This window comes from Theropithecus gelada, chromosome 1 (genome assembly GCF_003255815.1).
Source record: "Theropithecus gelada isolate Dixy chromosome 1, Tgel_1.0, whole genome shotgun sequence".
Lineage (NCBI taxonomy): Eukaryota > Metazoa > Chordata > Mammalia > Primates > Cercopithecidae > Theropithecus > Theropithecus gelada.
In genome coordinates, this window is record NC_037668.1 from 183,612,608 (window position 1) to 183,683,741 (window position 71,134).

Here is a 71,134-nt window from a genome sequence, read left to right on the forward strand (position 1 = left end):
AAAGTGCTGGGATTACAGGTATGAGCCACCTCACCTGGCCACCCTCTATGTTTCTTATAAGGGTTATGGTTTCAGGTCTTACATTTCAGTTTTTAATGCATTTTGAGTTGATTTTTGTATATGGTATAAGATGAGGGTCCAATTTCATTTTTTTTACATGTGAATATCCAGTTTTCCCTAAGACATTTATTGAAAAGACTATCCTTTCCCCACTGAGTATTCTCGGTTCTCTTGTTGAAGATCAGTTGAACATATATGCGTAGGTTTAATTTCTGGGCTCTCCATTCTATTCCATTGATCTATGTGTTTGTTTTTATGTCAGACATAAAATGTTTTGATTACTATAGCGTTGGAATATAATTTGAAATCAGAAGTGTGATGCCTCCAACCATGTTCTCAAGATTGATTTGTCTATTTGGGATATTTTGTGTTTCCATTTGAATTTTAGAATTGCTTATACTACTTCTGTGAAAAATGCCATTGGAATTTTGATAGAGATTGTATAGAATCTGTAGATTGGTTTTAGCAGTATGGACATATTAAACATTTTAATTCTTCCAATCCATGAGTATGGGATATTTTTCCATTTATTTGTGTCTTCTTCTTTTTCTTTCTTCAATGCTTTATAGTTTTCAGCATACAGATCTTTTGCCTTTTTGATTAAATGTAGTCCCAACTTGAAAACAACAAAACAAATAACCAGTTTAAAAATGAGTAAAGAACCTGCATTTCTAGACATTTTTCCAAAGAAGACATAAATGGCCCGTGGGTATGTTAAAAGGTGCTCAACATCACCAATCACAGAAAAATGCAAACAAAAATCGCAAGGAGATATCACTTCACATCTTAGAAGAGCTATAACAAAAAAGACACAAGATAACGAGCATTTCTGAAGATGTGGAGAAAAGGTAACCCTTGTACAATATGGTGGAAATGTAAATTGGTTCAGCCGTTATGAAAAACAGAATGGAAGTTTCTGAAAAAATTTAAAAAGGACTATCATACGATCCAGCAATCCCACTCCTTGGTATATATCCAAATTAAATGAAATCAGTATCTCAAAGAGATATCTGCACTCTTATGTTACAATAATCAAGATACAGAAACAACCTAAGTTGGGGCCAGGTATGGTGGCTCATGCCTGTAATCACAGCACTTTGGGAGGCTGAGGCGGGTGGATCACTTGAACCCAGATGGATCCACCAACAGATGGGTAAGTAAAGAAACATATATATAATGATATATTATTCAACCTTAAGAAAGAAGGAGGTCCTGCTGTTTGTAACAATATGGATGAACTTCAGCTGGGCGCAGTGGCTCATGGCTGTAATCCTAGCACTTTGGGAGGCCACAGCGGGTGGATCGCCTGAGGTCAGGAGTTGGAGACTGGCCTGACCAATATGGTGAAACCCCATCTCTACTAAAAATACAAAAAAATTAGGCAGTATGGTGGCATGCACCTGTAGTCCCAACTATTTGAGAGGCTGAGACAGGAGAATTGCTTGAACCCACCAGGCGGAGGTGGTAGTGGGCTGAGATGGTGCCACTGCACTCCAGCCTGGGCAACAGAGAGAGACTTAGTCTCAAAACAAAAAACAAAAAAGAAAAAAAAAAATATGTAGCACACTTCAAATACAGTGGTCCCCCTTTACCTGCAGTTTCATGTTCTTAGGTTTCAATTACTCGCAGTTAACTGAAGTCTGAAAATATAGTATTTTGAGAGAGAGGGAGAAATTATATTCACACAACTTTTATTTCAGCATCATTTTATAATTGTTCCATTTTTAGTTATTATTGCTAATCTTCTGCTGTGCCTAATTTGTAAACTAAACTTTATTATAGGTATGTATATATGTATAGGGGAAACCAGTATATGTAGGGTTCAGTACTAACCTATCCCAGGTTTCAGGCATCTACTGGGAGTCTTAGAAAGTATCACCCATGGATAAGGAGGGGCTATACAGACATTAATTTTTATAAAAAAATAAATGGGGGCTGCTTTGCCTGTGGAGTAGCAATTCTTTCATTCCTTTGTTTTCTTAATAAACATGATTTCATTTTTAAAAATAAAAAATAATGAATAAATAAATAAATAGGGCCAGGTTTGGTGGCTCACACCTATAATCCCAGCACTTTGGGAGGTTGAGGTGGGTGGATCACTTGAGCCCAGGAGTTTGAGACCAGCCTGGACAACATAGTGAGGCCTCATTTCTACAAAAAATACAAAAAATAGCTGGATGTGGGGGCTCATGTCTGTTGTCCCAGCTACTCAGCAGCTGAGGCAGGAGGATTGATTGAGCTCAGGAGGTTGAGGCTGCAGTGAGCTGTCATCAAGTCACTGAGCTCCAGCCTGGGCAACAGAGCGAGACACTGTCTCAAAATAAAAATAAAAATAAAAATAAATAAATGAAGACTCTTGCCTTGGATGCAATCCATCATATGCAACTGGTTGCTACCTAGTGCCTAGAACTCTTTCTGCCTATATGTGTTAACACATAGTAAATGATAATTAAAGAGAGAATAAAGTCGAGGACCTAATTCACATTAAAATATAAGCAACTCATTGGATCTACTTATCTCAACATATCTGCATTTTAATAAAAAATTACACCTTAACATTCCAAAATTGATCTCAAAAGGTGACATTTTACGTTCATCTACTGTTCAGTGGAAAGACAATTTGGGGCAATTGAGTGGTTTTCTTTGTGGTCCCCAAAAACTATTACAGAAGAATAAAGAGAACAAGAGCTCAAATATATGAACACACACCCAAATGTTTTCAAACTTTTATGTCTGGGAAGAATATATTTGCTCTTAGTATATGACCCAACATATGAGTAAGGAGTCTTTTTTTTTTTTTTTTTTTTTGAGACAGTCTTGCTCTGTCACCCAGGCTGGAGCATAGTGACATGATCTTGGCTCACTACAACCTCCGCTTCCTGGGTTCAAGTAATTCTCCTGTCTCAGCCTTCCAAATAGCTGGGATTACAGGCACTCATTAACATGCCCAGCTAGTTTTTGTATTTTGAGTGGAGACGGGCTTTCACCATGTTGGCCGGTCTGGTCTTGAACTCCTGGCCTCGAGATCTGCCTTGGCCTCCCAAAGTGCTGGGATTACAGGCTTGAGCCACCAAGCCTGTCTGAGGAAGGAGTCTTAAAGGATGCATGAAGGTTTGTGAGTAACCCAGGTCTTCTCTGGATAATCTCCGTGCTCAGGCACCTCTCTTTTCCTACTCTGAACATTGAACAGGGGCAGAAGGAAGCAAGCCATGAGAGAGAGGGACAAGTGTGACCAGAAGGTCCTCAAGGGCCCAAAAGCAGAGCTCCTGAGAGCACAAATTCCCACAGGTGCATACTAAAAAATATTTATGTTTCTACTTTGGCAGAACTCAATGAGTTCCCAATGTACTGGAATGAAATGGAATAATGAGACCTACCTCACTAAAAATCTAGGCTCCTGTCCAGAACTTTCCATTCTGTGAGACAGCAGTGGGCAGAAGGAGATGATAAAAGTAGGTAGAACTTAGCTCTGTATATATAGACCCAAAACTCCAGGGGCTTGTGAGGGAGAGGAGGGTAGAGAGGTCCTGAGTATCGTTCTTCATGCTTCAGTCAGACAGGCCTCTATTCCATGGGAAAGTTCATTGGCCATTTTTACCCGGGGCTATTTCTTTTCTCTTATGGACTATATCAGGCCACAGTGGTCTCCAAGGGCATGATACTCAAAGGTTGTGTCCTGTATCCTTTGTGCTCTCCCAGGAATAAGCAAAGATGTTCCAGGCTGTGGAAAATAGCCTATGGAGGATTACTGAAGATAGTGACTGGCTCCCTCTTAACATTTTATGTGGTCCTCTGTCTTGATGGCGGGATGGTGCTAATGAGCAAGCAGGTGCCATCAAGGTTCATGTACCCCAAAGAGTGGCAGCACCTCACCATGTTCATCCTCCTCACTCTCAATGGCTGCGTGGACTTCATGAGCAAGAACGTGCTGCCTCAGAGGTGTGTGGGCCTAGAAAAAGGTACCCTGGTCCTGATCATCTACCAGCTCCTGCTGCTGATGGTGTCACATGCTAAAGACTCAGAAGGGGTGGAGCTGCACGTTCACTCTCTGCTCATTTTGGTGGTGTTCCTGCTGTTGCTGGTGTTGACTGCACAACTGTGGGCTCCCAACATGTGTCATCTCCAGCTGATGGAGACCTTTCTGATGCTGATGATGGGCTCCTGGCTGATGCAGGCAGGCTTTATTCTATACAGACCTGTCTCTGGCTACCCATGGCAAGACGATGACATCAGTGACATCATGTTTGTCACCACCTTCTTCTGCTGGCATGTGATGATCGATGCCTCATTCCTGTTGGGAATCTATGGCTTCTCTTCCTTTTGGTATCATTGTTACAGTCCCAGCTTGAAGCTGACTGGACCCAAAGAAGCTCCGTATTATGCAAGCACTCCAGGACCCCTCTACAAGTTGCTACAGGAAGTGGAGCAGTCAGAGAAAGAGGACCAGGCTCTCCTTTTTTCAAAGAGCTCCCCCTGAGACAGGGCCTACAGTGGCTGGCACGTCGTCCACCTCATCTTCCTCCTGTGGGCTTCTTAGCCATGAACATGGCACCCTCTTCGGTCCCCAGTGAAGGGAATGGCCCTGAAGGACAGTAACTGGCCCCGACTGTTGTCCCTGTAGCTGGGCCTCAGACTGCTGAGGAGATAGGGAGAGAGAAACCTGAAGAGGGGGTACAGATGGGGTTATGTGGATGGGGCAAAGTGGAAGAGGAGGAAGAGGCCCAAAGGGGTAGGAATGTGGCCAAGAAATATCCATAGCGGGAAGAGAACAATCAAAGGGAGGCCTCTGAAAGGAGGAGGGTGGAGCCCAGCAGTGATGCCCTCACCAGCTGTCTGGCCTGGTTTTTACCTAAGGAATAAAGACTTCTCACAAATCAAGATTGCAGTGATGGGTATTTCTGTTGGCCAGCTAAGGCGGAACAGCATAAACAGATGGAGTACCATTCACTTAACCCACCTGATTGAAATAAGAATCCCATATATATTTTTAACTTGGGTGGATTAGCATAGTTTCAAATTCTGCACATAAAGTGAGAATTAAAACTGTTTACATCATAGTTTTTCAAGTCTCCATAAACCAAACTTTCACTAAATGCCACCACATCTCTAACTCCTGACCTCCAATCCAGCCAAAGCAAAGTGTTTTTCTACTTGTTTAACCACCACTAGCCCCAGCAGCAGTTTACTAGATCCTGATTTACTGGAGCCTACACTTGAGCCTTTCCAAATAACGCTCTCTACAAAACCCATCGGCAGTCACATTTTTACTACACAGTGTCATTCTACACTCAGCAATAAATTTCATGCACCACTTCCACCAAAAAGACCTCCTCCAGAAAATTCTCATAGACTCCTTGGGTCTGGAGATCTTCAGAAACTCTGTAAATCTGTGTTGCTATTTGCCCGTGCTGCTGATATACTCTCCTTTGCTCTGTATCTCATATTGCCCCTCTCCAGGAGGTTTTGCTCCACCAACTACAAGGCAGGCTCCCGAACAGCAGGGAATTTATCCTATCCTTGTTACCCATTTCCGCTGCATGTTCCAGAAGAATATAACATTGTCCTCTGCACAGTTCATGCGTAATAAAGTCTCATTTGCTTCAGGCACCTCCCTTTCCTGTCTCTTCTAAATGTAGTGTCTGCTCTGTGAACTCTCAGAGAGGCAGTCATGGGCTAAGACTGCATCACATAGCAGCAGGTCTGTGTATAAAATAAACTCCACTGACCTGTTTAGGAGATCGGTTTACTCTGTGTATCATCTTTTACTGGACCTCTATGAGGTATGCCCCATTGGCTTCCCAGATGTCTCCATTTTACATATAAAAAACTGAAGACTTCCACAGGTGTCTGTGCCCAAAGACTCACGGCTGGTCAGAGACAGGACAGAAACATATGCTCTGAAAGTCAAGCCCCTGCTTCTGTTGTCTGGGCTCGAATGACTTCTCTGCAGAGAAAGGTGGAGGAGTGTGACTGATGTGGAAAACAAGATGGGCAGAAAGCAGGTGGCAAGAAGCCCCGGTGTGCATGAGTAGAGCACTGCAATGACCCCTAGGCCTCCTAAAGAGTATGTGCACATCATACCTTCTGTCTGTATCTTAGGCTGCCCTGGGTGTGCAGAGGATGCTGGGCTTCCATACCCCTGGCAGGGCTAATGTTTTGGGTACAGGTCAGACTGGAGCCTGAGACAAGATGCTTTGAATCCTTCTTGTTTATTGGATTATGTCTAATTACTGGGCTCTTTTTCATTATTTATCATCTGGGCTCTCATTTTTTATTGCCTTTTTTATTTTTTTTGTTTTGTTTTGTTTTTGAGATGGAGTCTTGCTCTGTCACCTAGGCTGGAGTACAGTGGCATGATCTCAGCTCACTGCAACCTCCGCCTCCCAGGTTCAAGTGATTCTCCTGCCTCAGCCTCCCAAGTAGCTGGGACTACAGGCATGTGCCACCATGCCCAGTTAATGTTTGTATTTTTAGTAGAGACAGGGTTTCACCATGTTGGCCAGGCTGGTCTTGAACTCCTGACCTCAGGAGAGCTGCCCACCTTGGCCTCCCAAAGTGCTGGGATTACAGGCATGAGCCACCGCACCTGGCCTTATTGCCATTCTTGAATATAGTTATGGTAAATAATAAAGAAACCACTTCCTTATTGATCTCATCAAGTCATTCATATCCTAATTCTAAATTGCTAAGCAAATCTCTGATAATTAGTGAATTTCTCCCAACATAATATCTCATAAAATATGTCTTCAGCTAATATATCTGCATTTGTAGAAACATTTAAATTGAGTGTACTCCTCTCCAAAAACATTCCCAATATAAGTTTAACAAAATTCAGCAAACCCATTGTAAAATATACCTGACAAAGGAACACTGAGACAGCTCAAGAATTTTTTCCCCAGAAGAAAAACATGAGGGAGAAAATTGCTTTGCCAGCTTTCATAATCCATTATGAAATTAACTCAAGAATTAAAACAGTGTGGTGTAGGAGGAAGCAAGTAACATAGGTCCATAAATCAACATGGTATAGCTTAATAGAGGCTCCAGAAACAGAAATATGGAATGTGAAAATTAAATACATATTATGAATGGTTTATTCAATTAATGTGAGGAATAACTGGCTTTTTGTTTGTAGAAACAACAGCTTTGTTTCAAGGTGTAGGCAAGGTTTGTTCCTCATAGATGCTCTGATGTAAAATATGCTGCGTATCTCCCTCCTAGCTTCCAAAGACTGCTGGTAGTCTGGCATTCCTTGGCTTATACCGGCATCACTCCCAAATATGCCTCCATCTTCACATTGTCTTCTCCTGTGTGTTTCTCTGTGCCTTTAATCTCCTTCTGCTTTTCTCTTACAAGGACACCAGGCATTGGCTTTAGGGCCCACCCCAAATCCAAGGTGAGCTCATCTCGAGATCCTTAACTTAATTATATCTGCAAATACTCTTGTCCAAATAAGATCACATTCACAGGTTCTAGGGGTTAGGACTTGGACCTATCTTTCTGGGTACCACCATTCAATTCACTATCCTTTCATATATAAAGAAGTCTCATGTCCCATGTCCTACCTCCGTTTGGGGCCTAGAGGCAGTTAACAGCTCCAACTATTACTCAAGTATCCCTTATGGTCTCCTTATACTCTGTCCACATCTGTAAAAGAAGTACCTTTATTTATGTATTTTATTTATTTATTTTTGAGACAGAGTCTCGCTCTGTCACCCAGGCTGGAGTGCAATGGTGCAATCTCTGCTTATTGCAACTTCTACCTCCCAGGTTCAAGCAATTCTCCTGCCTCAGTCTCCTGAGTAGCTGGGATTGCAGGTGCCCGTCACCAGACCCAGCTAATTTTTTTTTTTTTTTTTTTTGCATTTTTAATAGAGATGGGGTTTCACCATGTTGGCCAGGCTGGTCTTGAACTCCTGACCTCAGGTGATTCACCTGCCTTAGCCTCCGAAAGTGCTGAGATTACAGGTGTGAGCCACCGCACCTGGCCCAGAAGTACCTGTATTAAACCCTCTGTGAACTATCCCAATTTGGGTTTCCATCTATTTCTAATTGAAACTGTACCTGAAACAGCAGTGGAGGAATTATACTGCAGGCCAAAACCTTAGAAAGAGTTTACCCTCAGATGTTGGCAAGAGTGAAAAAAGAAAACTTTCACTACTGAATTTCACAAAAGTGAAGATCCAGTGAAGGACACTTATTTGTAAACATGTGGTTAATAAATAGAGATTTTTCACCTCCAATCAAAATGACCAAGGGATTAATTAATATATTTAGGAATCCTAAAGAGCTACTCTTTTCAAGGAACTATGCAAGGATTGGCAATAAAATAATGAGAAAAATACAAATAACAATATACATAATTATATTGTAACTATGGTAATGGATGAAAAGGATAATTAGATGGTTTGGTAAGCAGAATTCTAAGATGGTCCCCAAGATTCCTGCTTTTGGTGTACATATTCAGGTTAATCCCCTTCCCTTGAGTGTTGCTGGGACCAGTTCATATAAGGAAATATAAAATCTAAGCTTAGTTACTAATCAGTTGACTTTGAATTAATCAAGAGGAAGATTGTCCTGGATGGGTCTGACCTAGTCAGATGAGCCCATAAGAAGAAGGTGAATCATCAAGGATTCACTCCTGCTGGCCTGGAAGAAAACTCACAGCCATGTCATGATTTGTCTATGAAAGCCATGTGCCAAGAACTGAGAGCAACCTCTAGAGCAGAAGATTCAGCCGGCTCCTGTTGGATTCCTGACCCATACGAACTGTGAAATGGTCAGTTTTCATTGTGTGTGCTCCTAAATTTGTGTTAATATATTGTTACAAAGAAATAGGAAACTAGTAAAGGTGGTGTTAAATTTTAGTAAAGGTTTATCCAGCACTGTGAGCAGTAGAAAACACTGTATCATACTGAGACTTGTGGCCCTGTAACAGAAAGATTTTATCCAAAATGAAGTAGGTGTACAAAGAGGAGCTAGTACCATTCTTACTGAAACTCTTCCAAAAAATCTAAGAGGAGGGATCTCTTCCTAACTCATTCTACAAATCCAGTATTACCCTAATACCACAGTCAGGCAAAAATACAACAGAGCAAGACTCCATCAAAGAAAAAAAAAGAAGAAGAAGAAGCAGGAGAAGGAGAAGGAGAAGAATCCAATGTCATTTTCTATAGCCACACAAAAAAATTAAAACTAGAAATACATTTGACCAAAGAGGTGAAAGATCTCTACAAAGAAAACTACAAAATACTGACAAAATAAACTGTAGAAGACACAAATAAATGGAGAAACATCCCGACACCCCATACTCATATACTGGAAGAATCAATACGGTTAAAATGACCATACTACCCAAAGCAATCTACAGATTCAATGCAATTCTTATCAAATTGCCAACATTATTTTTCACAGAATTAGAAAAGCAATCCTAAAGTTCATATGGCTCTATAGAAAAGCCTAAATAGCCAAAACACTCCTAAGCAAAAAGAATAAAGCCAGAGGCATTACATTGCCTGACTTCAAATTATACTACAAACCTAAAGTAACTAAAACAGCAAGGTATTGGTACAAAGATAGACTCATAGATCACGGTACAGAAATAAAGCCACGTACCAACAACCAATTGATCTTTGATAAAGTGGAGAAAAATAAAGAATGGGGGAAAGAGATGCTAAATGGTGCTGGGTAAACTGGCTAGCTATATGCAGAAGAATAAAACTGGACCCCTATCTCTCACTATATACAAAAATTAAAAGGAAATTGATTAAAGACCTAAATGTAAGGCCTGAAACTATAAAAAAAAACCTAGAAGGACACCTAAAAAAAAAAAAAAACAAAAAAAACAAAAAAACTCTTCTGAACATCAGCCTAGGCAAAGAATTTATGGTAAAGACTCCAAAAGCATTTGTGCAACAAAAACAAAAATAGACAAATGGGACTTAAACTGAGATGTTTTTGCACAGCAAAAGAAATCATCAACAAGATAAACACACAACCTACATAATGGGAGAAAATATTTACAAATTTTGCCTCCAACAAAGGATTAATATCCACAATCTGCAAGAAACTCAATTCAAGAAGAAATAAATGAACAATTCCATTAAAAACTAGGCCAAGGACATGAACAGACATTTCTCAAAAGAAGAAATACAAGTGACCAACAAACATCTGAAAAAATGATCAACATCAAAAATCATCAGAGAAATGCAAATTAAAACCTAACTGAGATACCAACTCTCAGCAGTCAGAATGGCTTTCATTAAAACGTCAAAAAAATAAATAAATAAAACCCAGATGTTTCCTTTTATTTTATTTGTTTTTATTATTATTATTTTTGAGACAGTGTCTCATCCTGTCACCCAGGCTGGAGTGCAGTGATATGAATACAGCTCACTGTAGCCTAGAACTCCGGGACTTAAGTAATCTTTCTTGCCTCAGTCTTCCTAGTAGCTGAGACCACAGGTGGGCATCAACACACAAGGGTATTTTTTTATTTTTATATTTTGTAGAGGCGATATCTTGCCTTGTTGCCCACAGCCAGTCTTGAATCCTACTCTTAAGCTATCCTTCTACCTTGGCCTTCCAAAATGCTGGGATTACAAGTGTGAGTTACCTCACCTGTCCAAAAAACAACAGATATTGGTGAGGATGCAGAGAAAAGGGAACATTTGTATACTGCTGGTGGGAATGTAAATTAGTTCCACTTCTATGGAAAACACTATGTACATATTTCAAAGAACTAAAAATAGAACTACCATTCAACCCAGCAATCCCACTATGGGCTATCTACCCAAGGAAAAGAAATCATTATATAAAAAGACACCTGCACTCATGTGTTTGTTGCAGCACTATTTATAAAAAGCAAAGTCATGGATCCAACCTAAATGTCCACCAAGAGTTGATTGGAAAATGTGGTATATATACACCATGGGATACTATGCAGCCATAAACAAGAACAAAATCATGTCCTTTATAGCAACATAGATGGAGTTGGAGGCCATTATCCTAAGTGAACTGACGCAGAAGCAGAAAATAAAATATTGCATGTTCTCAATTACAGGTGGGAGCTTTCTTCATCTTTATGTCCATGAGTGCCATTGTTATTAAACAAATGATACTCATGGACATAAAGATAGAGAAAACAGACTCTGGGGACTCCAAAAGATGGCGGGTAGGGACATAGGGTTTAAAATTACCTACTGGGTACGATGTCCAATATTAGGTGATGGGTACACTAGAAGCTCTACCCCCATCATGATGCATGTAATACCAATGTCCAATGTAACAAACAAGTACCCCCGAATCTAAAAATTAAAAAAAATAATAAAATGAAGCAGATACTGTTGAGAAGCAGCAGCTTCACAGCCATTTACTTCTTGTGCTCCTTACTTCATAAGGAAGCTTTTGTGAACTTAGGTTCCTGAGCCCCAGAAAGCAGGTGACTGAGACAGGGCACATAAGTATTGTAGACCTGAGATATTGAAGGCAGGGGAGAGGATTGGGTGAGAATAATTAGCTTAACCCTTCAGGTAGTTGGTCATAACTGATGGCCAGGAGTTGCATTTACATGATCTTCCTGTAGTCCTCTTAGAGAAATGGTAGACAGCATGTATTAACTAACTGATTTAAAGAGATAAACCCTTCAATCTTACTGGCTTAACACAATAGAAAGTTATTAATCCCTACACATAAAGTTGAATGCCAGCATTCCTAGTTGGCAGGGAGCCTTCCACATAGTCTTTCAGAAGCCAGGGTCCACCCATCCTGTGTCTTTGCCCTTCCGCAGAGCCCCCCAGTTCTCTATGTTCAGCCAACAGATATGAAAAAAGAAATGAGCAAGAGGGAGGCTTCCATGGGCCATGCCTTGAAGTGGAATACAGCACTTCTACACACATTCCATTGGCTCGAGCTCAGTCTCCAAGAGGCTGGGAAATGTAGTGCCTGCCTGGGCAGCCCCCTTCCACCGCTCTACCTGTGGGAGGGAATGAGACTTTTTGGTGGTCACATAGCTGTATTGTCCACATGAAACTTGAAGTTTAGAGGGACTCCCAAACTGCAGAATGAAGAATCCTGAACAAAAGGAAGCAAAGGTTAACTCCTAACTAGGGGATGCATATTCTGGTTTGGAATAGAAATGATCTTGAAAAACAGATTCACGGAGCTTGAGTTCTGTCCTCAGCCACAGGTTATGAGTCCATAGCACGGTCATATAAGAGAAGATACAGGAATAACAGAGGTAGGGGCCAGGTGCAGTGGCACTTTGGGAGGCCAATGGGGTGCAGATCACTTGAGATCAGGAGTTCAAGACCAGCCTGGCCAACATGGTGAAACCCTGTCTCTACTAAAAACACAAAATTTAACTGACGTCGTAACATATACCCGTAGTCCCAGCTACTTGGGAAGCTGATGCAGGAGAATTGCTTGAATCCGGGAGGCTTTGGTAGCAGTAAGCTGAGATTGCACCACTGCACTCCATCCAGCCTGGGCAACAGAGTGAGACTCCGTCTCAAACCAAAAAAAAAAAAAAAAAAAAAAGGAATAACAGAGGTAGGGTGAGTACATGCTTCCACCTTGACAAAAGTTTCCATAAGAAAAAGAAGTTTGCAGCTATTGAAATGTGATCATTGAAAAGCACCTGAAACCAATTATACAAATGGTGAAAATGAAGTCACGGTTATACAATGGAGGTACAAAGCTCACATTATACACAATTTTGAAGAGAAAAATTATGAGCTAGTGTGCCAGGTGAAATCAAGGATATATGACTCTTTTTTTTTTTTTTTTTTTTTTTTAACAGAGTCTCACTCCGTTGCCCAGGCTGGAGTGCAATGGCACGATCTCAGCTCACTGCAACCTCCACCTCCCAGATTCAAGCAATTCTCCCGCCTCAGCCTCCCAAGTAGCTGGGATTACAGTCACCCACCACCACACCCAGCTAATGTTTTGTATTTTTAGTAGAGATGGGGTTTCGCCATGTTGGCCAGGCCAGTCTCGAACTCCTGACCTCAGGTGATCCACCCGCCTAGGGCTCCCAAAGTGCTAGGATTATAGGCGTGAGCCACTGTGCCCAGCCAAAGGATAGATGACTCTTGAACTAAAAAATTAGAATGTTGCTTTCCATTTCTTTTATTTTTTTCTCTTTGTCTTTCCTTTTTCTTTTCTGATCTAACTTTTTTGCTGTGCCTTACCTGAATGCCTGGGCCAGTGGTGCAGGTGCAGGCAGCAGGAAGTTTTCCAGCTCTTATAAGCCTTGTTTTCATAAGTCAGTGACAAATCCCAAAGCTTAGTAAACCTTACTTCAAATAAAATGAAAGTTTGGCCGGGCGCGGTGGCTCACGCCTGTAATCCCAGCACTTTGGGAGGCCGAGGCAGGCGAATCACAAGGTCAGGAGATCAAGACCACGGTGAAACCCTGTCTCTACTAAAAATACAAAAAATGAGCCGGGCGAGGTGGCGGGCGCCTGTAGTCCCAGCTACTCGGGAGGCTGGGGCAGGAGAATGGCATGAACCCGGGAGGTGGAGCTTGCAGTGAGCCAGGATCGCGCCACTACACTCCAGCTTGGGCGACAGAGCAAGACTCCGTCTCAAAAAAAAAAAAAAAAAAAAAAAAAGATGAAAGTTTGAAACATGAGCAGATGAGCTCTCTCTGACCTTGTTCTGATTTCCCTGGACTCACTCTCTGTATGGCTTTCTCAAGCCTCCAGCCTTCTGACCTTCTCTTCCTAAGGTGTACTTGGCTTTGCCAACGATGCCCCTCCTAAACAAAGTTAAATTAAAATATGCCTTTGAAAAATATCACAGTCTGTGGAAAAATCCCACAGTCATTAAGAAGTTTATAGTGTAGTGCTCTAGATGCCATTTCTGATCAAACTTCTACCTCTTCAATGAACTGCTTCTTTCACTAAAATTTTAAAATGGGTATTTCCCTCAACAGGTCATTCAATTCCATCCAATATCTGTGCAATCCAACATGGTAGCCATTAATCACATGTGGCTATTGAGAACTTGGAATATGGTTTGTCTAAATTGAGATGGGCTGCAAGTGTAAAATATACACTGCAGTTTGAAGATTCTGTATGAAATAAGAAAGATAAAATACTTCATTCAGGCTGGGCATGGTGGCTTATGCCTGTAATCCCAGCACTTTGGGAGGCCAAGGTAGGCAGATCACCGGAGGCCAGGAGTTAGAGACCAGCCTGGGCAACATAAGGAGACCCTATCTCTGCACAAAATTTTAAAAATTGGCTGGTGTGGTGGTGTATACCTGCACTCCTAGTTACACAAGAGGTTGAGGCTAGAGAATAACTTCAGCACAGGAGTTTGAGGCTTCAGTGAGCTATGTTTGCACCCCTGCACTCTAGCTTGGGTGACAGAGTGAGACCCTGTCTCTTAAAAACAAAACAAAATAAAACAACTTGTGGCTCATGCCTGTAATCCCAGTGCTTTGGGAGGCCAAGGCAGGTGGATCACTGGAGACCAGGAGTTTGAGACCAGCCTGGCCACCATGGTGAAACCCCATCTCTACTAAAAATACAAAAATTAGCTGGGAGTGGTAGTACACACCTAATCCCAGGAGTTGGGAGGCTGAGGCATAAGAATTGCTTGAACCTGGGAGACGGAGGTTGCAGTGAGCTGAGATTGCACCATTGCACTCCAGCCTGGGTGGCAGAACAAGACTCTGTCTCAAAAAAAAAAAAAAAAAAAAAAAGTAATTCATAACTTTTATAACTTTTATATTAATTACATTTTGAAATAGTATTTCTAATATATTGGGTCAAATCTCACTAAAATCAATTTCACCTTTTTTATACTTAATGAATGTAGGGGTTGGAAAATTTAAATTTACATGTGACATTTGATTTCTATGAAACAGAAGTAGTCTAAAAAGTAGTGTAAATAGTTCCCTAATGTGTGTGTGTATGTGTGCATGTGTGTGTAGAGGTGTTGTGCCTTCAACTAAACAGTGAGCTCTTAGAGGGAAAGAATATTTCTTTATACTCCTTTATAAGCCCTGCAGACTCAGAAGGGTCCACGGCAGTTAGGAAATCCAGTGTTTACTGTGTTCCTGAGGACGTTCTTGAGTACTCTGGCATTTCACGATGCCAGACAAAAGGTGGTGGTTTTACCTGGGCTCCCTCGGGAATGGGGGGCGGCAGGTGGGGAGGCAGGTCTTGGCGGAGTCTCACCATGGAGCAGCTGGGCCAGGAGGGACCTCCTGGACGCCAGTAGTCAAGCGATTTTTGGAAACTCAGTTTCCCATTGTTTAGGAAAAACTTTTAAATTGTGTTTTTCCTCTGCTTTCACACCACAGCATTCAACACAGAAGACTTCTGTAAGCAAATGTGGGGGTTTTCCTTCACACGCACCAAGTGGCAGACACCAGCAGGGCGTTGGTAATTAAATTCCAAGACTATCTACCTGGAGATAGCGTCACATCCCACAGGGTGAGGGCTCAATCACCAAAACTGCCCCTCCAACAGCAGCTGCAAGCACGGACTTTCAGAACTTCTGACGACCAACTTTAAGTTGGGGTTCCCATAACCCTGCTCTTTGGATTTGATTAATTTGCAAGAGCAACTCACAGAACTCAAAGAAACACATTTGCCAAGTTACTATAAAGGATATTGCAAAGAATACAGATGAAGAAATGTGTAGCGTGAGGTACGGGGGAAGGGGCACAGGGCTTCCATGCCCTCCATAAGTGTGCCACCCTCTAGGAACCTCCACCTGTTCAGCCACCTGGAAGCTCTCTCAACACTTCTTTGGCCTTTGGGCTTTTTTTTTTTTTTTTTTGAGATGGAGTCTCACTCTGTGGCCCAGGCCAGAGTGCAGTGGCGTGATCTCGGCTCATTGGAACCTATACTTCCCAGGTTCAAGCAATTCTCCTGCCTTAGCCTCCCGAGTAGCTGGGATTACAGGCATGCACCACCTTGCCCAGCTAACTTTTGTATTTTTAGTGGAGACGGGGTTTCACCATATTGGCCAGGCTGGACTTGAACTCCTGACCTCAAGTGATCCACCCACCTCAGCCTCCCAAAGTGTTGGGATTACAGGCGTGAACGACCTCACTCAGCCCTTTGGGCCTTTTAAGGAGACTTCATTGATCATCCATGAATGATGCATGGATAACTATGTCAAAATGTGATTGGACAAAAAGGGCATTATGGAAACCCAGGAAGGCCTGTCTGTTCAGATTCTTCTTGGTCTCTCCATGCAACATTCCTTCCTGCAGAGTATGGGGCAGGACCCTCTCTGGAATGAAGGTCTTATGACCTGAAATCAGATTAGGGTCCTGCCTTGGGCAATTGAAAGGAGGGGAGGAGAAGGTCAGAGAGAGATTCTGTTTCCTGAGGTCTGCTTCTGAAGCCTAAAGTGCTCCCAACATTATGACAAAAGACTGTCTCAGGGTTAACGGAGATATGAGCTAGGAGCCATGGACAAAAGCCAACATGTATATAATCATAATATCACACCCATGAAACAGCTTTCCAGGTGCTTCGTGTCCACAGACTCTAGAGCTGTCTGGCAGTTCTGCTAATCATTCACCACCTTTGGCTCCTTGCTCAGCTGCTTGTGGGCAGTGTCTGATTTGGGATGGGTGATTCCTATCTTCAAAGTCCTGGGATCAGGATGTTCATGTTTTAATGAACTATGTGCAGCCTTGATGTCTGGCCAAGGCAGAGGACTGAACATCCCAGACAGGACCGTAAGTGGGGCTACATGTCCTGCATTCATGCCACATTCAATCTCCCGTTGCTGTTGAGTCAGTGCTGCTGTTCTCCCTCCTCTTCTGACCACTGGTGCCCAGCTCTCAGCTGCCAGGAGCATCTATGGCAATGAGTGTGTGAGCTGGAATAAGCTCTGCTACTCCTGCCTTGTGTGGACCACAGACCTGAGGTTCAAGAAGCAATATTAAGAGTAACCATTGTGATAGATGCCATATACTGCCCCCTCCACCAAAAAAGAGTGACCAAATGCAATTATTCTTGAGGCCTGAAGACCACAGCTCCTGGAGGAGCAACAGACTGCCTACTTCTCCCAGGACAAATTCAAGAACCAAGGAGAGTTCCTGGGGTTCTCTTCTCTGTGATTCACTTCGGAAGTATTGCTCTCAGATTTTCCCTTTGAATCTCCTTCCTCTGAGCATTCAGGTCTACAGTGCTTCCATGTATTTTGATAGTTCACCAAAAGGGAGAAGGAGACAGGAGACAAACATGCTCACCTCTGTGTCGCAATATCTATGCCTTTTTATTTTCACTGTAGGAAAAATTAAGTCCAGTGCTCACTTTTTGTAGATAAGGGTATGACATTCAGGAAATCAAGAGAAAACTAGAACTAGAACCCAGATTCTGACTTCACATCAGTGTATTTTCCACTTCCTCATGGTGCCTTCTGAAGACTGTCTCTACACCTCACTGGTGACAATGGTCAAAACCAAGTTGTGGGATTACCGATGATTTTTTTTTTTTTTTTTTTGAGATGGAGTTTCACTTTTGTTGCCCAGCCTGGAGTACAATGGCGCTATCTCAGCTCGCTGCAACCTCCACCTCCCAGGTTCAAGCAATTCTCCTGCCTCAGCCTCCCAAGTAGCTGGGATTACAGGCATGCACCATCATGCCCGGCTAATTTTGTATTTTTAGTAGACATAAGGTTTCATCATGTTGGTCAGGCTGGTCTTGAACTCCTGACCTCAAGTGATCTACCCACCTCGGCCTCCCAAAGTGTTGGGATTACAAGTGTGAGCCACAATATCTGACCTTACAGATGATTCGTAATGTTCTTTTCGTGTATATAATTTATGTTGTACTGAAGGGGTGTGGAAAGAAATGAAACAGAAACAGAAAGAAAGAAAGAGAGACAGAGAGAGAGAGAAAGAAAGAAAGAAAGAAAGAAAGAAAGAAAGAAAGAAAGAAAGAAAGAAAGAAAGAGAAAGAAAGAAAGAAAGAGAGAGAGAGAAAGAAAAGAAAAAAAGAAAAGAAGGAAGGAAAAGAAAGGCAGGAAGGCAGGCAGGCAGGCAGGAAGGCAGGAAGGGAGGGAGGGAGGGAAAAAAGGCTGGCACAGTGGCTAACGCCTGCAATCCCAGCAGTTTGGACGGTAAGGCAGGAGGATCACTTGAGCCCAGGAGTTCAAGACCAACCTGGGCAACAAAGTAAGAATCTATCTTTGAAAAGAAAAAAGAAAAAAAAATACCTGATTCTTCTACAATGACTGTATATTAATTCTATAAGAACACCTAAAAATTAATATTAAATAAGCAAAGTAAATTCCTTCAGAAAGCAGAATTAAGTTTTGTTTTTATAGCCTACCTTCACATGCGACTCCCCAGCCACACCAGATCTCACAACTGCAAGAAGAAGTATGAATTATTGTCATGCTCAACTGCAGAGAGCGATATCTAATTTTTCTGGCATAAAGTGGGCTTGAGAAAGTGTAAGTTAGGCATTTGGATGGGAAAGAGGGCTCAGAGGCAGCACTGTGCCCTGTGTGTAAACTCTCCTCCTCCCCACTGGGGGCGCCATCAGCACACAGGTGTTGCCTCTGCTTTACAGCATTGCTTGTAGTGTGAGCAGGGATGATTACACAGAGGACTGAGTCAGCAAGGTTCACCATCTGAGATGAACTTCCACTTGCCTCAGCACACCTATTGCCCTCAGAGAAACTCCTGCTGCAGGGACCCTCTGCAATAAACCCAGAATCACTTGTGTGCCCAGGGATGCTTCACATTCCCTGTATCTTGTTCTCCACCATCCCCCTTTCTCAGGCTCGGAGGGCTGTTACCCAATACCTAGAACTCTGTCCTCCTAGATGCATTAGACACTCATCAAGTAATCACTGAGAAAGGAAGCTGGTGGCTATTTCATATGAAAATATCAGTGGCCAATACCAGCTCACTGGGGTGATTCCTCTCAGTGGTATCCCCATTTTCAGGACTCATCTTACTTTCTTATATCAGTTAGGGATGGCTGATGGAAGCAGAGTGATGAGATACGGATGCCTGATAGAAACTAGACCTTACACATGGGAGCTGGGGACAACATCTATGGAAAGCTGTTTTCTCTCTGCTGTGTTGGGGACCTGAAGTCATTTCAGGTTGAGGTGGCAGCAGTCAGCAAGAACCATATTATATGAACGAGGGAAGGCCAAAGACAAACCAAAACCAAAACTTCCCAGGACAAACTGGAGCCCATGTCCTCTCCCTATCTCATACTTCAATGGCAGGCAACCTGCAGAAGGAATTGGCGCCCTTCACGCAAAGAGTAACTCAGGGCAGCTCTAAGCCTGGCCGCTGCTCATCTGGGAGGTGAGCCTGCAGAACAGTGACACAATGCATGAACTACAGCAGTACCCAGCACCCTACGCCTTCGGAGTATTCTTAGGTTGCTGCTTCACTTCCGCCTTCAGATTCTCATGTAAATTCCACCTGTAGCCAAACCTAATTTGGAACCACACTGGGAAGGAAATTCTGGGTTCAAGCTCAGTTATGCTGACACTACTACAAAATCACCACAGCCCCTAAAATCAAATACCCAGGGGCAGCTTTTCAGATTCATCTCCTGGCCGGTAGAAATTTTGAAGTGGTGGTGGTTGGGGGAATGTGAGCGGGTAACAGGGGGATGTTCAAGGGGGCTTTCTTGGAGGTCTTCAAGATGAGTCTATCATAGATAAGTAGAAAAGCCAGATAGGTGCTAAATATACTATATATCCAAATGTTCAAAAGTATCCATAAAGAAAATGTTTGACTTTACAATTGGACCAAAATGATGTCTGAGAAGGACTAAAGTATACTCAAGAGTTTATGAGTGTCCATAATTTGTTGGATACCGTCATGGCAACCCACTCCATTTTCCTCTCCTTTTCTCCTCCGAGCTCTGGGAAGGACAAGAAGAAGGAAGCCATGGGACGTAGGGATAAGTGTAACCAGAAGCACCTCAAGGGCTGTAAGAGGGTCCTCTGAAAGCCCATTCACCAACTTCTTTTTTTTTTTTTTTTTTGAGACGGAGTTTTTTGCTCTGTAGCCCGGGCTGGAGTGCAGTGACCGGATCTCAGCTCACTGCAAGCTCCGCCTCCCGGGTTCCCGCCATTCTCCTGCCTCAGCCTCCGGAGTAGCTGGGACTACAGGCGCCCGCCACCTCGCCCGGCTAGTTTTTTGTATTTTTAGTAGAGACGGGGTTTCACCGTGTTAGCCAGGATGGTCTCGATCTCCTGACCTCGTGATCCACCCGTCTCGGCCTCCCAAAGTGCTGGGATTACAGGCTTGAGCCACCGCGCCCGGCCTCACCAACTTCTTTGGCAGAAGCCAGTGCATTCCCAATGTACCAGAATGGAATGGAATGATAGACCATATTCCACCAAATGTGTAGGCTTGTCTTGAGAAACATTTCCTCTTTGTGGGGGAGCAGTGGGTGCGGTGAGATGATAAAAGTAGGTGGAAGTCAGTTCTTTCCAAAGCCCAGAACTTGAAGTGGCTGCATAAAGTGAGGCTGTGCCTGAGTATTGCTTTTCTCTCCCTCAGTGGACAGATTGATGGTTCCATGGGAACCTTTATTGGTCATGTGTATCCAGGGCTGTTTCTGTTCTTATATGGACTATATCAGGCAGTAGTAATTTCCAAAGCTATAATATTCAGTGACTCTCTCCTATATCCTTCATCCCCTCCCAGGAATAAGGGAAGATGTGCCAGGCTGTGGAAAATATCCTATGGAGGTTTGTTGAAGATGGCGACTGGCTCCCTGTTGACAGTTTATGAGGTCAGTTGCATTAAAGGAGGGTTGATATTGATGAACAGGGAGCTGCCACCAAGGTTCATGTACCCCAAAGAGTGGCAGCACCTCACCATGTTCATCCTCCTCACTCTCAATGGCTGCGTGGACTTCATGAGCAAGAACGTGCTGCCTCAGAGGTGTGTGGGCCTAGAAAAAGGTACCCTGGTCCTGATCATCTACCAGCTCCTGCTGCTGATGGTGTCACATGCTAAAGACTCAGAAGGGGTGGAGCTGCACGTTCACTCTCTGCTCATTTTGGTGGTGTTCCTGCTGTTGCTGGTGTTGACTGCACAGCTGTGGGCTCCCAACATGTGTCATCTCCAGCTGATGGAGACCTTTCTGATGCTGATGATGGGCTCCTGGCTGATGCAGGCAGGCTTTATTCTATACAGACCTGTCTCTGGCTACCCATGGCAAGATGATGACATCAGTGACATCATGTTTGTCACCACCTTCTTCTGCTGGCATGTGATGATCGATGCCTCATTCTTGTTGGGAATCTATGGCTTCTCTTCCTTTTGGTATCATTGTTACAGTCCCAGCTTGAAGCTGACTGGACCCAAAGAAGCTCCGTATTACGCAAGCACTCCAGGACCCCTCTACAAGCTGCTACAGGAAGTGGAGCAGTCAGAGAAAGAGGACCAGGCTCTCCTCCTTGCAAAGTGCTCCACCTGAGACAGGGCCTACAGTGGCTGTCACATCGTCCACCTCATCTTCCTCCTGTGGGCTCCTCAGCCATGAGCATGGTACCCTTCTTGGTGAAGGTAATGGCCTTGAAGGCTAGGAGTTGGTCCTGTCTGCTGGTTCATTTTTTCTTTTCTTTTTTTTTTTTTTTTTTTGAGGCGGAGTCTCATTCTATTGCTCAGGTTGGAGTGCAATGGCACAATCTCAGCTCACTGTAACCTCCGCCTCCCGAGTTCAAGCGAATCTCCTGCCTCAGCCTCCCGAGTAGCTGCAATTACAGGAGGCTGCCACCATGCCCGTGCTGGTGCATTTTCTGTCTCTGAGCCTCTAATTACTGAGAAGATAAGGGGAGAGGGATTGAGAAAGAGATGCTGATGCGATTTGAGGGAGGGAAGGAAAAGGAACAGGAGAACAAATTAGTGTGCAAGAAAAGCCACTGGGGGAAGAGAATGTAACAGAAGGAAGAGCTGTGAAGGGAGGAGAACAGAGTCTAGCAGTTATGCTGTTACTAGCTTCTTCGTCATGCACAAGGGATTGCCTTTTACCTGAGGGAGTAAAGACTTCTCACAACTGACAACTGGACCCATTCAAGTCCCACCTTGATAAAGAAAAGTGGGCACTTTATGTGCTCACCAAAGTGGTGTCACCATGTGGAAGCAGCATGATAGAATTTATAATTAATTCATACAGGCTGAAATTATGCTCGTTTTGCCTCCTTCTCTCCCCCAGCTCTCAAGAATTGGCTTCATTTCAAATGTTACATATAAAGTGCGACTTTTAAAAGTCTTAATAACATTTCAAATTTCCATAATTTAAATTTGTATAGAATTCAAATGCTATAGCATTTTTATAGAATTCAAATGCTCGGTACTTTCCTGACTTCTCATTTTATTACTCTTACTCTAGCCCAAACTTTCCTATTTCACCATGACCACCCTTGCACAAGCAATTTAGCAGATACCATTCTTGGGTCTTTGCAAATTTCTTTTCCTTGCATATCACAGTCAGTCATACTACAGTCACATATTTACCATGTTATTCGATTCCCAGAATAAACCTACATCCACCCCCACCACACCAAGTACCCCCAAGGTGGCCTTCTCCAGAACTCTTATTGATTCCCTTGTTTTGCAACTCTTGGGCACTTACATTAAATCTGCCTTGTTATTTTGCTCATACAGGTGACACACTTTCTTTTATACTGCTGCTGAAATCATTTTCTTTTAGGAGGTTTTACCTCACCCACTACAGTAGAGGCTCCTAAAGGGAAAAGGCTTTGCCTTATCCAAGTTACCAAATTTCCTATGTATACTCCAGCTATGGATCATGGTTATGTTTAATAAAGGCTTCTTTGCTTCCAGAATCTTCCCTAATCCTGTTTCTTCTAAATGCGTTGCTGGACAGGTTGGAGGTTTTGTGAAACTCTCTGGGTGACAACAACAGTCCTGAACACTGAGTCATTGCCTTAGTAATGCACCCACTCTCTTCCTTGTTTTGGGGTATAATAAAATCCAATAACTTGTTTCTGAAGTTGACTCTGTTATTGTTTTTAATCCTCACAGATGTTTCTATAAGGAATCTCTAGAAAACTGAGACTCCAGCAGGTTGACTTGCCCAAGTCTCACAGCTGGTATGAAGCAAGACAGGAATTTAAGTGCAGGTGTGTCTGACGCAAGCGTGACTGTGTCCTCTGGGCCACAATGACTTTGCTAATGGCAATGGAGAAGCAAGTTATCTCAAAATGAAAAAAATGAAATTGTGAAAGAAAGAAGAAAGAAAGATGGCTCACGCCTCTAATCCCAGCACTTTGCAAGGCCAAGGCGGGCGGATCCCTTGAGGTCAGGAGTTCGAGACCAGCTTGGTCAACATGGTGAAACCCTGTCTCTACTAAACATACAAAAATTAGCCAGGCGTGGTGGTACACACCTATAATCCCAGATGCTCAGGAGGCTAAGGCAGGAGAATCACTTGAACCTGGTAGGCGGAGGTTGCAGTGAGCTGAGATTGCACCACTGTACCCTAGCCTGGATGACAGAGTGAGACTATGTCTAAAAATAAAAAAAGAAAAAAGAAAGAAAAGAAAAGAGAAAGAAAGAAAGTCAGCCAGGCAGAAAGCCCAGGTGAAGCAAACAGTACAGTGTAAACACCCTAGACCTCCCTTAGGAGTGTGTTTATGCAACACTTTCTGTCCTCTACCCCGACCCCCATCTCCCCTAGGGGGTGAGAATCTGGCAGACTCTCAACTTCTGGCAGGGTCTTACATTTCTGGGCTCAGATCCAGAGCAAGTGCTGGGGATAAGACTTGTTTGTGACCAAGGCTTCTAATGCTTGCCATTTCCCCTTTACTCTTGGTTCCTAGACTTTTTTCAATTACTTTTCTTTGGGAGCCTTCTTTTTCTCTTTACCTCTCTTACACATTGACGGGAGGGGATGAAAAAGCACAAACACTTAGCTGCCTGTTTCCTGTAATGAGGCCTAATTCTATAACAATAAACCTCTGGTAATCAAGTGATACCCCCAACATAATAGCTCTCAAATATTCAGTGTAGGCAATAAGCCTGCATGTTATTAACTTACTAGATTTAAGATGTAACAGAAAGGTCCTCCCACTAAAGGCTACTCAAGAAAAAACTCAAAACACTCAAGCTTTTGGGGAGAAGTTTGTCATTCTCACAAAATTCCACCAGAGGGCACTAGGTTCACACCACCCTGGCCAAGCTTCTGATTCTCCAACCCCAGTAAACAAGTCTCCCCAGAACGGGTTTAAAAGAAGTGGGAGAGGAGAAAGGAGAGGAAACATCCAGAACCGGACTAAGAATTGCCCAAGCATCCGGAAAACATACCCTAGGGCTGTTTGTTTCCCATTAAAATTTGGCGAGTGAATGTGAAATAAACAGGGATCCAAATTAACTAATGAGGTGGGAGGGGAGGAAGGGCTGTGGATCCCATTGAGGATTTCTTTGGGAATGGTACCAACTAAAGCACATACTCTGATCTAAATAATTTTTTGATCAGAATGCTAAATTCCCTAAATTTTTTAATTAGCTTCAATAATGTTCCAATCTGCAGAACAAAGATCTGTACAGTGTAAATTGAGAATAAAGGACTAAATGTATCTACAAAAACCTCAGATTCACAAAACAATGAAACCGGAGGCAGATTATCAGATGTGAAAAATGATCTCCAAAGAGTCTTTCAAAGAGAATCTGTCCTACGGTGTTGTTTTTTTTTTTTTCTGGTAATTTAGTTATTCACAAAGAAAATATATATTACGTGTCTGCTATACGGAAGTCACTGGGTAAGCACACCCAAGATTGAGAGGGAAATGGTTGGTTCCTGTCCTCTGCACCTCCCTCAGTGAGGACTGTAGGAATTTCAGTATTTTAGAGATGGTGGCCCTGGAATAGATCATCCACAGACCAAAGAGACTAAAGGAAAGGGAATAGAAAAAGAACAGCACCTTGAAAATTCATTAGGCTCTAAAATACTGCCCTCATGTGACTTCATCAAGTTATTATGATTTATCTAAGCTTCAGTTCCTCCTCTTTAAGATAGAATGATGTGAAGATCTAATTCTAGAATTGTAAGGCTTTAATTTTCTCAATAGGACATATTTCCCCATGTTGTTAACTAAGTTGAACTTGATTCTTCCCAACTTTCCACGTAGTTTCCTGCTAGAGACATGATTCAGGGTAGAGCTCAAATAGACCCAAACCTTCCATCATAACATGCAGTTGGGGAAATGAAGCATTCCTTGTATTTGACTGATTTCAGTAGGCATCCTACAAAACTCAAATCAGGCTAGAGATATGGCTGAGACTTGAATTTCCAATTTCCTGTCCTGAACTGAAAAATACCAAACAATCAAAGACTATAAAGAACAATTCCTCCATTCTCGATGCTAGTTATTGAACTGAAGTATAATGTAGTCTTTCCTTCTCTAACTGTATAAAGTGAAATTTGAAAGCTTGGCCAACTACAGCTTGTCCCTAAATTATGGTTTAAGAATAATGCTATCAAATTCCAGAACTGTTTCATTTCTTCTTCATTTTTATTATTATTATTTTGATTTGGTTTAAGATTCTACTATGGTCCATTCTTTTGGAAAGAATTGATGTTGGTTTATTACATAATAATAATTTTTAAAAGAATATTATACAATTCTGGGTTGGGTTTCCAGGGTGTTCCCCAACGCTGAGTCTCAATTGTGTCTCTTTAACATGATTTAAAGGTCTCCCGGAATGCCTGTTGAAATCATTCATACGCAGGGAAAATTCCATTTCCTAAACAGAAAAGGTTTGTTCGGTGTGAACCCTACCCTAAATTTCGTGTCGAATGTGTACAAGGCAACCACAGAGGCCCTGGGAAGGCACTCCAGATCGCCAGGTAAAGGATTTCTTACTTGCAGAGTGAGAATGGACCCTTTAAAAAACAGAGACAGGGCCGGGTGCGGTGGCTCACGCCTGTAATCTCAGCACTTTGGGAGGCCAAGGCGGGCGGATCACAAGGTCAGGAGTTCAAGACAAGCCTGGCCAATATGCTGAACCCCATCTCTACTAAAAATACCAAAAAATTAGCTGGCTATGGTGGCACACGCCTCTAATCCCAGCTACTCAGGAGGCTGAGGCAGGAGAATTGCTTGAACCTGTGAGGCAGAGGTTGCAGTGAGCGGAGGTTGCAGTGAGCCAAGATCGCGCCACTGCATCCAGCCTGGGCAACAGAGTGAGACTCTGTCTCAAAAAAGAAAAAAAAAGAGAGAAAAAGTTGTTTCCTAATAGAGATAAGATTTGGGGGTAGAGCAAAATCCTAATACAAAGCATTTATTTCAGGCAGCAGAATAACATTGAAGAAATACTTTTAATCTCAGGCTATTTCTGCAGATTTGGAACAAAATCTTTCCCTGTAATTGCTCTCCCACTCCACCCACCCCTTGGACATGGCAATTCTACTCTAAGAGAGAAAAACATGACTTCAAAGCACATGCAATGGAACCTCTTGTCAGCACTGATACGGTGTGTACCAAGAAACAGAAAAGTTCATGGGTTCAAGCATTCTAATGCTCTTTTTATGGTGGGGGTGAAGAATGGGGGTGGGTGGCAATTTAGGGAAGAAGGGGAGGGAGAAGAAAGGGCAGCAGACACAGCAAAGTCAAACTGGATGAAACAAGCTGTTTTACTTTTAACTTCTCTAAAAGTACAGTCTGGGTTTCTGGGGGCGAACCAGTTAAGGGTTTTCTTCCGCTTTTACTTCTTGCCTATGCTCAAGCCTCCCTGGTCAGTTCTTGGACTCATCTGGGCCCTAATTTCGTCACTTTAAGTAAATGTGGGGTTGGCCGAGGAGGACAAGACCTCTTGTTCACTCCTGAAAGAGTCAGTGGTCATTATATAGGTATTACGTTCCTAACCTTACAAAGCGTGCCCCTGGTCACATGAATGGATCAAAGCAAATCCATTTCCATTACCAGAAAAGCAGCTCAAAGCACGTGTTCTCTTGATAGTGCCACAGTCACTTCTGTGTGGTTAACAAATATCATTTATTGAACACTCACCCTGGACACTACTGCGGGATATGACAATGAATAAACTGCTCAATGAGGTCAAGACATCTAGCAAGGGAAGCAGGCACTCAAATGGCAGAAACACTGTAAGCCTGCAGAACTGGACTCCCACCTTACCATTCCGTTCTCTGTTATGTTTGCCATCCCCACCTCAGGTGCTGGTGGTGTGTGCAGCAGAGGCTCTGGCTTATGGTTTGGTAGTTTGGTATCTGGAAATGATTAAAAACATCTTTTAAAATAAAAACGTCACTTTTCTCCTCCTTTGCTTCCCTTCCTCAACCATTTAAACTCACAGCTTTACAGAAAGAAATGAAGACCGCGCACTGTGTTACCAAGGTTAAGTCCAGTTCGATATAATGAATGGTAAAGCATTACACTGAGTCAGAAAAGTTGTATTCAAAAGTCGCTACAGGGAAAGAAAGAATCCAGTCACCTCAGATTATAGAACTTGGCCAATGATAATTATAATTGCTGTTTTCTAAACATTTAGGATGCACCAGGGACTACTCAATCTCTTCTGCATGTACTATCACAATTAATCCTTTTATAAGGTAACAATTATTACCCCTCTTTTATTATAGACAAAAAAACAGGCTTCATGTGGCTAGTGATTTGGTATGAAGGGAAAGCCCGGATTTGAACCTAGGTTTGCCTGACCTGCAGCCGTGCCTGTAGCCACCACAATGGAATGCTTCAAGGGGCAGCACTGAAATTTAACGAGGAATTTGTAAGGCAACCTACACAATCCAAAATGTCACCAGTCTGAAACATCCCAAAAACCCCTGTTTGAGATGAATGCTGCATCTGTCATTTAAAAGTACTACAGTGTTATACACTCTTAAAGGAAAGGGTGTTGACCAAAGAAGCCAAGTTATGTGTATGTGGTCGCAGGCAACATTTCTTTTCCATATTTGCGGTACAAAACAACCAGAAGAACAAACTTCTTCCCTTCCTCTTCCAAAGGCACTGGAAACATAAATTCTTGCTCTTTAAACTGAAAGAAGCAATAAAAGCTGGACACCATCAGGTAGATTTCAGGCACTAAAAACAAAATGATCGAGTAACAGTACGGATAGCAATATCTACCTACCTACCTATCTACCTATGTTGTGTCTCTAGGTACACATATAATTATTGTGCATCTGCTGACAAACATCCATTTCAAGATTGTGTTCACATACACATTTTCCCAACCATCACGGCAAGCTGAGAGGAGAGGTATGTATTCCCATTTTCCAGATTAACAAGAAGCCGCACTTGATAAAGCAAAACCAGGGAGAATTCGTTTAAGACATTTCTTGACAATTTCTGGACTTCGAAAGGGGCAAGTGAACACCTCGATTTCCTTTCGGCTGCTCAGGGGGCAGTTTGCACACAGAATTTCAAATCTAGTGGGCGGTTCCACAGATCGTTTTCGATGATCACTTTATTTTGCAGATGAGGAAACTTGGGCCCTGAGAGACCTGCCTAGGGTCTGGCCAGCGGTATGACACAGGTCTCCAGACTTAGTTTCTACCGCCCTCCAGAATCCTCTGTGAAATTAGAGACACAGCACGTTGATTTCAAATGTGAAATGGCAGAGTTCTGTTTATTTCCCCAGAGCCAACAGAGCCGGAGCGGGCGGCTCTTCCAGGCTTTGGGAACCCGGACCCGTCCCCAGGCCCAACTGGCACCCACGCTAGCCCAGGCCCGCCCAAGGTTCCCCCGGGTCCCGCGCCCCGCGCTCCCTCTCAAGCTAACCCCTGCCCGCGGGAAGCGGGGCTCGGAGGCTCCCTCGTAACAAAAGGCTAAATTCGGTTTCCCTGGTTCCGCATTTCCCCATGGAGCGCTCCTCGTAAAACTATTGCCCGTAAAGACTGCAGGGCAGAGGTCCAGGGCGCTTTGCTGGGAGCCTCGGGGCCCCGGGCTGGGGGCCGTCGGGTGGCACCTGGCGGGCCAGCGAGCGGGCGGGCGGGCGGGCGGCGAGCGAAGGCTTCCCGGCCTGGCAGCAGCTCGCCCCTCCGCCCTCCGCCCTCCGCCCTCCGCCCTCCGCCCTCCGCCCTCCGCCCTCCGCCCTCCGCCCTCCGCCCTCCGCCCTCCGCCCTCCGCCCTCCGCCCTCCCGGCTCCGCTCCCCTCCCCCACGCCGCCCTGCCCCTCCCCCACGCCCCTTTCTCTTTCTTTCTTTCCCAGCTCGCTTGCCCCCACCCCAGCGGCGCCCGCCGGGCTTCTCGCCCAATGGCCGCGGGGCCGGGGAATGCATCAGCTGATCGGCCCGGGCTCCCGGCCGCTGGGAGCCAATCAGGGCACCGGGGGCGGCCCCCGGCCGCGGATAAAGGGTGCGGGGCCGCGAGCGGCCTTGCAGAGTCGAGAGTGGGAGAAGAGCGAAGCGTGTGAGCAGCACTACGGCCTCCTCTCCTCCTAACCTCGCTCTCGCGGCCTGCCTTTACCCGCCCGCCTGCTCGGCGCCCAGGTAAGCCCCCGGACGGCCCGGTGGCACCCAAGCGACACGCGCCGCCCCTGCTACCCCGCGAGGCGCGCCACCCAGCCTCCTTTTTCGGCCGCCTGCCCCTCCAGTCCCAGCCCTACGCTGCGGCCTCTCTGGCCCGGGCCTGAGGTCCGGCTCCAGTCCTCCTCCCGCGTGCTTCCGCCGCCGATGGCTTGGACCCTCCGGGGCTGGCGCTGGTGGGGCGCGCCCTTGGCCAGGCTCTGGGAAGGGCGGGGTGAGTTGTTTTGATCTTCTTTTCACTACTTGCGGCCCAAGCGCCGCCCCTGGAGGCCTTTGGGCTGGCCCGCGCCCTGGGGCTCACAGTGGTGTTTGCGCTGTGGATGGAGTGGCGGTGCGGTCCCCTGCAGAGCGCAAACAAGGCGCTTGGTTGGCGCGGGCGCCTCGCTGCTTTCCTCGTGGTGGGGCAGTCGTCGTGGTTCTGGCGATCGTTGAGACGCCTCGATTGCGGCGTGTAACAGTGAGCGTTGTTTGCGCGGCCGGCTCCCGCCTCGGGGTCCCGGGGGCCTTCCAGTGTGACCGAACAATGGAGAGCCCGGGCCTCGGCGCAGTCGGTGGAGAAGCTGGGCCGGGCCGAGGCAGCAGCAGCGCGCGGTCCCTCCGGCCTGCGCCCCCACCCTCCCCGGGGACCCCGCAACCCCTCGGTGGCGGGGTATGGCCACCTCCGTGAGGCCCTGAGATTCAGACGGGGGCCCGAGGGGCGGGGCGCCCGCTTTAGGGACATTTCAGTGGGAAGGGGCTGCTTTCAAAGTGGATAATTACAACTCCCTCGGGGGCGGGAAGCGGGGATCCTCCCCCAGCCGCAAGTTCACGAAGAAAGCAACCAATGAAAATTATGAAGACGACGAGAAGTCAGACTCCTCCGGGTCGCCCTCCAACTGTTTCGGCTTCGTCGCCTACTCCGTGAACTCCGGCGAGAAATCTCGAGTCAAGATTAAGACCTTAACCCACCAACCGGCCTGTTTCGACACCCCCCGGGTCGACCGCTGTCTGTCCCCTTCTCCATCGCCCTCGCCCAGAAAGCTCCGGTGCTTGGACCAGCTCGAGTCTGAGAAAGAGGAGAGGCGCGAACGCCACTCCAAAAAGAGAAGGGCTAAGGAGGGCAACCCTAACAATACGCTTGACTTTCTGTGGCTGGGGTGAGTGAGGGAGCAGGGAGGACGACCCCGGAGTTGGTGAGAGCTGCAGAAACGGCTAAAAGCTTCAGAATCCGTTCCCCCCACATAAACTTGGCGCCACGGCAGCAGCAGTTGATAGAGTGCTGGCATCCAACTGGCTCACGGAAAAGAGCAGGAGATCCGAAACAGGCTTAGGACGAAGTGTGCATGATGTTGGTGGTGTAACAGGTTGGAGAGGACAGCTGAGAAATTGGGTTGTAGCTTTTTTTTTTTTTTCCCCCACCGACAGAGTCTCGATCTGTCGCCCAGGCTGGAGTGCAGTGGTGCAAGCTCCCGGCTTACTGCAACCTCTAGCTCTAGGGTTCAGGCGATTATCCTGTGTCAGCTTCCCGAGTAGCTGGGATTACAGGCGGGCACCACCAGGCCCGGCTAATTTTTGTATTTTTAGGAGAGACTGGGTTTCACCATATTGGCCAGACTGGTCTCGAACTCCGTACCTCAGGTGATCCGCCCGCCTAGGTGGGTTGTAGCTTTTAGCGGGAGCTGAAGGGTTCTGGGACGGAGGTGGGAGGCAGGATTTGGCCGACTGAATCTTCTAGAGGCAATATTGGGGTGTTGGTCTTCCCCAAGGGGAAGGGTGGTGAGGCTGTCAGAGGGAGAAGCAGTTATGTTTTCAGCTGGGCAAACATGGACGGTTGCCCATAGAAACTTTGCCACTGTACTTCAGAACGTTGCCCTAGTCGTTGGAGGAGAACAATGTGTTCCCTTTCTAGCCATCCTGGGCCACGGAGGGAGGAACGTTTCCTTTTTGGCTGTTGTGGCTTCAGAGTTTCTGTTCTTTCAGAGGTTTTGTGGTAGTGGTTGGCAGTTATTAGTATGCCTTATAGCTTTTAAAATTCCAGATCTTTTTGATTTTGAAATGGAAATTTCCTAATTACTTGAAGTCTTCTTGTGGAATTCCATAATGTTGTGATTCTTGCTCACTATCTTAAGTGAAACTTTGCATGAGACCTATGGAAAGTATGGCAGCATGCCCCTTAGAATCTGGTTTGAATCAGCTTTTGTTGTAGGAAACTGCTAGCCTTTAAAAAAAAAATATTGTAACCTTGTTTCATCAAATCTAAATGTGTAGTGGGTTTTCTTTTGGTGGGGAGTGGCTGTGGGTTTCAGTTAAGACCACAGCTAGGATGAAAGGCAAAGAGAAAAACAGAAACCTTGGAAGCCAAGCCTGTTCTGTGGCTGGATTTTACTTGTATTGGAAGAAGTTCTATGTTTTGTAAATTTGTGTATTGGTTTGGTTTGTTTCTTCTGATAGATTAGTATTTGGATAGTTTAGTGTTACCTCAGCTACACTGAAGGAATAGACAGTCCTCACAAGTGTAAGTTCCAACTTGGAAGCCTGGGATCTGCAGTAGCTGTGGAACTTAAGCCTTTGAGCTCAGAGATGCAAGAGGCATTGAGTTACTACCAAGGGCCTGATCTTTTCTTTAGCAGGCATCTGTGTTAATTGCTTCAAAAGGTGGTGATCAGTTTTACAGCCTATTATAAAGGAGATTTTCGCCTACTATAAAACTAATCCCCCTGAAAGAGTGAGTAAACATAACTTTCTGTGTGTTGACTTCCACAGGGGAAGGAGTTGGCACTTACACCTTGATTCACAACTTTTGATTCAGTTGTCCCTCTGAAGCCATTTTTGCAGGGGATCAGTTTGGAGTGGGCGTTAACAATGTTATTTTTTTTCTCTCTCCAGAACACCTTCCACCATGACCACCTCAGCAAGTTCCCACTTAAATAAAGGCATCAAGCAGGTGTACATGTCCCTGCCTCAGGGTGAGAAAGTCCAGGCCATGTATATCTGGATCGATGGTACTGGAGAAGGACTGCGCTGCAAGACCCGGACCCTGGACAGTGAGCCCAAGTGTGTGGAAGGTGAGACAGCAATGTGGAGTGGAGCACACGCTGGGTGGGATCTGCAGAGGGGTGGGCCTTTGACTCAGCCTCTGGATTAGGCCTCTTCATTCTGTTTGTAAAGCTTTTCTAAGGCAGGGCTTTCTAGACTTCGTTCAGTCAACATTAAGCTCCTACACTGCCTCAAAGCAGAGCAACAATGGAACCCTTTATTTAAATGGAATTGTGCATGTAGGCCAGTGTATTGAAGAAAAACTAAGTCTGGTTTATGGAGAGTTGGCATGGGGCTTAGAGATTGCCGACCTGGGCATCCCCACTTACCTGACTCTAAGGCACCCTCAGAAAACCACTGCTCTAACCTGAGAATGCCATCTAGTTTACAAACTCTTAGAAAACTGTACTTAATACTCACATCACTGGGCTTCTAGATGTGAAGCAAATGCTCTAAAATGGTTTTCAAATAGGACTTATTTTTAGTTGATGGCACTTTTGGAAATTCTTAAACTGTCTTAATTGCTTATCCCTCTAGGAGCTACAGTTAGATTATAGTTGTGACCTTCATTTTTCAGTCTAAAACAAGCCATAGTCTTCCCTCTTCCAGAAAGGGGCCAAGTATCACCTCCTACCTAGTTTAGGATAGCTTACTTTTCCTTTTTGAATAAGTGAATGATCATAATACAAAGCCTACATTGTGTACTTGCTATGTGGCAGATAGTTCACAGACACTGAAGATACAAAGTGAGAGTCTGGTCTCTGCCTTCAGAGAACTCAGTCAGCTAGAGAGACAAAGCAGTCTTTAAAACAGTGGGAAAGGTGGATAGGTAATAAGGGAACATCCTTGAGTAAGTCATCCTTCTAGTTGTCTGTTCCCTCATCTATAAAATAAGGACATTACTTGCCAGAATACACTGGGGGCATGAGAAGAAGGAAGTGACACATTGCCTAATGGAAGAATCAGAATCCTTCACTATCTCAGTATTTTAAGTGACTGATAGGCTGGTAATGGTAACAGAATGCTTCAGTTTGTCTCCTGGAAGACATTTGGGAAGGGAGTGTCTGATGTATTTAAGGAAGTGGTACAGTGGTCTTACTTGGAACTCAGATAGGAAGGGCTGTAGGATCAGGTACAGGTGCCAGGGTATACATATTAATGATGGCATTTATGCCTTAATAACTTCCTGGAAAAGAGATCTTTAGAGATGGGAAGGTGAGTGAAGGGCTGGCTGTATTTGCATTGCTTGGAAAGCTCCTGTACGTTTTAAATGTAATTTTCCCTCTTTTTGCCCCAGAGTTGCCTGAGTGGAATTTCGATGGCTCTAGTACTTTACAGTCTGAAGGTTCCAACAGTGACATGTATCTCGTGCCTGCTGCCATGTTTCGGGACCCCTTCCGTAAGGACCCGAACAAGCTGGTGTTGTGTGAAGTTTTCAAGTACAATCGAAGGCCTGCAGGTATGTATAGCACAGCTATAGATTCCTCTCCTCAATCTGTGAATGCTGTGAAGGGGAGGGAGGAGACATTCTGCAATCAGTATTGGGAAGACTAGGCTATTTCATGACTGTTTTAAGAATCTGAGTGATTGAGCCTCTTCCCTGAACTTCTCCTTTGAGGAAGAGATAATATGGCCCATCTTTCTATGGTCTTGTCTGTTGGTAGCATAAAATAGCATTTGATTTGTCCAGATCTGTTTGCCGGTCTTGGAGTCCCCAGTAACAGCCCTCCTGCCTGGAATGTAGGCCAGGACAAATGTAAACCAATGGAGAAATGATTCTCAAAAACTATAGAATGGCTCCAAGTGTCTGAGAAATGAAGAATAAATCTAACAACCAGAAGCAGCTGTCTTGTGAATAGAGGGTTAAGTGCCAGGCATTTGGTGCTTGGGAGGTGGCCAGAATGCAGATAAGGTGAAAGTTGCCCTGTTCTAAATCCATTCTCATGTGACTTGGTTGTAACTGAGTTTAGTTAAAACTGAAGTCTTGCAGAGTCTTCCTACAGATGTACAGTTATAGCTTCTCTCATTTTTCTGACTCAGTGACTCAGTGATCCCAAGAAGGCCTATACTGGGTCATTTCAGCCCATAGTGCACACCTCAGTTGTATAGAATCCAAAGACTGTTCTCCCATCAGCATTGGTATTCAGCATCAGATCCCTGATGGCATATTGTTCACTCTTTTTTCTAGAGACCAATTTGAGGCACACCTGTAAACGGATAATGGACATGGTGAGCAACCAGCACCCCTGGTTTGGCATGGAGCAGGAATATACCCTCATGGGGACAGATGGGCACCCCTTTGGTTGGCCTTCCAACGGCTTCCCGGGGCCCCAGGGTAAGTCTTCTTGGGTTAGAGGTGAAATTGCCAGAAGTGTCTTAACTGTTCCAGAATGCCCCTTCCCAGGGATGGGAGTGACTTTCTGAATCAAGCAAAATAATACAGTAAAGGCGAAACAGCCCTCATATCACCAAAGTCCAAAAATGGATATAAATGTATAAAGTAAGGTTTTAGGGGGAAGCTTTGGCCCCACAGGTGAAGAGGAACTCCCCTGTTGCCCCTCCCCTGCCCTGTACCTACAGATGAAGGCAAGGATAGTGATTCAAGAGGGCAAGGCTTAAGGGCCTTCTGATCTCTGACTTTGGGATTCTCTGGATTTCTTGACTCTTAGCGTTTTGTCTTGATGCTTTTGTAGGTCCATATTACTGTGGTGTGGGAGCAGACAGAGCCTATGGCAGGGACATCGTGGAGGCCCATTACCGGGCCTGCTTGTATGCTGGAGTCAAGATTGCGGGGACTAATGCCGAGGTCATGCCTGCCCAGGTAAATATAGCTCCAGTCCATCAATGATGAAGGGCAGGCAGGTGCATATAGGACTTTTGCTAGTAAGGGCTGCTGATACACCACTCACTAACCCAAAACCTAAGAATGGGTTGGAGGAGAGGTGAGAAGAGAACAGGTTTAGGAGCTTCTGAGTTGGAGTGAGCAGTTGGCTTTGTTTTAATGGCCAAGCTTCTCGTTTCTAGTGGGAATTTCAAATTGGACCTTGTGAAGGAATCAGCATGGGAGATCATCTCTGGGTGGCCCGTTTCATCTTGCATCGTGTGTGTGAAGACTTTGGAGTGATAGCAACCTTTGATCCTAAGCCCATTCCTGGGAACTGGAATGGTGCAGGCTGCCATACCAACTTCAGCACCAAGGCCATGCGGGAGGAGAATGGTCTGAAGTGAGTACCTTCTGCTGGGGCCATCTTTAATCTCCTGTGGCAGAAAACTTGGGAAGAGACTTATCAATCTCTCAGCAAAGTCTCCTTTGCAGGATGACTTGCAAATATTTACCAGAGTTAAGTAAACTTGACTTCTCAGTCTGGACGTACCTTAGCTGTTGACACTTGACTTCAAATTCTCATTTTGTTCCTATTTGAAAAATACCAAGTAATACTTCTGATTCACAGTGATAATTATTATATAAATTATAACAAATAATTATTAGTCATATATCATTATATAAACATTGATATATATATTTGTGACATATATGTCGTGACAGGGAAAAGTTGACAAATTCATGCATTTGAAAATCTTTTAGAACTAAATTAGTTAATAATACAGGCATGTGGATAAGCTTAATGCTTATGAGGGGGAGAAAGTTTCAAATGATTGGTCTTTTCAACAAATACTTTCTACTGCTTGTCGGGCACTGTTCTGACCACTGAGACACACAGGTAAGAAGACGAAGCCACTGCCTTCATGAAGTGTTTGTACCACTGGTATCATATTTTGGTGCACTTCATTCTTGGCTCCATACCTGGAGACAAGGTTGGACTGCCATCTTTTCTGTTTCTTCTAGGTACATCGAGGAGGCCATTGAGAAACTAAGCAAGCGGCACCAGTACCACATCCGCGCCTATGATCCCAAGGGAGGCCTGGACAATGCCCGACGCCTAACTGGATTCCATGAAACCTCCAACATCAACGACTTTTCTGCTGGTGTAGCCAATCGTAGCGCCAGCATACGCATTCCCCGGACTGTTGGCCAGGAGAAGAAGGGTTACTTTGAAGACCGTCGCCCCTCTGCCAACTGTGACCCCTTTTCGGTGACAGAAGCCCTCATCCGCACGTGTCTTCTCAATGAAACCGGCGATGAGCCCTTCCAGTACAAAAACTAAGTGGACTAGACCTCTAGCTGTCAAGCCCCTCCTAGTTCTTCATCCCACTCCAACTCTTCCCCCTCTCCCAGTTGTCCCAATTGTAACTCAAAGGGTGGAATATTAAGGTCGTTTTTTTCATTCCTTGTGCCCAGTTAATCTTGCTTTCTTTGTTTGGCTGGGATAGAGATGGGTCAAGTTATTAATTTCTTCACACCTACCCTCCTTTTTTTCCCTATCACTGAAGCTTTTTAGTGCATTAGTGGGGAAGAGGGTGGGGAAACATAACCACTGCTTCCATTTAATGGGGTGCACCTGTCCAATAGGCATAGCTATCCGGACAGAACACGTTTGCAGGAGGGGGACTTTTCTTCGAGGTAGCTGAAAGGGGAAGACCTGACTTCCTCTGGTTAGGTTAGGACTTGCCCTTGTGGTGGAAACTTTTCTTAAGAAGTTATAACCAACTTTTCTATTAAAAGTGGGAATTAGGAGAGAAGGTAGGGGTTGGGAATCAGAGAGAATGGCTTTGGTCTCTTGCTTGTGGGACTAGCCTGGCTTGGGACTAAATGCCCTGCTCTGAACACGAAGCTCAGTATAAACTGATGGATATCCCTACCTTGAAAGAAGAAAAGGTTCATGTTGCTTGGTCCTTGATTTATCACACAAAGCAGAATAGTATTTTTATATTTAAATGTAAAGACAAAAAATTATATGTATGGTTTTGTGGATTATGTGTGTTTTGCTAAAGGAAAAATCCATCCAGGTCACGGGGCACCAGATTTGAGATGAATAGTCCGGATTAGAAACCAAGCATCTCCTTTTGAGTAGGGAGTGAGGGAGGTGGTGCTTAGAAAGATGGTGCTCTGGGGTTAGGTCCTCATGACCACTTCTGGGTTTCTGCCCTGCCCACCCTCTGGAGAAGGTGGGCACTGGATTAGTTAACACGTTTCTAGCAGTCACTTGATCTCTGTGGCTTTGGTTTAAAAGACAGACACTTGTCCACATGGGTTTAGAGATAAGAGTTGGCTGGTCAACTTGAGCATGTTACTGACAGAGGGGGTATTGGGGTTATTTTCTGGTAGGAACAGCATGTCACTAAAGCAGGCCTTTTGATATTAAATTTTTTAAAAAGCAAAATTATAGAAGTTTAGATTTTAATCAAATTTATAGGGTTTCTAGGTAATTTTTACAGAATTGCTTGTTTGCTTCAGCTGTCTCCTACCTCTGCTCTTGGTGGAGATGGGGACAGGGCTGGGGTCAAAACACTTGTAATTTTGTATCCTGATGTCTTTGTTAAGACTGCTGAGGAATTATTTTTTTTCTTTTATAATAAGAAATAAACCCCACCTTTATTCCTTCATTTCATCTACCGTTTTCTGGTTCTTATGTTGGCTGTGGCAGGCCAGCTATGGTTTTCTCTTGTCATGACAACTTCTAATTGCCATGTACAGTATGTTCAAAGTCAAATAACTCCTCATTGTAAACAAACTGTGTAACTGCCCAAAGCAGCACTTATAAATCAACCTAACATAAGAGCTCTCTGATGTGTTCGTGGTTCTTTCAAATCCCCATGTACCATTATATTCCTTTATTTCCTAAAACAGGCAAAATAAGCTCAAGTTTATGTACTCTTTGAGTTTTTAAAACACTGGAGTGATGTTGCTGACCAGTCCTTTCCTGTGCCTCTCTAGCTTGGGTATTTGGGACTACTGGGATTAAGTTTTTCACCTAGACTTAATAACACACAATCTTGGCATTTCCTAGCCTAGAGTTTTATAGCAGGGTACAACCCCCACTCCTCCCCATTCTGTGCTCCCCTGAGTTTGGTTTTGGCTTACCATAACATTGTTTTGACCATTCCTGGCCTAATAGCCTAAAATACTTAATGTATGATTAACTGGCTTTACAATTTCTACTATCTGTTGTCAGTGATTCATTTAAGTAACATATTAGCTACCCTGCTTCACTGGTTGAAGCCTTCCAAGGTTGGCCATGCCCTAGGCATGAGCTCGTCCTTGAGTGTATCTTGCCTTGCAGGAAGACCAGTGGACTGCTTGTGATTCTCAAAAGCTCTGTGTTGTCACCCGTGCCCTTGCCCCTTGCTCTACCTTGGTCCGTGTATCTGGAAGTTCTTCCACCTTATCCTGGCCAATTCCTACCTTCATTCATTCCTCATGAGGCTGGGTAAAAGCTCCCTCCGGCTCCCTTGATGCTGTGCACATACCTAGCAAAAAGCAGTTATTCGACACGGCGTGCAATATTATTAACAACATTAATACTACTAATAATGTGGGCAATAATGATTGTTTTTAAAAGGCAGAATACTCTTATCAGTTTGAGATAGCCGGGGCCTGTGATAGTATTTAGATACGACACAGTTCTTCAGGCGACTGTATTTTACACTAGTCAAGTAATCCTAGATATCCATGGTTTTTCTTAAGAAAGTTGGCTCCTGGTATGATTTAATATTCAAAGTAGAGTCATCTACCTATTAGCTTGCTGGCATGGTCCTAGCTTATGCCTGTTGTTTCAGCATGATTGTTGAGTACCCTCTTTCATCCTTAGCATTTTCTTGATTTTGTTGTTAAATGATGCATACCCTTATTTCCATTGAATCTCTACTTCCACCTCCCCAACAGAAGTTGTCTTCCCTTTGCTTAGTCACCCTTACAGCCTCTTGGATGGTGTCTCCTACACAGTGTAAACACTAAACTGAAGAGGCAGTGACCTGAGCACTTTGGATTTCATTCATTGTAATCAATTCCCTGACAAAATGATTGCATGAGAAGGAATTTAAGTTCATAGGATCAGAATTTAGGTGAAAACAAGCAGCATATTTGTTTCTCCCCCCTCTCACCTAGAATTAACTTTGACCTAGAGGTCACAGTGCAATCCCCTTGTATTTCTAAAAGATTCTATTTCATTTTACAATATGCAGATATATGTCCATACACATGCATAATATAAATGTATACCATATTTGTAAACATATACCATATTTGTATACATTTATATTATACGTTTGTATTTCTAAGGTGTTTTTTATAGTTCATTTGCAGACACTGGGTTATGTGATAACTTTTATCAGTAATGGATTAAACAGAATAATGACCAAATTTTCAAACTTAAGGAGTCAAGCCAGTATTTACAAAAGGAGGTCTCCATGAACTCCTTAAACATGAGTTCCCCTAATATCATCTTGCCAGGTACTAGATAACAACTAAGTGACAGCACAAGCTATAGGGAATTTGAAAGAATTCCATGGATGGGTGCTGTATAGGGCCTTTTATTGTTTTTGAGACAATCTCACTGTCGCCCAGGCTGGAGTGTAGTATGGCGTAATCTTGGCTCACTGCCACCTCTGCCTCCCAGATTCAATCGATTCTCCTGCCTCAGCCTCCCAAGTGGCTGGGACTTGGCACCACCATGCCCGGCTAATTTTTGTATTTTTAGTACAGATGGGGTTCCACCATGTTGGCCAGGCTGGTCTTGAACTCCTGACCTCATGTGACCCCCCTACCTCCGCCTCCCAAAGTACTGGGATTACAGGTGTGAGCCACCGTGCCTGGCCTAGGGCCATTTAAAAAGCCAGATCTGTGCTGCTGTGTAGAATGGTAGACAGGTGGATGAGAAGTTCCTGAACTATTCTTGGCCCTTTTACCACTAAGTGAAAGTAACTTGCTGCCCCAAAGAAAGATGTCTCATCATTCAATAGGACTTCCTAATTGAACTTCATGAAAGCAAGAGATCCTGTTTTTCTTGCTTACCACTGTATCTTGAGACCTGTTGTAGTGCCTGCAATACTTGTTTAATAAATTATTTTTAAGTATCAGTTTTGTGAGCTTTAACTCTATGAGGTCTTTATTATTTGACTGTATTTTAACTCTGGCCATGACAGGAAGACAAAGTTCCATTTTTATTGAGCGTAAAAAGAATCAAGGCCAGGTGAAGTGGCTTACGCCTGTGATCCCAACACTCTGTGAGGCTGCAGCGGGAGGATGTCTTGAGCTCAGGAGTTTGAGACCAGCCTAGGCAACATAGTGAGGTCCAGTCTCTACAAAAAAAAATTTTTTTTTAATTGCACGCCTGCAGTCTCAGCTATCAGGAGGCTAAGATGGGAGGATCACTTGAGCCCAGGAAATTGAAGCTGCAGTGAGCTGTGATTGCACCACTGCACTCCAGCCTGGGTGACAGATTGAGACCTTGCCTAAACAAAACAAAACCCCAAAAAACAAGTTGAAAATGTTGATTCTTTTTACTACCAACATTATGGCAGGACTAAAAACTTCGTGGGAGTGTACTGTGGAAAATAGTGATAATTATTTCTGGTTGTAATCAGGCTTCCAAGAGCCTCGTGTTGCTTTAAGAGTTATAACTGCCAGGCACAGTGGCTCATGCCTGTAATCCCAGCACCTTGAGAGGCCGAGGCAGGTGGATCACCTGAAGTCAGGAGTTCGAGACCAGCCTGACCAATATGGTGAAACAAACCCTGTCTCTACTAAATACAAAAAATTAGCCAGGCGTGGTGGCACATGCCTGTAATCCCAACTACTTGGGAGACTGAGGCAGGAGAATTGCTTGAACCTGGAAGGCGGAGGTTGCAGTGAGCCAAGATCACACCATTGTACTCCAGCCTGGGCAACAAGAGGGAAACTCCATCTCAAAAAAAAAAACGTTATGACTGAGGCCGGGCATGATGGCTCATGCCTGTAATCCCAGCATTTTGAGAAGCTGAGGCAGGTAGATCACTTGGGCTCAGAAGTTCGAAACCAGCCTGGGCAACGTGACAAAACCCCATCCCTACAAAAATTTTGAAAAATTAACTGGACATGGTGGCATGTACATGAAGTCATAGTTATCTGGGAGGCTGAGGTGGGAAGATTACTTGAACCCGGGTGGTTGAAGCTGCAGTGAGCCATGGTTGTGCCACTGCACTCCAGCCTGGGCAACAAAGTGAGACCCTGTCTCAAAAAACAAAAAAAAAATATAACTGATGTAAACTGGTAGTTTAGGCTGGGTGTAGTGGTTCAAGCCTATAATCCCAGCACTTTGGGAGGCCAAGGCAGGTGGATCACCTGAGTTCAGGAGTTCGAGACTAGCGTGACCAACATGGTGAAACCTTGTCTCTACTAAAAATACCAAAAATAGCAGGATGTGGTGGTGGGTGCCTGTAATCCCGGCTACTCAGGAGGCTGAGGCAGAGGTTGCAATAAGCAAAGATCACTCCATGTCACTCCAGCCTGGGCAACAGAGTGAGACTCCATATCAAAAATAAATAAATAAATAAATAAAGTGACAGTTCATCATTTAACTCCAAAGACTTCGGGTACATTTCTACTGTAAACAATCTGAGCTGATTAGAGCCCTGCCATTTTATAGCGTTTAGCTCGATCTCCAACCATTCATTTAAAAAAATTCTACCTCAGGCTGGGCATCATGGCTCAAGCCTGTAATTCCATCACTGTGGGAGGCCAAAGTGGGCAGATCACTTGAGGTCAGGAGTTTGAGACCAGCCTGGCCAACATGGTGAAACCGCATCTCTACTAAAAATACAAAAATTAGCTGGGCATGGTGGTGGGCACCTGTAATCCCAGCTACTTGGCAGGCTGAGGCAGGAGAATCGCTTGAGCCCAAGAACCAGAGGTTGCAGTGAACCAAGCTTACACCACTGCACTCCAACCTAGGCAACAGAGTGTGACTCCATCGAAAAAAAAAAAAGAAAAAGCGATTTCATTTTACAATATGTGGATATATGTCCATACACATGCATAATATAAATGTATACCATATTTGTGAGAATATGCATATATGTACACATTAGATACACAATACAAGCACAATACATATGCCTTTTGCTCAAGATACAGTGTCTTATAAAGGAGACAGGAATTTAGGAATATATGTTCCAGAAACAGTACACAAGAGAATTCGCTGAGATGAGAAAGTTGTCACTAGGAACGGGGAGTGGTAAAATGTAGAAAGTGTAATTGTTATTAAAGGTCTACTGCCAACTCTTTCCAGTTAATTACCCACTCTGCCATGCTTTATGGACAGCAGGTTGTCAGCCACTGTCAATAGGTCTTTGCGCATGGTACACTTCCTGGAGCTCCTCTAACATAGGACAGCGATATCCTAGTCCATGTTACAGAGGGAGTGTCCACACGGTTCCTATTGTCATTTGATGAGTTACTTTTCAGGGTCCTTGTACCTGAGCAAGTTGTCTTCTTTTGGATGGATTTCAGATTGAGTTACCTGCATTGTCTTGAGATTGCAGCCTGTCTTCTCCACTATACGGCATAGTCAGCAGATCTATTAGGTAAATCCCAGTGGGCCCTCAGTCACTAAATCCATCCTCTGTGCCTTTCTACATTTGCCTTTTGATAAAGGTTTAGAATAACTCCTTCTCTGTGACTCTATTTTACTCCTCTATTGACACTAAATTGAATCAGCATTTAAGATATGAAAAAATCAATAATCAAATGAAATGGGAGTCAAATAGGCACTATTTTGGTGTGTTGGGGAAAGCATATGAATGAGGGGTGGTCACGTGAATGGTCAAGTCTCCTTTACGACTCTCCTCTTATAGCTAAAGGTTGTCACTGGCAGCACCAAATGGAAGGGGACTCCTGGGCCCATTGCTATGTATCTCAGTTTATTCTCAAACGATTTTGTGAGCTGTTTTGGTAACTGTTTAAATAAGGCTACAGAATGAAATACAGTATCACATTGTAGGAGGAGAGGGAAAAGGATTCGTTTTTTTCATTCTTTGGAAGAAGTGAACACTTGCCTGGACTCTAGGAAGGAACCCGTGATCTAATTAACTAAATTTAGAGAGACAGTACAGTAAGAGAATGCACTTTTCCAGAGCTTCCTTTGCAAGACAGGATCCATCTCTTCAAACAATCCACCATCAGCCTCATTCCTAGGTGGGCCTAAGATCCAGAAACTACCAATCTATTAACGTTTTTATATAAATACTTCTATGGCATAGCACTTAGCCAAGGAAGCCTTCAATAAATGTTTGTTGAGTTACATTATCAGAGAAAGGTCACTACTATGTCACTGGCTAAAGAAAGTAGACAGAAGGCTGGGGTGTGAGGCCTATTAATCATAGTATTAATCATAGGTGTTAATGGTTTGTATATGAGCTGCCTCACTCCTGCAGTAAATTCCAAATTACTTAATTCAGAAATATCCTCCTTTCCCTGATGCCAAATGCAGGGCCTTTAGGGTGGTCATCTGAAATGCTATATCCTGTAGGCTGCTGAGTTTCCAGGTTCTTCCCTTCTCTTGAAAGAGGATGGTTGAGAATATACTTAGATTATCTGTGTCATTAAATGATTCACTACTCCAGGAATTGACACCATTCTTTACAAAATCAGCCTGAGATAATCTATGACATCCCCAAAATTCCTTCCAAATTTGGAATTTTATGCTGTGAACTGTCATACCCAACACTGAAGTTAAGCAGTTTTTGGTTAAATGTGCCATCTTAGAGGGTAAAAGAGCTCCTCCAACTTATGATCGGTTATTTGTCATCAAGGTTCACAGCTGAATTCAGTGTTGGAGAAGTTGGAAAAAGATGAACAAGTCGTTTTGTTTTGTTTTGTTTTGAGACAGAGTATTGCTCTGTCGCCCAGGCTGGAGTGCAGTGTTGTGATCTCGGCTCACTGTAATCTCTGCCTCCTGGGTTCAAGGGATTCTCCTGCCTTAGCTTCCCAAGTAGCTGGGATTATGGGTGTGCACCACCACACTCAGCTAATTTTTGCATTTTTAGTAGAGATGGGTTTTCACCATGTTGGCCAGGCTGGTCTTGATCTCCTGACCTCAGGTGATCTGCCCACCTCAGCCTCCCAAAGTGCTGGGATTACAGGCGTGAGCCACCATGCCCAGCCATATTTTAACACAGCATTTTGGTTTTGTGGAGGGGTAGGGAGAGGCACAAGAGGCAGCATTTTATATTAGTAGTGACAGGAATATTTAATCATAAAATGATTTAGCATACATTTATTTCAGGTTAGGAAGAACCATTTCTCTCTGTTGCAGGGCTCTGGCTTCTGTACTTTAGGAGTCCTAAACTTATATAACCATCATCCTCAGGTAACTCAGCCCAGCACTCTCTATCCCTGAGGGTTTACATATCATTAAAAAGCATCACGAGTGTACTGTCTATTGCTGCATAACAAATTACCCCAAAATGTAGCAGCTTAAAATAAGAACTATTATCTTATACAGTTTCCAAGCATCAGGAATCTGGGAGTGACTTAGCTGAGTGCTCTTGCATTGAGGTTTCTTAGCAGGTTGCAGTCAAACTGTGAGGGCTGCGGTCTCTGAAGAGCTGACTGGGTTCAGTTCCTTGCCATGTGGGCCTCTTCATAGTGCTGCCCATGCCATGTCTTTTTCGAGTGAGTGATCCAAAGAAGAAAATGAGAGAGAGAAGCCACAATTCCTTTATAAGCTAATCTTGGAAGGGACATCCCATTGCATTTACCATACTTCATTTGCTAAAAGTGAATCACTAAGTTTTGTCCAATTCAAGGGGAAGGGAAAGCTTCATTATCAAAGGAAGAAGTATCAAAGAATTTGTGGAACTATCTTTAAATCTTCCACAATGAGCAGTTTGGCCCTGAGAAAACAGTCAAAGTTAAAGTGTTATCCTAGAGAGAAAGGTTTTGGTTTCCTTTGATTCCTTTAATATCATAAGTCCTTTAATAATATCCTCTTGGCTGGGTGTGGTAGTTCACGTCTGTAATCCCAGCACTTTGGGAGGCCAAGGTGAAAGGATCGCTTGAGCCTAGGAGTTTGAGACCAGTCTGGGCAACATAGTGAGACCCCATCTCTACAAAAATTAAAAATGGGCCGAGTATGGTAGTCCCAGCTACTTAGGAGCTGAGGCAGGAGGATGGCTTCAGCCTGGGGGATGGAGGCTTTGCTGAGCTGTAATCCCACCACTGTACTCCAGTCTGGGCAACAGAGTGACACTGTGTCTCAAAAAAAAAAAAAAAAAAAATGGCTGGGTGTGGTAGCTCACACCTGTAATCCCAGCACTTTGGCAGGCGGAGGCAGGTGGATCACCTTAGGTCAGGAGTTTGAGACCAGCCTGGCCAACATGGTGAAACCTAATCTCTACTAAAAATACAAAAATTTGCCAGGCGTGGTGGCACATGCCTGTAATCCCAGTTACTTGGGAGGTTGAGGCAGGAGAATCACTTGAACCTGGGAGGTGGAGGTTGCAGTGAGCCGAGATCACGCCACTGCACTCCAGCCTGGGCGATAGGAGCGAAACTCTGTCAAAAAAAAAAAAAAAATTAACACACTAACATCTTTGAGCACCAACAGTCAATGCAATTTCCATTGAGCATGCACTGGTGGGAAAAGAAGATTTTTTATATGCTTGGAACATTACATAGTGGGTTATGTTCTTCTGAAATACAGAATAGGAGAAAGGCCTCAGGTCTCCAGGCTCTTTCATGCTTCCCCATTCACCAGCCTCCAGACTCATATAGTCAGCATGGAGTTGTGATGAAGGCTGGGTGGATGGAGGCAATATCATTCATGCCTGTTTGCCTTCCACCAAGAACTATCAGTGCCACACCATGCTAGGCAGCTGCTGCCTCCAATAGGGATTCCTGCAGGATGCTGGCACTCAGCTAGCTCCCCCCAATAGTGAGAGCTGAAGACCTGACGCCCAGCTAAAATGAGGGAAGAAGAACTTTTCAGGTAGCATATCCTGTCCACTAGAGCCCAGGAACATATGAATCGGCAGTAGAAATTACATAGTCTCACTGTCTCCAGTCTCACCTCCATTTTTTTTCTCTCTCCCTTCCACTTCTCTGGTCATTCTCTCTCCTTCCTAATTCTCTGTTTCTTTGTTCTCCTCCCCATTCCCCTCCCCTTCTGCTGTGACCTCTAAGTTGGCTCAGCGTCATTGTTCAAGATGTTAGTTACATAACACGGCTTATGATAGCAAAAGCAAAACAACATGCTGCCTGCCATGCCAGGTGAAACCCAGCATGAAAAGAAAATACTTCTTCGTGGCACCTCTGGGCTTTTTTGGGCTATGAGGAGGATCAGCTGAAGAGGGCTTAGATGTTCCATGTGCACCAAACTTCAGATCTCTCTTGAGACTAACTCACCCAGATTTGGGAGCATTTCCTTTTTTTTTTTTTTTTTTTTTTTTGAGGCAGAGTCTCACTCTGTTACCCAGGCTGGAGTGCAGTGGCGCGATCTCGGCTCACTGCAACCTCCACTTCCCAGGTTCAAGCGATTCTCCTGCCTCAGCCTCCTGAGTAGCTGGGATTACAGGTGCCTGCCACCACACCTGGCTAATTTTTGTATTTTTAGTAGAGATGAGGTTTCACCACGGTGGTCAGGCTGGTCTCAAACTCCTGACCTCAGGTGATCCACCCGCCTCAGCCTCCCAAAGTGCTGGGATTACAGGCGTGAGCCACCGTGCCCGGACTGGTGTATAAATTTTAATCCTAGAATCTCAGAATTGAAAATCATGCTAGGTCAGTCACCCTAAACTTATTTTGGGTTATTCTCCTCTTTGATACTCTGGTTAAGTCATAAAACAGTCACGAATATTCTGTCTCGAAAATATGCTTTAAATATAATTTCAGTGAGTTTAAAGTCTCCCTGAAGCTCAACCAGGGATTGGGTTAAGAATCCCTTGTCGCCAGGTCACTCTGTTCGTTTAGGAATCTTTTGTAAGAATCTTTTGCTGTACAGTGCTGCACTATTAGGTGGTCATCTAATATATGCTCAAACCCTCTAAGGCAGGGAGGTCACTATATAGTAAGGAAGCCCTTTCCATTTATGAACTGCTTTATGATTTTCTTTATGATGAGGTCATATGTGTCTCTATGTGGCATTTACCTTTGTCCTTATTTTCCCCTCTGAAAGTATACAGACCCAGGCTTATGCTTCTTTCACATGACAATCCTTGAGAGAGTTGAAGACATCTCCGTTGAGTCCTTTTTGTTTTTTCAGATTAAACATTCTCAGTTACTTCTGTTTCACCATGACTTCAAGATTTTTCTCCTTCACTGGGAACAGTGGCTCATGCTTGTAATCCCAGCATTTTGGGAGACTGAGGCAGAAGGAGACCAGCCTGAGCAACATAGTAAGACCTCATCTCCATTAAAAAAAAAAAAAAATTAACCGGGTGAGGTGGTGCACACCTGTAGTCTCAGCTACTCGGAAGCTGAAGTGGGAGGATTGCTTGAGCCCAGGAGACTGAGGTTGTGGCGAGCCCTGATTACACCAGCCTGGGTGACAGAGTGAGACCCTGTCTCAATAAAAAAGATCTTTCACCAGCCAATTCAGCTCTCATTCCTCCAGACATTCTCCGGATTGTCAACTCAGTTCTTTAAAAGGCAAGTTCTCTAAGGCTAAGCAGATGTCTATTCAGAAGCTACACCTGTAAGACCAGTCTTAGAGAACTATTCTCTGGATTGATAATCCAAAAAATATCCAGAGGAATGAGAGCTGAGCTGGCTGGTGAAAGGTCTTTTTTGTTATTGTTGAGACAGAGTCTTTTCTGAATAGGCATCAGAAGAAGCAGATGCCTATTCAGAAGACTCCAAATTTCTAATTAACATAAAAATGTCACTGACTTATTGGAAGTCTTATCACACCTGTTCCTTTGCAGTCCTATTAAAATCCTGAAAGAAAGGATACATTGCTCTTAAACCCAGCATCTATCTACTTGCACTAAAGTAGTAGATCTAAAGTTTATCCTCATTAAATTTCATTCTGCTAATTTGGTACAATTTTTCCAGGCCATTGTGATCTTTCTGAATTTACCTTGGTTCTCTCTCTTTGAATTACTGATAGATTATTTAACTGCATTATTATAAATTCTTCAATCAAGTAAATGACAAAAAGCTGAATGGGAGCACAAGTCAATAGAACATTCTGTTGCAAAAGTCTTCCTTTCAGGTGGGAATCAATGCTCTATGAGTAGTGATTGTTCACCAGATACCATGTATATAACTTTCCTTTATCCAGTTCATTGTTTTAGCTTGTTTAGTTTGCTCATAAGAGGTTTTTTTTCAAATGTCTTACTGAAATTGATGCATTATGTCAAAATAAAATATTGTCCTTATCTGTTAGTCTAGAGACACTATTTGAAAAACAAAAAGAAAATCTGAGTTGTCATAACTTTCTCTTCATTAGCCTATTTGTTAATCATGATCACAATTTTTGTTTCTGATTACCACTTGAAACTTTGCTCTAATAAGTTTTCTATAATTTTACCAGTATTATAAAACTTGTCAATCTCATTATCAAAATTGTATTTTAAGAAATGTAGGCTGGGCGTAGTGGCTCACATCTGTAATCCTAGTACTTTGGGGGGCTGAGGCAGGTGGATCACTTGAGCCCAGGAGCTCGAGACCAGCCTGGGTAACATGGTGAAAACCCAACTCTACTAAAAAATACAAAAATTAGCTGGGCGTGGTGGTGTGCCTGTAGTCCCAGCTACTTAGGAGACTGAGGCATGAGGATCACTTGAACCCAGGAGGCGGAGGCTGCAGTGAGCCAAGATCGTGCCATGGAATTCCAGCCTGGGTGACAGAGTGAGACTCGGTCTCAAAAAAAAAAAAAAAAAGAAAAAGAAATGTGGGCAACATTCACCCAGTATACAGTGCACTTCTGTTCTGAACATTTCTGCCTATTTACTGAGAATGGTTCCGGGATCTCATTAGCAGGTATTTCTCCTTTTCCCTAGTCCTGGAGGGCCTCACTCCCTGGATCAGAGATTAGCAGGATTTTTGCTTCTTTGCCTCGAGGGAGGATTGGGTTAGTGGGTGGAAAGGCAAAGCTGCTGCAAGGCCACCTCTCCAATAGTCCCTAGTGAAAGCTCAAATGCTGAATCTTAATGGGGAATGGGAGAGGGGCTACCCAAGCAAGAGACGCCTGAGAATCCTTGAAGGAAATATTTCCCAAGACAGAAAAGACATTGACATTGCTTGTGGGAGATGAGGGGATGCTGGGAAGGTGAGAGGACTTTTTAGAAAATGGGATGGACTATAGGACCTGAAGAGGCTGTATCAAAGAACTGAGCAGGCCACCTGCTTCTAAGAGACCACAGGACCTTTAACCACATAGCTGCAGCCACTTGCCCCCTTTCCCTTGCTTTCTGGGCACTAGGTAATCCTCTTGAATTTATTTCCAAGTCTGGGCAGGGATAAAGACCCCAGCAACACTGCAGAATTTCCTGCCAGGCTGACAGGGTGAAGGCTCAGAGTTAAGTGAGAGCCTCATTTTTAAAAAGAGAGACACAGGGCAGCCCTTTGGGTGTGAGGGCAGCTAGAAGATGTATCAGGGAGCAGCCTTTGCATAGCAGGGACACTATTTTTACTTAGTTTGTAAATCTATTTGGAATGGCTGAGTAGGGATTCTAACGCTATTACTAAAGCCATCAGGCCATGTCTCAGCACCACCATTATTGGCTTCAGATTTAATTTGATTAAAACAAATGAAATAAAGTGACATGGTGTGGGTGTAAATTCAGAACCCTCTAACCTGTTACTGGCATCTGCTCCTGGTGTCTAGCCAAGTTCCTAGAAGATAATTAGTAAATGTTGTTGAAGGAGTGGATGAATTCTTAGGGATCTGAGCTATTTGCTTGTATTCCTCTATCTTTTGAGCTTGTGCTTTAAAAAATTATAAGCTCTACAAAAATCTATATGATAAAAGACTTTATCTGTAAAAGTCTATTGTTGGCTGGGCATGGTGTTTCACGCTTGTAATCCCAGCACTTTAGGAGGTCAAGGTGGGTACAAAAATAATCCAGGCGTGGTGGCATGAACCTGTGGTCCCAGCTACTGGGGAGGCTGAGGTGGGACAATCACCTGAACCCAGGAGGTTGAAGCTACAGTGAGGCAAAATTGTGCCACTGTACTCCAGCCTGGGCAATTGGAGTGAGATCCTGTCCCCCTCCCCACACCCCAAAAAAGTATGTTGTTTTTTTTTCCCTGCATTGTAGTTGCTGCATGCTAAGTTGTGTTGACTCATTTAACTGCACAATAACTCTATGAGGTAGTGTTACTATTACTATCCCCCATTTTATTATTATTATTATTATTAGTTGTGGTGTTTTTTTGGGTTTTTTTTTGAGACTGAGTCCCACTCTATTGCCCTTGAGTGCAGTGGCACCATATCTGCTCACTGCAACTTCTGCCTCCCAGGTTCAAGTGATTCTCCTGCCTCAGCCTCCTGAGTAGCTGGGATTACAGGTGCCTGCCACCACACTGGGCTAATTTTTGTATTTTTGGTAGAGATGGGGTTTTGCCATGTTGGCCAGGCTGGTCGCGGACTCCTGACCTCAAGTGATCCACCTGCCTTGTCCTCCCAAAGTGCTGGAATTACAGGCATGAGCCACCATGCTCGGCCTTACTATCCTCGTTTTATAGAGAAGAAAATTGAGGTACTTAAAGGTTGAATGACTTGCCAGTGACCAAACACTGGTAAGAAGCAGTCAGGATCTGATCCCAGGTAGTGTAGCCCCACAGTTTGCTAGGAGCTAGGACTCAGAGTCCTTTCTGCTCATCCTTGAGATGGCAGTGAGAACTTCCCTATGTATACCATTGTATGAATGCAACAACAATGTGTGTTTATTGTAGTTACAAGAGTTACGGATCCCTTTCTGTCTTAACTTTTTGTGATATGACACAGTTTTATCTTAGAAACCATATTCTTCTGCCAGACACAGCAACTCATGTCTGTAATTTCAGCACTTTGGGAGGCTGAAGTGGGAGTATCCCTTGAGCCCAGGAGTTTGAGACCAGCCTGGGCAACATAGCAAGACCCCATGTCTAATAAATAAATAAATAAATAAATAAATAGCCAGGTATGGTGGTGCACGTTTGTCATCCCAGCTACTCAGGAGGCTGAGGTGGGAGAATCACTTGAGCACAGGAGTTTGGGCTGCAGTGAGCTATGATCATGTCACAGCCTAAGCAAGAGTGAGACTGTGACTCAGAAAGAAGAAGAAGAACAAAAAGAAGCTGTATTCTTGGTGCATGCTCCTTTGCTTTCATGTCTCAGAAAAGGCACATTTATAATTCAGGGAAGTTTGACTTCTTGTTGCCTCCCTGTTCTGTCTTCTCTGTTGCAAAGTAGAACCGTCCAGTTTTTAATGAACACTGACTGGGAGGCGACTTTCTGTTGGGACAGAGAAAGGAGAGAACAAGAGAAGATCCTGAAGGAAATATGTCATATCCTTTTTGCTTTCCTTTGTGATCTGAAAAGACTTAAGTGTAACAGAGATGGCTCTAGTATATTTTTAAAGAACTGCAATGGGAGATAAAATAAATAGATGGGAGGGAACACAAATAGCTTGAATTTTCCCCTATGATTCTCACTGTTCACTGGGCTCTCTCCATCTAAGTACTAGGAGATAGCAGGCAAACCTGTCGTAGCTTTAAGATATCCCTAAAAGGCAGGTAGAGGGGAGGTTCGAGTAAAGAAAGGAACACAGCATTTAAGTCTCTAAAGTGCTTTCTAGATATGAAAGTGGCAATTACTATGCAGCAAGTATATTCTTTGGCCATATACGTTTTGCTTTTCAAAAGGCAAAGCACTTATTTGTATAGTTTGTTTTTAACTGTCAGGGAGACATTAGACTAAGCTAGAAATAAACTTTCACCTTCCTTCCACCTTTTCCTCAAACATCACAACCATAGAAGAGTCAGTCCTCTGAAATTCCAAACTAGCCAAGCCAAGGACTTTTGCATTCTTAGCACTATTTCTTTTCTATACCTGCAGTGTGAGATAATTGTAAACTTTCAAAATCACTCCAGACCTAACTCCAGAGGAGAGAGAGAGGGAGTATGTATTTTTATGAACCATCTCAAATGGTTCTTATTAGTTCAGTTCAGGAAATACCTAATACCCGGCTTTAGAGTGCTGAGCAAAGCCTTGATTTTGTACTCCAAGGACCTGTGATCACTCTCCATATGGCACTGATTTACTTAAATTCATCCAGATTTTTTTTTATACTTGTAGAGTGGGAATTGTAATACTCCAACCTGCAGGGGAGAGCTTGTTGCTACAAAGCCTAGTCCCCTCCTCCAGACATTAAGACTATTCTGGACCATACTTTGAGCTGATTACCCAAGACCAATTCCATCAAGCCCCCTTCCCTGTTTTTCTGCTTTGTTTTGTTTGTGTTTTTTGTTTTTGAGATGGAGTCTCGCTTTGTCGCCCAGGATGGAGTGCAGTGGCGTGATCTCGGCTTACTGCAACCTCTACCTCCCAGGTTCAAGTGATTCTCCTGCCTCAGCCTCCCAAGGAGCTGGGACTACAGGTGCACACCACCACGCCCTATTTTTTAATAGATACCGGGTTTCACCATATCGGACAGGCTGGTCTCGAACTCCTGACCTTGTGATCCGCCTGCCTCGGCCTCCCAAAGTGCTAGGATAACAGACATGAGCCACTGCACCCGGCCTTCCCTGTTTTTCTGAATCCAGCCAGAGTTTCAAACCTCAACCTTTATCACAGGGTCTTCACACCTAAACTGCTCCACACAGTCTTTAATGTGAACCAATGTACTCTTCTCTTCCCCATATCACACCCTTCTAACTGTGCTCCCTGGGGCCCCTGGTTTGTGGCTCTGTTTAAAGTCCTAACTTATTCACTGCACATTCCCCACATCTCATTGCCTTAACAGACAAGGCTTTCCTTCATGGCCAGCTGGACATATGAGTCCAGAGCTCTTGGCTTCCCAGATATCTCCATGAGTTATTGGCTCTTTCTCACCCTCTACACCACATCTGACCTTTCCTTTTCAATCTCTTTACCTGGCTTCTCCTCCTTCGACTGGCTCCAAACTCTACATTTTTGAGATTTTCCAGAGCTCTGTTCTAAACTCTTTTTAATATGTTTCTCTCCATAAGTAATCTCACTTTGTTTACATGTCCCAATCTTTAGTTTCAGTCCATATCTCTCTCTTGGGCTCCAACTTGTACATCCCACTACCTACTTGATAACCCCACTTGGATTTCTCCCTTTTTTTCTTTTTTATGACACCATACCATTGAATGGATTTCTAATAAGAATCTAAAACTTGAATATGTCCAATATGGAACTCTTCATTTCAGAGCCCCTTCCTTCCTTCCTTCCTTCCTTCCTTCCTTCCTTCCTTCCTTCCTTCCTTCCTTCCTTCCCTCCTCCCTCCCTCCCTTCCTCCCTTTCTCTCTCTCTCTCTCTCTCTCTTTGTTTTTGAGGCAAGATCTTGCTTTGTCACCCAGGCTGGAGTGCATGCAGTGATGCAATCATGCCTCACTCCAGCCTTGACCTCCTGGGCTTAAGCAATTCTCTCACCTCAACCTCTTGAGTAGCTGGGACCACAGGCATGTATCACCATGCCCTGCCAATTTTTAAATTTTTGTAGCAACAGAGTCTCACTGTGTGGCCAGGCTGATCTCAAACTCCTGGACTCAAGCAATCCTCCGGCCTCAATCTTCCACTGTCTTGGGATTACAGGTGTCAGCCACCACACTTGGCCTCAGAGCCTCTTTCTAACACTCTTTGTCCTTATCTCTCTGGCATCTTCCACTGTTACCCTAAACCTGGTGATGAACCTTGATTTCTCCTTTCCACTCGTGGCATGCTTTTTCCCCATCTTGTCCATCAGCAAATAGTGGACATCTTATTGACAATTATATTTTGAATCCTTCCATTTTTATCCTCTTTATCATCATATTTCGAGTCCAAGTCACCATCATCTCTCAGTCGTACTTATATTGTACCTCATAAATGGTCTTTCTTCTTCAACTCTATGTCCCATCTTTCCTCAATTTTTTTTTTTTTTTTGAGACAGTCTTGCTCTGTTGCCCAGGCTGGAGCGCAGTGGTGTGATCTTGGCTCACTGTAACCTCCACCTCCCAGGTTGAGGTGATTCTCGTGCCTCAGCCTCCCGAGTAGTTGAGATTACAGGCATGCACCACTACTCCTGGCTAATTTTTGTATTTTTAGTAAAGATGAGGTTTTACCATGTTGCTTCAGGCTGGTCTTGAACTCCTGGCCTCAAGTGATCCACCCGCCTTGGGCTCCCAAATTGCTGGGATTACAGGTGTGAGCTACCATGCCCAGCCTCCTCAAGCTTTCTAATGGCTCTCTGCCATTGCTGTAATGAAGTTCAAACTCCATTCTGTTACCTCTTAGACCCTGTACTGATCTGGACCCTCCTTGCTTCTCCAGCTTCATGTCAGAGCAGGGTGCACTTGCTCCTTGTGTTCAGCTCCACTGCCCTGCTTTCAGTTCTCAGGCCACACTCCAAGACAATCACCTTTGAGTTCGCTGCTTCTTCAGGCCCAAGAGGATCCTCTTGAAGTTCCAAGAAGAGCTGTCTGATTCTCACAGGTCTCAGAGAAGCCTTCTATCATCATATCACCTAACACCTCTACTCTTTCCTCTGTTAGGTTCTATCATATCAACTTTAGGATTTCTTTTAGGACAAGTATTATAATTAGCACAAAGTTATCATCCTTATTCATTTCTGTGTTTGTTGTCTGTATTCCTTAGAATAATTATTATTTCCAATATGATATACTAGAAAGAGTTTGGGGCTTGGAATCTAGATTAATTGTAGATGTCATTATCTATTACATGATCTTGGCAATTTAGTCTTTCTGTGCCTTGCTTTTCTCATCAGTAGAATGAGGTTAATGTAGAATTGTAAGGTTGTCATTAGGATTGATGACATAACATCCATAAAATATTGCTAAAGAGAATTTTTCCTACTACTGAACACTGGGTGTGGCATTTCTAAAGATGTTCACATTCACAAAATTACATCCGAATAATGTCATTTTAAGAATGATTTAAGAAGCCTTTATGGAATGATTTTTTTCTATAGTTTCCTTCCCAACGTAATGGCATGAATGAATAAATGCTCTGGGCACCTTCAATGTTCTGGGCAAATTAGTAGAATGGACAGGAAAGAAAGAAAACGTTTTCTTTCTTTCTTTCTTTCTTTTCTTTTTTTTTTTTTTGACAGGGTCTCACTCTGTTGCCCAGGGTGGAGTGCAGTGATGTGATCCTGGCTCACGGCAACCTCCGCCTCCTGGATTCAAGTGATTTTCCTGCCTCAGCCTCCCTGGTAGCTGGGATTACAGGTACCTGCCACCACTCCCAGCTAATTTTTGTATTTTCAGCAGAGACCAGTTTCACCATGTTGGCCAGGCTGCTCTCAAACTCCTGACCTCAAGTGATCTACCCACCTCAGGCTACCAAAGTGCTGGGATTACAGGTGTGAGCCACTGTGCCCAACCTCGAAAAAGCTTTCTTGACCCACATAGTGAAAACCCAGTGAGGCCCAGGGAGAGCATTAGGAGATCCAGTGCAGTCGAGGTAGCATTTTAAAGCAGCTCCATGCAAACTCCTGACTTGGGAGGTTCAAAATAAGACTGGCCATTGGAATTTTGGTTCCTTAGTGACTTTTGTTCAAAAATGTGCTTTTTCTTTTCTCTCTTTTTTTATATTTTATTTTTAATTTTATTTTATTTTTTGAGACAGGGTCTCACTCTGTCATCCAGGCTGGAGTGCAGTGGCACAATCATGGCCCACTGCAGCCTCAACCTCCTGAGCTCAAGTGATCCTCCCATATCAGCCTCCTAAGTAGCTGGGACCACAGATGTGCACCACCATGCCTGGCTAATTTTCAATTTTTTGTAGAGATGAGCATCTCATTTTGTTGCCCAGGCTGGTCTCAAACTGCTGGACTCAAGCAATCTGTCTGCTTTGGCCTCCCAAAGTGCTGAGATTACAGGTGTGAGCCACAGTGCCTGGCTTAAGAGTTTGTTTTCTTTACTTCTAGAAGTTAAGCTCCAAGAGTAAAGACGCTACTCCTTCTATTTCATTCAAATTCTGACTTTCTCCCAGCTCCTTTAAGGCATGTATATGTGGAAGGGAACTTTTGCATAAAAGGAAAAATAAACAAACACTAGATTTAAAAACAAGTTTTGGGTCTGAGCACTGGTTCTGCTAGACACAATTTAGGTAGAGGAGGCTCCAAACCTTTCTGGCAGGTCGAAATCACTGGCAGCCTCTCGAATATGGTTAATGTAAATTGGGACATCTTTTGGGGAGCATAGTTTTACAATCTTAATCGTTATTTCCAATGGACATGTCATTTTGACCCAGGAACTCTCCTTCTAGGAATTTATCCATAGATGTACTTGCATATGTGCACGAAGGCATATGTACAGGAAAGGTCATTGCCCCATTGTTTATATTAGCAAACTACTGGAAGAAATAACTGATTGGATAATATGGCCCATCTACATGTAAATATTATGCAGTTGTTAACAAGAATGAAACAGATCTATGTGCATTGGTAAGGAAACTGAAGCTATGTCATTCAGTGAAAAAAAACAGGTGCAAAACAGCATATTGCATCTCACCATTTGTGTGTGTGTATATATACATATATATAAAAGCACACGCGCACACACACACACACTCCAGACACATATACTATCCCTGGAAAGTCTACAATTACTGATATCAGTGACTTATTCTAGGAAGGGAACCTGGAGGCAGGGTTAGGAGAGAATTGTGTGGTAGTGTTTTTCTCCAAGCTTAAAGTTTTTTGTTTTTTGTTTTTTTTTAAAACCATGCACCAGTGAAGGAGCAGTATCTGATCTTATTGCCTTTGGGCAAGTCACTTAATCTGAGATTCAGTTTCATCGTCTATAAAATGGTTACAGTGATGTACAGCCCTCAGGATGAAGTAAGGCTGCCACATTTACGTGACAAAGCACACTGTAGGGAACATAGCACACATCTCCCTTTTTGTCCCCCCCACTGGGGGTAGAGTCAGTGGAGCGTCATCTCTCATGGCTTGGGTTTCCTTTCTGAGGCCAGGAAAGTTGCTGTAGATGCTGTAGCTATTTAAATCGACTGACCTTTCCTTCTAGGGCTCCAGGACACCTCTATCTTAGGCTGGTGGTGACTAAGGTTACTGATGACAGAGGTTGCTGGGGGTGTGTTGGAAGGTGGGGCAGGGGTGGGACTGTGCATTCATCAGATATGTATGACCCACTGGCTCACAGGCTCTGCAACTTTCTCTTGATAGAGATGCCTGCCTAGAGACTGGTAATCTCAGAGAAGATAGAAATAGCAGGGCTCTTGGCGGTAAGTCCCGCCTCTTCTTGGCCTGAAGCCTCTCCAACAGGCTGTCGGAGCTTTCTTCTACTTCATTGCCTTGGCTGCCTGAATCCCTCTCCTGAGGGTAATAGAGCTTTGTCAGAGGAGCAGGATTGGGCTGACAGGCCTTCCAGAGGACAGGAAAGGGAAATTGATAAGAATGTTTAATTGCTGGGTGTGGTGGTTCACGCCTGTAATCCCAGCACTTTGGGAGGCCGAGGCAGGCAGATCACCGGAGGTCGGGAGTTCGAGATCAGCCTGGCCAACATGGCAAAACCCCATCTCTACTAATAATACAAAAATAAGCCGGGCATGGTGGTGCGCATCTGTAGTCCCAGCTACTCAGGAGGTGGAGGTTGCAGTGAGCCAAGATCACCCCATTGCACTCCAGCCTGGGTGACAGAGTGAGACTCTGTCTCAAAAAAAAAATAAATAAATAAATAAAAATAACATATCTCCTTAAGAGGCACTGACAGTGTATCATTTTCCCACCTGGTTTCCTCAAGCCCAGTGATACCACCAAGGGAAGGTCTAGGGGACTTTAACCCCCATCATGATCCTCATCGGCTCCACTCACCCCCATCCCTATCATACAATCTAAACAACACAATGTGCTTGGCAGCTCAGACAGTAAATTCCTGCCATACAGACTACCACGGCTTACTGGGAAACAAGTGCCTCCTAGAGTTAAGCTCAACCTGCTCAAGGTTGAACCTCTGAGCTGCTTTTTACAAAGCTTTACCCAAATATTGTTCTGGTATGAGAAAACTCACACAGAACTCATAGCTTTTATTTATAAAAAGCTTTCACAAAGTATGATGGGTCAGCTTGGCTGGGCCATGGTTCTTAGACATTTGATCAAATTTTACTCTGGATCTCCCTCCCTCCCTCCCTCCCTCCCTCCCTCCCTCCCTCCCTCCGTCCCTCCCTCCCTTCCTTCCTTCCTTCCTTCCTTCCTTCCTTCCTTCCTTCCTTCCTTCCTTCCTTCCTTCCTTTCATCTTTCCTTTCCTTTCTTCTCTTTTTTTTTGAAATGGAGTTTCACTCTTGTCGCCCAGGCTAGAGTGCAAAGGCATGATCTCGGCTCACGGCAACATCCCCCTCCCAGGTTCAAGCGATTCTCCTGCCTCAGCCCGAGGAGCTGGAATTACAGGGACCTGCCACCACGCCCAGCTAATTTTTCTATTTTTAGTAGAGATGGGTTTTGTCATGTTCGCCAGGCTGGCCTCGAACTCCTGACCTCAGGTAATCCACCTTCCTCGGCCTCCAAAACTGCTGGGATTACAGGCGTGAGCCACCGTGACAGCCTACCTTGGATATTTCTGAGAAGTAGTCTTAGATGAGATTAACATTTAAGTAAGTAAACTCTGAGCAAAGCATTTACCCTCCCTAATGTGAGTGGGCCTCATAAAATCAGTTGAAAGTCTTAGAACAAAAGACTTACAATAAAGACGTAGAACAAAGGATTTGCTCCCTTGAGCAAGAAGAAACTCTACCTGCAGAATGCTTTTGGACTCAAACTGCAACTCTTCCCTGAGTCTCCAGCCTGTTGGCCTACCCCACCAGATTTTTGACTCCTCAAACTTCCACGAGTGCATGAACCAATGCCTTAAAATAAATTTCTTTCTCTCTCTTTTTCTTCCTTTCATTTTACCTATTTATGCAGATATATATATATATATATATATATAGATAATCTCTTGTTGGTACTGTTTCTCAGAAGGACCCTGACTAATACAGGGAGTATAATTTTGTCCTATGATCAAATAAAACCTAATTAGATGATCTTTATCAATTATCTTACCAAAGTCAAAATAAAGAAGAAGCATGCATTGAAAAAGCTGGCAAAAATATATTAAATGTTAAAATTAAATGGTGGAACTATAGCTGATTTTCCCATTTTTTTTTCTTCCCAGAAAAAGGAAGCCTCTTACATTTTCTAAATGTTTAGTAATGAAAATTTACTTTTTTTTTTTTTTTTCTTGAGACAGAGTCTCGAACTGTCGCCAAGGCTGGAGTGCAGTGGTGCGATCTTGGCTCACTGCAACCTGCACCTCCCAGGTTCAAGCAATTCTCTGCCTCAGCCTCCCAAGTAGCTGGGATTACAGGTGCCCGCCACCACGCCCAGCTAATTTTTTGTATTTTTAGTAGAGACGGGGTTTCACCATGTTGGCCAGGCTGTTCTTGAACTCCTGACCTCGTGATCCACCCACCTCGGCCTCCCAAAGTGCTGGGATTACAGGCGTGAGCCACCACACCCGGCTGAGAATTTGCTTTTTTACAGAGACAGGGTCTTACTCTGCCACCCAGGCATGAGTGCAATGGTGCAATCTCAGCTCACTGCAGCCTTGACCTCCTGGGCTCAAGCGATCCTCCTGCCTCAGCCTTCTGAGTAGCTGGGACTACAGGCACGCACCACCACAGCTGTCTGATTTTTAAATTTTCTATAGAGACAGGGTCGCACAATGTTCCCCAAGCTTGTCTCAAACTCCTGGGTTCAATAAGTCCTCCAGCCTTGGCTTCCCAAAGTGTTGGGATTACAGGCATCAGCCACCATGCCCAGCTGAGAATGTATTACTTTATAATGAAAACATTTAAAGGTGCACTCACCCTCAGCTGGATTGCATTTGATTCCCACAACTCCTCTGAATGAGAGGTAGATTATCCCCACTTAAGTAACAAGGAACTGAGGCTCCAGGAAGTGGTGTGATTTGCTTAAGGCCACACAACCAGGTAAGAGGCAGAGCCAGGATTTCAGTGCTGGTTTCCTAACTCCAGACTCAGTGCTCTTGCCTCTACATAATGGCTGCCTTTTATGGGATCCTAGACCTGAGAGAGGGCGGCATCAAGGGTATGGTTCTTTCTAGATTAGCTTTTATATTGGACAGAGAAAGATGGAGAAAAATGCACATGTTTAAAATTATTTTCCTAAAAACCTTTTTTTTTAAAATTTCTCCAAAAAAGAGAAATGGTTTTGTTTGTTTGGTTGGTTGGTTGTTTTAGATATGGCGTCTCATTGTTGCTCAGACTGAAGTGCAGTGCAGTGATTATTCACGAGCATCATCATTGTACGCTAAAGCCTTGGGCTCCTGGGCTCAAGCAGTCCTCCTGCTTCAGCCTCCCTAGCAACTGAGACAACAGGGGTGCACATGATGAAAATTTTGCATACCATTTCTTGGGGCTCATTGTCCCCACCTCACCAAGTATCTGCGAACCCCAATTATACTTCCTGCTTAGACTAAGAGAAAGGGAGATATGGCCACTTCATCCCCTCCCCCTCTTCCTTGCACTCAGCAGACACTGTAGACTCTGACCCTCTTTGGCCCATGCTCAGCCCCTTCCTGGTTCCCATGGTGTTCACACGGAAATCTGCATCTCTCTTTTATTATTCCTCTGCCGTTAGTTAATTTTCACACCTAAAAAAGCTAAACTTCTCTGCCCCCATCAGAGCGCAGGAGCAAGGCAAGGATGACCTGTTGACTCTGAGAGGAGGAGGCGGGGATAGAGGAGAGTCAGGGTTGGTGGGAGGAAGTAGTTTGGGACAATGGTGACAAAGCACTAAGAGATGAAAAAGCAGTGGTGAAGAGCACGGACTCTCTGAAGGCAGGATTATGTGAGTTCAAATCTCAGCTCTGCCCCTGAGTGTCTATATGACCACAGGTGAATGACTTAGCCTGTCAGAATATCTACCTCACAGGGCTGATGTAAAAATCAAATGAATTAAAGATATAAAAAGTAAATTTCCTGGTATATGCAGTCCATGTTTACTTTTATAATCCCTAAACTAGCTGCGTGACTGGGGCAACTTACTTCCTCTCTCTGACCTTCAGTTTTCTCATTGATAAAGTAAGGGGTTTGGACACAAGTTCTTTTTCACTTTCAAGTTCAAGTCTTCTGACCTCCTTTTAGTCATTGGAGAATACACCCAAGTTTCTATCCAAGTGCTGGCTGTATGAATAGACAGCTGCCTATGGAGTGTAGTTTAAATGGTCACATTGTCCTTGCCACTTGGCATCTACCATTATAACTGTACGCTTTTGGATATTACAAATGCTTCACATTTTTAAGAGTGTCCAGGCCAGGCATGGTGGCTTACGCCTGTAATCCCAGCACTTTGGGAGTCTAAGGCAGGCAGATCACTTTAAGGCCGGGGGTTCAAGATCCACCTGGCGAGCCTAGTGAAATCCCATCTCTACTAAAATAAAAAAATTATCCGCGTGTGGCGATGTGCATCTGAAGTCCTAACTCCTCAGGTGGATGAAGCAGGAGGATCCCTTGAGCCCAGAAGTTCAAGGCTGCAGTAGCCATGATAGCACCACTGCATTCCAGCCTGGGTGACAGAGTGAGACCTTGTCTCACAGAAAGAAAATAAATAAATAAATAATAACAACAACAACAACAAAACAGTGTCCAGTGAAGTGTATATCCTCTGGGAGATCCTAAAAGTAAAAAAGATGGAAGGACACTAACAGCAAAAAAGAGACAATAGGTCCCCTGGGAGGTGGGCGGGGGGCATGACTGTAGCCTGTCACAATCTAAAACTCTCACTCAGCTTGTTCCTTCAGTCTCACCAGATACTTCTTTGGCCTACACAGGCTTATCTTCCTTTTTTCCTTGACTCCATCACTTATCAAGCTATTACCATATTTTTTTCTTCTGTTCACTGCTAGATTTTAAGAAAGAATGATCAACCCCAGCCACCTCCACCGGCCAGCCAGCTGGTCACAGCCCCAACCTCCCGGCCTCTCTGAAAACCTTGGCCCAGTTTTCTTCTCAAAATCTTCTTCCCCTTCTTGTCAGTGACCTGGCACTCTTGTCTCTTCTGACTGCTTTTGACTTTCAAACAGCCTCTAACTCTAGTCTAGCCAAGCCCAGGCCCAAAGGTGGTGAGGCTGTCGGGGATGTTTGGCCCATCCAAAAACATCAAGATTGCCTTGGGGAAATGTGACGCTCATAGAGTTTAGACCTTACAATTCCATTTTGAAGGTGTGTGCCATTCTTCTTCTTTCTTCCAAGCTCTGTTCCTGCATCCCCATCCCAACTCTACTCTTCCCTCTTCTGCTTTTTAAGCAATGTTCAGGGAGCTGCCTAGGCAGGTTCAAAACAAACAGCTGCCCAGAGCACCACCTCCTCCTCCTGGCCCACCTGCTGGTGCTATAAATAGAATGGGATCTATGCACCGAAACACTGGAGTCAAGTTGCCGATGCTCAACCCTCTAGCAGGCAGTTCTGCTGCCCTACTCTTGCTTAGGGGGATCTTAGGGGAATCTGAAGCCCCATGAATCCCCTGGCTCCGTTTCATGATTCCTGTGTCTTTGGGGGCTGTAGCTCCTTCTGGTGGCCGGCACATGCCCTGGGCCTCAGGGGATCCTAGGGTAAGTCAGGGTGGAGCAGCAATTCCTTCCTATTTTCAAAGCCAGGCTAGGCAGGCTAACTCCTTTCAGGTATCTCTATTCCTTCCTAGGGATGAGGCTCTCTAGACCCCAGTGAGTTCACTAAATTACATTTGTCGGTGTGGAATGAAAAGACTGTGCGCTTACCAAAAAGTAGGTTTGTTTTTCTCATGTAACAAGGTTAGGAGTAGCTGCCAGGGCTGTGCAGCAGCACCCAGATGTCATGATGTCCAGACTTTTTTCTTTTTTTTAAATTTTTAAAATCTTTCCCCTGCAGATTGCTCTACAGAGCTTTTTTTTCTCCCCCAAACTCTTTATATGTTTTTGCTTCACCATCCTTAGTAAGTGGCTCTTCTCCTTATGGTCTACAGATGGCCTTTTGAATCTCCCAGCATCATTTCTGTATTCTAGTCAAGAAAAAGGCATGAGTGGTAAAGGGCAAAAGGCCAGGTGGCACTTACTAGCTGAGGTTGCCCCCGACCCCTGTTGCTTTTGTTCTTCTGCCTCTATAATTACAGAAAGGGTCTGCCCCTTTAACAAGCCCTTTCCTGGATGCAGCCCCTGTTTGCATCTCATTGGCCAAAACTGTCACATGGTTTCCCCTAACATGCAAATAAGGCTGAGGGTTTTGACTTAGGGACTTTGCCACTGAACACCAAGTCACGGTTCTCTTAGAGAAAGGGAAATGGAAAATTGATATTTTGTGGGTATTTAGCCCTGTCTGCCATAAATAGGACTCTTTCTTTCTTTCTTTTTTTCTTTTTTTTTTTTTTTGAGACAGAGTCTCACTTTGTCACCCAGGCTGGAGTGCAGCGGCACATCTCTGCTTACTGCAACCTCCACCTCCTAGGTTCAGGTGATTCTCCTGCCTCAGCCTCCCAAGTAGCTGGGATTACAGGCACCTGCCACCACCCCTGGCTAATTTTTTATATTTTTGGTAGAGATGGAGTTTCACCATGTTGACCAGGCTGGTCTCAAACTCCTGACCTCAAGTGATCCACCTGCCTTGGTCTCCCAAAGTGCTGAGATTACAGGCGTGAGCCACTATGCCTGGCCAAATAGAACTTTTTCCACAGTACCCACAATAAGTTCACAAATATTTCCAAGCCCTGACTCTACCACTGTACATCATCTATGCTCTTTCTATATCTGAGCAATACAGCGTAATAGTTAAGTCTAGACTCTGGAGTTGGAAATGTGTTCCAATCCCTATTCTACCACCCATTAGTTTTGTGGGCTTGGTCAAGTCACTCAAGGCCTCAGTTTTCATACCTGCAAAGTGGGGATAATAATTGTTCCTACCTCCTATGGTTGTGGTCAAGATTAAAATATTTAATAGATATATAGCACATGCTATATAATAAGAACTCAATAAATATTAGCTATTATTCAATTGCTGTGCAGATCATACTGAATTATATTTTAATGTATCTCATTTAAAAGATTGTGAGCTCCTTGAGCGAGGTTCCTACTTCTCTCCTCCTCTACTTTTAAGTATTGAAAGCAAATATTTTTAACTACACAAGTGAGACATAAATTCACCTGCCTTGTAAAAATTTAAAACATTACAGAAAAGGCTAAAGTTCTCTTTGACAGTCCTACCCTTCACCATCCCTTTTCCGAACCCCTGGAAGTACACATTGTTACCAATTTATTGTTTTTCCTTCTGACCGCTTCCTATGTATTTAATATGCATATATATATATACCCACAGAAAATGTGTTGTTTTTTTTTTTTTACCACCTCTGTGGACATGAAGGTTTTAAAAAATGTCACTTGTATCACATTATTTGAATCATCCTTTAACTCCCTATTAAAAAAAAAATTCAACCATATAGCTTGGCAACCATGGCAAAAGTAAAAAACACGAGGTTTCCTAAGTTTTCTTTACTTTTCCCAGACTGCTTTCTGGTATTTCCTAGTATGGATAATACTATAGGTTATTTAGCCAATTTCCTATTAATTGACAAATAGATTATTTTCCACTTATGCTATTGTGAAATAACTGCACAAAGAATATCTGTATACGTATGGCTCTGATGCCCATGTAGATACCATAAAATGAAATGTCTGGGTTTCAGAATGTGAGCGTCTTATATATTTAAAGATATTGCCAAATAATCTTCTCCTCTCACCCAGAGATAGCTGTATCTAAGAAAGTGTTTTTTTATCTTTAACTCAGGAATACCTTTGGGTCTAGCAGTCTAAGCTCAATAAATGTTTGTTAAATTGCATGCCCCATCAAGATTTTGTCTGGAGATTAGATAGGGAATTTGCTATAATACATCCTGAGGTCTCCTTAGACTGTTTTCTGTGTTTGAAAATTCTCTTGAGTCTAATGTTGTCTCCCTCTAACAGTATACTCTGTTCCTTTTCTGCCCCTTAGGTCAGGGAGAAGAAATCTAATTCATGTTTCACGTGATGTGCCAGTCTGTAACAGACTGAAATTTCTACCTCTTTCCCTACTACCCTCATTTTTAATTTTTCAAGGTTTTTGTGAAGATAAAGGAGATAATCTTTGTGAAAGCAGTATCCAGTTCTGTTCAAGGCTGGAATGTAAGTATAGCACCAGTATGTCCCAATTTTTGAAGACAGATTTCTTTCTTTCTCTCTTTCTCTCTCTCTCTCTCCTTCCTTCCTTCTCTTCCTTCCTTCCTTCCTTCCTTCCTTCCTTCCTTCCTTCCTTCCTTCCTTCCTTCCTTCCTTCCTTCCTTCCTTCCTCTCTCTCTCTCTCTCTTTTTTCTTTCTTTTTTTTTGAGACAAAGTTTCATGCTTTTTGCCCAGACTGGAATGCAGTGGCATGATCTCAGCTCACTGCAACCTCTGCTTCCCAGGTTCAAGCAATTCTCCTGTCCCAGCCTCCTGAGTAGATGGGATTACAGGCGCACGCCACCGTGCCCAGCTAATTTTTTGTATTTTTAGAAGAGACGGGGTTTTAGAAGAGATGGGGTTTTAGAAGAGACGGGGTTTCACCATGTTGGCCACGCTGGTCCTGACCTCAAGTGATCCACCCACCTCGGCCTCCCAAAGTGCTGGGATTACAGGTGTGAGCCACCGCACCCAGCCCAAGGACAGATGACTTTTTATGGAATGCACTTTTACTTATTTGAGGTTTTTGGATATGCAGTACAATCACATGGTTAAAAACACCAAAAAGTATATGTCAAAAAGTCTTACTCCCATGCTTACCCCTCATCCTTTTGGTTCCCAGCTCCTCTATCCATGTCCCAGGTAACTACTTTAATCAATTTCTTGAGTGTTATTTGAGAATTTATTCAAGTACTGATATATATGAGAAGACATGTTTCTCTCTCCTCTCTGAGCCCCACTGAGCCCCACCTCCATTCTACCCCTTGGTTTTTTCAATTCACATTATATCTCAAAGATATTTCCATATGAAAACACAGAGGGCTTCCTGACAGCATATCATTTCAACAATAAATATTTCCATAGAAATTTTCTTTTTTTTTTTTTTTTGAGACAGAATCTCTGTCATTCAGTCTGGCGTGCAGCATTGCGATCTAGGCTCACTGCAACCTCCACCTCCCAGGCTTAAGTGATCCTCCCACCTCAGCCTCCCAAGTAGCTGGGACCACAGACGTGTGCCACCGTGCCTGACTAATTTTTTTGTTAGCTTGAATTACTGAGCTCAGGCTACCCGCCTACCTCAGCCTCCAAAAGTGCTGGGATTACAGGCATAAGCTACTGCACCCACCATTATTTTTAATGTATATTAAAAATAATATATATTAAATTATATATAATATATAATTTGATAAGTGAGAATAATATGTATAATTTGATAAGTGGGAACATTTTGATAAGTGGGAATTGCTATATGTGTATGTATATGTAGATAAAGATATAAATATAGATATACATACATATGTTACCTTTTTGTTATTTAAAAATTTTATAGAAATAAATCCATTAATCAGAAAAACAACCCATGGTTTTAATTTTTTTAATTTTAAATTTTTAAAATTTTTTGTGAGATGGAGTCTCACTCTGCAGCCCAGGCTGGGGTGCAGTGGCACGATCTCTGCTCACCGCAACCTCCGCTTCCTGGGTTCAAGCAATTATCCTGCCTCAGCCTCTCAAGTAGCTGGGATTACAGGCGTCCACCACCACATCCAGCTAACTTTTGTATTATTATTTTTTTTTAATAGAGATCGAGTTTCACTATGTCAGCCAGGCTGGTCTCAAACTCCTGACCTCAAATGTTCAGCCAGCCTCGGCCTCCCAAAGTGCTGGGATTACAGGCATGAGCCACCATGCCCAGTCCCCATGGTTTTAATTGGGAGTTCATAAAATCTAATCACTGCAGGCAGGGCCTGAGCAGTATGGTAAAGGCTGCCCTCTGGGAAGCAGTGGTGGCCTCTTTCCTTCAGCTCTTCTCAAATTGCTGTAGATTTTATTTATGTATCTATTTTGTAATATTGTTTTTTTCCTGGGAGCATAGATTCAAGTTTCCCTGAATATATACTTTCTTGATTTTAAATACCTGCTTATATTAATATTCTCACATTTTCATGATTAAGAAAGCTATTAATTTTCTGAAGCCTATCCTCGGTTTTCACTTTACAAGGTGTTTCTTACCTTACCCAGACTTCACTCCAGGGGTTTTACCCCCAGCTATTGGCATACTGGGGAATAACTTTTGGCTCTGGGACTGTCCTGTGCATGGTAAGATGTTCAGCAGCATCCTTGGCCTTTACCCACTAGAAGCCAGCAGCATTCCCCTCCCCACATGAAGGCATGGACATGGCTCACTACAGCCTTGACCTCCTGGGTTCAAGTGACCCTCCTGCCTTGGCTTCCTGTGTAGGTGGGACCATAGGTGCATGCCACCACACTCAGCTATTTTTGTTTTTTAATTTTCTTTTTTGTAGGGACAGGGTCCCACTAAGTTGCCCAGCTGGTCTTAGATTCCTGGGCTCAAGTCAGCTAATTTTTAAAAAATGTATTTACCTTTTTACATTTTCTTTTTCTTTTTAAGTTTAATTCGAAATATGGGACCCTGCTTGGTAAGGTCGACTAATTATTTGATTGTTTGTAGAGATGGGGTCTCACTTTGTTGCCCAGGTTGGCCTGGAACTCCTAGGCTCAAGCACTCCTTCTGCCTCAGCCTCCCAAAGTGCTAGAATTACAGATGTGAGCCGCTTCTCCAGGCTTCCCCAACTTCCATTTTAATAAATATGTCTGCAGACATTGCCAAGTGTTTTCTAGGAAGCAATATCTCCACCTTGAGAAATACTGCTGCAGCCTTAGAGCAAAAGGAGGAAAACTCATTGTCTACTAGCTAATATCCAAACAGGAAGAACTATTAGGCTGAAGTATGCTTCTGTTTCATTTTCCATTCCAGAGCCAAGTACTTGTTTATTTAACCAAGAAGCTCTAACTTACTAGTTTAAAGAAGGTTTGAGAATAGAGGTGGAAGCCAAAGGATAATGAATAAATTTGTTAATTTGTCTTTCCAGCCAGTGACTTTGGTTGATATTTCTTCGCAGTCATGTATCTCAAGTACTGTTTGTCTTTTTACTTTTGATAAATCATTTTTTATATATGTATGTTGTGAGTCAATGCCTTGCTTTCCATTAAATGTCTCAAAGTTACCTTGATGAAGTTGAAACTTTTTTTATATGTGACAAATTTATACCCAAGTCTTGATTAATTTCTGCATCAAAAGTTCTGTTTCCTTTTCAGTGTTTCTCAAAATGTGCATTCAGTTTTAGAGTTGGCCACTGGCTTTGGATGAGAAAGTGAAAGAGGAGTGTGAAAGAGTGTCCTCTGTCCTCCTTCTTGAGACACAACTTGTTCTTTTTTTCAGAGGGAAGAATAGAACAGGATTTCCCAGGCTAGAACATAAACATGCTGTCAGATGCCTGGAAATCCTGCTTGGCTGTCAAAGACCAGTTCACTTGCCTACTCTTCTATGTGGTTCCTGAACCCGCTAAGCAAAACAAGTCTGTCTCAGCCTTTCTTTCTGGTAATGTTTCAACACTGCCTGACATCATGCTGAAGTGGGGACACACGTCCCCCTTTAACCCGGCCCCTCCATTTGGCTGTGAGCACTTTATGGACATGAACTTTTTTATACGTATCCCTGGAATCTCCAGTGCCCATGATGACACTTGGCACATACTAATGGCTAAACAAATGTCGTTTAGTTTTGATTGTTTAAATCGTTGAACCTTTTCCTCTCAAACTTTATGACTACTTTAGAAGTATTTATTGTTTTTTCTTTTTGGAGTTCATGTCTTTGGAATATTCCTTCCATGCCCAGAGATCAGCATTGCTTTGTTACATTCAGTGAAAGATAAATTTCATCATCATGATCATCATCATGATCACTATTAATAAGTATCTTTTATGTGCCAGACACTTTAACATAATCTTATCCAATATTTTGGAATTACATTGCAAAGCAGGTATTCTTATACCCACTTCTCAGATGAGTTAGAACGCTGAAGCTCAGACAGGTTGAGTAACTTACCCTAGGTCACCAACTAATAAGCAAACTAGAGTATAAAATCAGATCTCTAATGTCTAAATATTTACTCTTTCCACTGTGTCATTCCAGTATGTCATACATGGGAGTTTCAAGGGAAGCTCCAATGTGGAGTAAAAGCTTTGGTCAAAGACATTTTTATTTTTTGCCCTGACAGGCATTCGAACCCCTAGTGGTTGCTTAGATTTCTCCTGTACAGAAAAGAATGCTTTACCTGTTAGGATTGGAAGGACACACCTGGAAAATTAGTTGTTTGTGGTGATGCAGGGATCCCCTAGAAGGGTCGCCCGGGCTAGTAAGAACTCTCTGGCATGGTCCAACCTCATTTCCTCCTGTTCAGTAGGTCATATCTCCAGGATTGTGCAAGGAAGGGAACATTTGAGGCAAGGCCAGCAGGAGAATGTGGAGTGGGGCAAGCCTGGAGAACATCACAGCTCTAACCAGACCTTTCTCATGCTGACTGCTGAGTGACTTCTTGAGCAATTCATTGTGTAGTTCTTTCCCACTCTTTTGCTCACAGTCTATATTGGATGGTGACTAAGACAATTTCGAGAAGAGGGCACTACCAATAATTACACTGGGATATCAGATTGCAACTAGAACTTTTCTGGGGAGACCAGGATGTATGTTCTCCCTATTTGGAAGTCCTGTTTTCATGGCTTCTCAAAAGCCCAGAGTACGAATGTCTCTGAGACACTTTGGGTTTTGTTTGTTTTGAGATGGAGTGTCACTCCGTTGCTTAGGCTGGAATGCAGTGGCACCATCTCAGCTCACTGCAACCTCCACCTCCTGCGTTCAAGTGATTCTCATGCCTCCGCCTCTGGAGTAGCTGGGACTACAGGCATGTGCCACCATGCCCAGCTAATTTTTGTATTTCTAGTAGAGACAGGGTTTTCCATGTTGGCGAGGCTAGTCTTGAACTCCTGACCTCAAGCAATCAGCCTGCCTCGGCCTCCCAAAGTGTGGGGATTACAGGCGTGAACCACCACCAGCCTGCTGAGACCCTTTGAACAGGCTGGGAGACCTCACAAGGCAGTACAAATTGATGGGGCCTTTCCCAGGCTGGATAGCTTTGGATAAGCCATGCAACCTCTCTGCATTCAGTTTCCTCACCTGCAAAATGGGTACAGTGGTGTTTATTTCAGGGGCTCACATGGAGCAAATGAAATATAATATATACCATGTCTAGTACATAGCAGTCCCTTTCTTAGCTGGATTGGGGGACCCCAGCAGCTACCGGAGGTGATGGGGATCACTGGACATTGGTCCAGGTTCAGGAAAACTCTGGAAACCCTGAGAGATGATTTGAGTTTTAGATTCCTCTGATTTGAGGATTCTTGGCTTACTCTCAGTTGATCAAC

The 71,134-nt window shown here is 43.8% G+C and overlaps 3 protein-coding genes across 5 annotated transcripts; all 3 read left to right on the top strand.

The window, feature by feature from the left end:
* Positions 1-3,715: 3,715 nt before the first annotated feature.
* LOC112608623 (transmembrane epididymal protein 1) lies at positions 3,716-4,537 on the top strand. Its single transcript, XM_025360606.1, has one exon. The coding sequence runs from the start codon at positions 3,716-3,718 to the stop codon at positions 4,535-4,537; it is 822 nt and encodes a 273-aa protein (XP_025216391.1).
* A 15,348-nt stretch (positions 4,538-19,885) lies between these two features.
* On the top strand, positions 19,886-21,497 carry LOC112632828 (transmembrane epididymal protein 1-like). Its single transcript, XM_025398928.1, has 2 exons — positions 19,886-19,997; positions 20,623-21,497. Exons 1-2 carry the CDS (start codon positions 19,886-19,888, stop codon positions 21,495-21,497), a joined length of 987 nt encoding a protein of 328 aa, XP_025254713.1.
* A 7,718-nt stretch (positions 21,498-29,215) lies between these two features.
* On the top strand, positions 29,216-38,244 carry GLUL (glutamate-ammonia ligase). Of its 3 annotated transcripts, XM_025398517.1 has the most exons (8): positions 29,228-29,513; positions 30,330-30,685; positions 32,415-32,593; positions 33,862-34,023; positions 34,753-34,899; positions 35,258-35,385; positions 35,589-35,788; positions 36,412-38,244. In XM_025398517.1, exons 3-8 carry the CDS (start codon positions 32,428-32,430, stop codon positions 36,728-36,730), a joined length of 1,122 nt encoding a protein of 373 aa, XP_025254302.1. In that variant the 5' UTR covers positions 29,228-29,513; positions 30,330-30,685; positions 32,415-32,427; the 3' UTR covers positions 36,731-38,244. The 3 variants fall into 3 exon arrangements, with proteins under 3 accessions (XP_025254294.1, XP_025254302.1, XP_025254308.1); XM_025398509.1 differs by lacking the exon at positions 30,330-30,685 and having other exon boundaries at positions 29,216-29,513; XM_025398523.1 differs by lacking the exons at positions 29,228-29,513; positions 30,330-30,685 and adding an exon at positions 30,106-30,198.
* Positions 38,245-71,134: the final 32,890 nt, after the last annotated feature.

Excerpts from the sequence above, each read along its gene's own strand:
- LOC112608623 (XM_025360606.1), top strand. The coding sequence starts at position 3,716 with ATGATACTCAAAGGTTGTGTCCTGTATCCTTTGTGCTCTCCCAGGAAT.
- LOC112632828 (XM_025398928.1), top strand. The coding sequence starts at position 19,886 with ATGGCAACCCACTCCATTTTCCTCTCCTTTTCTCCTCCGAGCTCTGGG. Across the intron at positions 19,998-20,622 it reads CCAGAAGCACCTCAAGGGCT|GGCTGTTTCTGTTCTTATAT; the intron begins GTAAGAGGGTCC and ends ATGTGTATCCAG.
- GLUL (XM_025398509.1), top strand. The coding sequence starts at position 32,428 with ATGACCACCTCAGCAAGTTCCCACTTAAATAAAGGCATCAAGCAGGTG. Across the intron at positions 32,594-33,861 it reads TGAGCCCAAGTGTGTGGAAG|AGTTGCCTGAGTGGAATTTC; the intron begins GTGAGACAGCAA and ends TTTTTGCCCCAG. Across the intron at positions 35,386-35,588 it reads CCGAGGTCATGCCTGCCCAG|TGGGAATTTCAAATTGGACC; the intron begins GTAAATATAGCT and ends TCTCGTTTCTAG.